The sequence below is a fragment of the Salvelinus namaycush genome, chromosome 13 (genome assembly GCF_016432855.1).
Source record: "Salvelinus namaycush isolate Seneca chromosome 13, SaNama_1.0, whole genome shotgun sequence".
Classification (NCBI taxonomy): domain Eukaryota; kingdom Metazoa; phylum Chordata; class Actinopteri; order Salmoniformes; family Salmonidae; genus Salvelinus; species Salvelinus namaycush.
In genome coordinates, this window is record NC_052319.1 from 34,846,727 (window position 1) to 34,901,197 (window position 54,471).

At 44.3% G+C, this 54,471-nt stretch overlaps 1 protein-coding gene across 5 annotated transcripts; it reads right to left on the minus strand.

Moving 5' to 3' along the window:
- Nucleotides 1-31,545: 31,545 nt before the first annotated feature.
- LOC120058472 (sentrin-specific protease 7-like) lies at nt 31,546-50,149 on the minus strand. 5 transcript variants are annotated; one of them, XM_039007155.1, is made up of 23 exons: nt 49,887-50,149; nt 48,298-48,444; nt 48,089-48,160; nt 47,745-47,860; nt 45,267-45,518; nt 44,978-45,063; nt 44,516-44,664; nt 43,977-44,367; nt 39,581-39,711; nt 38,097-38,228; nt 37,954-37,987; nt 37,499-37,723; nt 34,858-35,276; nt 34,595-34,725; nt 33,867-33,983; nt 33,659-33,778; nt 33,447-33,539; nt 33,131-33,348; nt 32,637-32,686; nt 32,487-32,530; nt 32,332-32,400; nt 32,091-32,241; nt 31,546-31,831 (listed from the first exon to the last, which is right to left on the minus strand). In XM_039007155.1, exons 2-23 carry the CDS (start codon nt 48,343-48,345, stop codon nt 31,667-31,669), a joined length of 3,213 nt encoding a protein of 1,070 aa, XP_038863083.1. In that variant the 5' UTR covers nt 48,346-48,444; nt 49,887-50,149; the 3' UTR covers nt 31,546-31,666. The 5 variants fall into 5 exon arrangements, with proteins under 5 accessions (XP_038863083.1, XP_038863084.1, XP_038863082.1 ...); XM_039007156.1 differs by having other exon boundaries at nt 44,552-44,664; nt 48,283-48,444; XM_039007154.1 differs by having other exon boundaries at nt 48,283-48,444.
- Nucleotides 50,150-54,471: the final 4,322 nt, after the last annotated feature.

A 54,471-nucleotide genomic window follows, 5' to 3' on the forward strand; every position in this document is an offset into this window, starting at 1 on the left:
GCCTTGTTGAAACATGCTGTCTTTTCCAGAGCCCAAATGAGCTTGGAAGTGTACTGAGTGTGTGTGTGTGTGCAATCTTCTTTGATCAGGGTTCATGATTGGGTCAACACACACACACACGCACCCAGGGGATTAGTGTAGCAAACGTTCGCCAATGGAATAAAACACAAACAAAGAGACAGAAACATCCTGTATCCTGGAACACAACACCACTCAGCCCTCAGAGCCAACAGCACTGCTCACACACGCGCACGCACACGCACACGCACACAGTGTGTGTTGATTTTATGTTCACGCTCGCCTGCTCCTATTCTGTGTGTGTGTGTGTGTGTGACAGTGCTGTCTGCCTCTTTGTGTTTCTGTGTGTGTGTTCTGCACTGCTGGAATGTGTGTGCTGTTCATCCTGTGTATGTGTGCTTTTGTGTGTGTTTTTGTGTCGTCTGTTCTGTCTGTGTGTATGACTGTATGTGTGCATGCTCTGTGCTGTCGGTGTGTGTAGATCATAGACTAGGCTCTAGTGATTCCCTGAAGTATGAGGCAGTGTTTAAGGCCCTCTCAGCACAGCCAGAGTGATGAATATTTAAAGACGAGCCAGAGAGAGAGGGGGAGCAGAGAGTTTGTGTGTGTGCATGTGTGCGTGTGTGCGTGCGTGCGTGCGTGCGTGCGTGCGTGCGTGCGTGCGTGCGTGCGTGCGTGCGTGCGTGCGTGCGTGCGTGTGTGTGTGTGTGTGTGTGTGAAGGAGAGAGAATCGATACAGTGCCTTTAGAAAGTATTCACACCCCTTGACTTTTTCAACATTTTCTTGTGTTACAGCCTGAATTTAAATAGATTATATATACATTTTGTGTCACTGGGCTACACACAATACCCCATAATGTCAAAGTGGAATTATAGAAAGTTTTACAAGTTAATTAATAACTAAAGGCTGAAATGTATTGAGTCAATAAGTATTCAACCTGTTTGTTATGGCAAGCCTAAATAAATTCAGGAGTAACAATGTGCTTAACAAGTCACATAATAAGTTGCATGGACTCACTCTGTGTGCAATGATGACATAATAACAATGATGACATAATAACAATGATAACATAATAACATAATAACAAATCATGTATCCTGTTTGCAATAAGGCACTGAAGTAAAACTGCAAAAAATGTGTCAAAGAAATTAACTTTATGTCCTGAATACAAAGTGTTATGTTTGGGGCAAATCCAGTCTTCACATTTTCAGGCATGGTGGGGGCTGCATCATGTTATGGGTATGCTTGTCATTGGTAAGGACTAGGGAGTTTTTTAGGATAAAAAACGGAATAGAGCTAAGCACAGGCAAAATCCTAGTGGAAAACCTGGTTCAGTCTGCTTTCCAACAGACACTGGGAGACAAATTCACCTTTCAGCAGGACAATAACCTAAAACACAAGGCCAAATATACACTGGAGTTGCTTACCGAGATGGCATTTCAATGAGTGGCTGAGCTACAGTTTTGACTTAAATCAGCTTGAAAATCTATGACAAGAAAATAGCTGTATAGCAATGATCAAAAACCAACCCGACAGAGCTTGAATATTTTTTTTAAGAATATTGTGCAAATATTGTACAATCTAGGTGTGTAAAGCTCTTAGAGATTTGCCCAGAAAGACTCACAGCTGTAATCACTGCCAAAGGTGATTCTAACATGTATTGACTCAGGGGTGTGAATACTTGTGTAAATTACATATTTCTGTATTTCTTTTTAAATAAATAAAATAAACATATTTTCACTTTGTCAATAGGAGGTAGTGTGTGTAGATGGGTGAGAAAAATAAATAATAGAATACATTTTGAATTCAGGATGTAACACAACAAAATGTGGAATAAGTCATACTAACACACACACACACACACACACACACACACACACACACACACACACACACACACACACACACACACACACACACACACACACACACACACACTGACACACTGCTCCCCCTCTCTCTCCAGCAAGACTGAAGGACGACAAGAGGAAGGGAGGGAGTGAGAGGAGTGAGAGGAAGAGAGAGAGAGGGAAAGTGAGTGAGAGAGAAAGAGAGAGAGTGAGAGAGGGAAAGTGAGTGAGAGAGAAAGAGAGTGAGCGAGACAGAAAAAGTGAGTGAGACAGAAAAAGAGTGCAGGGGTGGTCCAATTTTTTTTAACATATTTTACATATTTTATGTAACCCCCCTCCACCCCAGCATCTCTCTCCTCCTCTCTCCTCCTTTCTCCCTCCTCTCTCCTCTCTCCTCCTGTCTCCTCCTTTCTCCTCCTTTCTCCCTCCTCTCTCCTCCTCTCTCCTCCTGTCTCCTCCTTTCTCCATCTTCTCTCCTCCTTTCTCCTCCTCTATCCTCCTATCTCCCTCCTCCCTCCTTACTCCTGCTCTCTCCCTCCTCTCTGCTCATTTCTCCTCCTTTCTCTTCTCCCTCCTCTCTCCTCCTTTCTCCTTCCTCTCTCCCTCCTTTCTCTTTGAGGGATGAATAATAACTGCAGCTCAGAGATTTCCTCCCTCGTTTTTCAAAGCAAAGAAAGGGAGATGGGGAAGGTCTGCCTGGCCAGTGCGCGCTTACACACACACAGACTCACGTACACAAATACTTAAATGCATGCACGCTCACACACACACACGGTCTACTAGCCTGAAGCATAAAAATCTGATCTAAATGAAGAGGGATGTTACAGACATCTGAAGCACAGACAGACAGACAGACAGACAGACAGACAGACAGACAGACAGACACAAGACAGACAGACAGACAGACAGACAGACAGACAGACAGACAGACAGACAGACAGACAGACAGACAGACAGACAGACAGACAGACTTCCAATATGCAACACTGAGGACAAGTGAGACACAGAATGTGAAACATTGAGCTGTCGGAGTCATCTGGGACTAAGAAGATAGATACTATGTATCTGCAGCCATAGAGATAGATACTATGTATCTGCAGCCATAGAGGAAGATACCATGTATCTGCAGCCATAGAGGTAGATACCATGTATCTGCAGCCATAGAGATAGATACCATGTATCTGCAGCCATAGAGGAAGATACTATGTATCTGCAGCCATAGAGGTAGATACCATGTATCTGCAGCCATAGAGGTAGATACTATGTATCTGCAGCCATAGAGGTAGATACCATGTATCTGCAGCCATAGAGGTAGATACCATGTATCTGCAGCCATAGAGGTAGATACCAGTATCTGCAGCCATATAGTAGATACCATGTATCTGCAGCCATAGAGGTAGATACCATGTATCTGCAGCCATAGGGTAGATACCGCGTATCTGCAGCCATAGAGATAGATACCGGTATCTGCAGCCATAGAGATAGATACTATGTATCTGCAGCCATAGAGATAGATACCATGTATCTGCAGCCATAGAGGTAGATACCATGTATCTGCAGCAATAGAGGTAGATACCATGTATCTGCAGCCATAGAGGTAGATACCATGTATCTGCAGCCATAGAGGTAGATACCATGTACTGCAGCCATAGAGGTTAGATACCGCGTATCTGCAGCCATAGAGATAGATACCGCGTATCTGCAGCCATAGAGATAGATACTATGTATCTGCAGCCATAGAGATAGATACCATGTATCTGCAGCCATAGAGGTAGATACCATGTATCTGCAGCCATAGAGGTAGATACCATGTATCTGCAGCCATAGAGATAGATACTATGTATATGCAGCCATAGAGGTAGATACTATGTATCTGCAGCATTAGAGATAGATACTATGTATCTGCAGCCATAGAGGTAGATACCATGTATCTGCAGCCATAGAGGTAGATACCATGTATCTGCAGCCATAGAGGTAGATACCATGTATCTGCAGCCATAGAGGTAGATACTATGTATCTGCAGCCATAGAGATAGATACTATGTATCTGCAGCCATAGAGATAGATACTATGTATCTGCAGCCATAGAGGTAGATACTATGTATCTGCAGCCATAGAGATAGATACTATGTATCTGCAGCCATAGAGATAGATACTATGTATATGCAGCCATAGAGGTAGATACTATGTATCTGCAGCATTAGAGATAGATACTATGTATCTGCAGCCATAGAGGTAGATACTATGTATCTGCAGCCATAGAGATAGATACTATGTATATGCAGCCATAGAGGTAGATACTATGTATCTGCAGCAATAGAGGTAGATACCATGTATCTGCAGCCATAGAGGTAGATACCATGTATCTGCAGCCATAGAGATAGATACTATGTATCTACAGCCATAGAGGTAGATACCATGTATCTGCAGCCATAGAGGTAGATACCATGTATCTGCAGCCATAGAGGTAGATACTATGTATCTGCAGCCATAGAGGTAGATACTATGTATCTGCAGCCATAGAGATAGATACTATGTATCTGCAGCCATAGAGATAGATACTATGTATCTGCAGCCATAGAGGTAGATACTATGTATCTGCAGCCATAGAGGTAGATACTATGTATCTGCAGCCATAGAGATAGATACTATGTATCTGCAGCCATAGAGGTAGATACTATGTATCTGCAGCATTAGAGATAGATACTATGTATCTGCAGCCATAGAGATAGATACCATGTATCTGCAGCCATAGAGGTAGATACCATGTATCTGCAGCCATAGAGGTAGATACCATGTATCTGCAGCCATAGAGGTAGATACTATGTATCTGCAGCCATAGAGATAGATACTATGTATCTGCAGCCATAGAGATAGATACTATGTATCTGCAGCCATAGAGATAGATACTATGTATCTGCAGCCATAGAGGTAGATACTATGTATCTGCAGCCATAGAGGTAGATACTATGTATCTGCAGCCATAGAGGTAGATACTATGTATCTGCAGCCATAGAGGTAGATACTATGTATCTGCAGCCATAGAGGTAGATACTATGTATCTGCAGCCATAGAGGTAGATACTATGTATCTGCAGCCATAGAGGTAGATACTATGTATCTGCAGCCATAGAGGTAGATACTATGTATCTGCAGCCATAGAGGTAGATACCGCGTATCTGCAGCCATAGAGGTAGATACTATGTATCTGCAGCCATAGAGATAGATACTATGTATCTGCAGCCATAGAGATAGATACTATGTATCTGCAGCCATAGAGATAGATACTATGTATCTGCAGCCATAGAGGTAGATACTATGTATCTGCAGCCATAGAGATAGATACTATGTATCTGCAGCCATAGAGGTAGATACCATGTATCTGCAGCCATAGAGGTAGATACTATGTATCTGCAGCCATAGAGGTAGATACCATATATCTGCAGCCATAGAGATAGATACCATGTATCTGCATTCATAGAGGTAGATACCATGTATCTGCAGCCATAGAGGTAGATACCATGTATCTGCAGCCATAGAGGTAGATACCATGTACTTGCAGCCATAGAGATAGATACTATGTATCTACAGCCATAGAGGTAGATACTATGTATCTGCAGCCATAGAGGTAGATACCATGTATCTGCAGCCATAGAGATAGATACTATGTATCTGCAGCCATAGAGGTAGATACCATGTATCTGCAGCCATAGAGATAGATACTATGTATCTGCAGCCATAGAGGTAGATACTATGTATCTGCAGCCATAGAGGTAGATACTATGTATCTGCAGCCATAGAGATAGATACCATGTATCTGCAGCCATAGAGGTAGATACCGCGTATCTGCAGCCATAGAGGTAGATACCATGTATCTGCAGCCATAGAGGTAGATACCATGTATCTGCAGCCATAGAGATAGATACCATGTATCTGCAGCAATAGAGGTAGATACCATGTATCTGCAGCCATAGAGGTAGATACCATGTATCTGCAGCCATAGAGATAGATACTATGTATCTGCAGCCATAGAGATAGTTACTATGTATCTGCAGCCATAGAGGTAGATACCATGTATCTGCAGCCATAGAGATAGATACTATGTATCTGCAGCCATAGAGATAGATACTATGTATCTGCAGCCATAGAGGTAGATACCATGTATCTGCAGCCATAGAGATAGATACTATGTATCTGCAGCCATAGAGGTAGATACCATGTATCTGCAGCCATAGAGGTAGATACCATGTATCTGCAGCCATAGAGGTAGATACCATGTATCTGCAGCCATAGAGGTAGATACCATGTATCTGCAGCCATAGAGGTAGATACCATGTATCTGCAGCCATAGAGGTAGATACCATGTATCTGCAGCCATAGAGGTAGATACCATGTATCTGCAGCCATAGAGGTAGATACCATGTATCTGCAGCCATAGAGGTAGATACCATGTATCTGCAGCCATAGAGGTAGATACCATGTATCTGCAGCCATAGAGGTAGATACTATGTATCTGCAGCCATAGAGGTAGATACCATGTATCTGCAGCCATAGAGGTAGATACTATGTATCTGCAGCCATAGAGGTAGATACCATGTATCTGCAGCCATAGAGGTAGATACCATGTATCTGCAGCCATAGAGGTAGATACCATGTATCTGCAGCCATAGAGGTAGATACCGCGTATCTGCAGCCATAGAGGTAGATACCGCGTATCTGCAGCCATAGAGGTAGATACCGCGTATCTGCAGCCATAGAGATAGATACCGCGTATCTGCAGCCATAGAGATAGATACTATGTATCTGCAGCCATAGAGATAGATACCATGTATCTGCAGCCATAGAGGTAGATACCATGTATCTGCAGCCATAGAGGTAGATACCATGTATCTGCAGCCATAGAGGTAGATACCGCGTATCTGCAGCCATAGAGGTAGATACCGCGTATCTGCAGCCATAGAGGTAGATACCGCGTATCTGCAGCCATAGAGATAGATACTGCGTATCTGCAGCCATAGAGATAGATACTGCGTATCTGCAGCCATAGAGATAGATACTATGTATCTGCAGCCATAGAGGTAAATACTATGTATCTGCAGCCATAGAGATAGATACTATGTATCTGCAGCCATAGAGATAGATACTATGTATCTGCAGCCATAGAGATAGATACTATGTATCTGCAGCCATAGAGATAGATACTATGTATCTGCAGCCATAGAGGTAGATACTATGTATCTGCAGCCATAGAGGTAGATACCATGTATCTGCAGCCATAGAGATAGATACCATGTATCTGCAGCCATAGAGGTAGATACCATGTATCTGCAGCCATAGAGGTAGATACCATGTATCTGCAGCCATAGAGGTAGATACCATGTATCTGCAGCCATAGAGGTAGATACCATGTATCTGCAGCCATAGAGGTAGATACCGCGTATCTGCAGCCATAGAGGTAGATACCGCGTATCTGCAGCCATAGAGATAGATACCGCGTATCTGCAGCCATAGAGATAGATACTATGTATCTGCAGCCATAGAGATAGATACCATGTATCTGCAGCCATAGAGGTAGATACCATGTATCTGCAGCCATAGAGGTAGATACCATGTATCTGCAGCCATAGAGGTAGATACCATGTATCTGCAGCCATAGAGGTAGATACCATGTATCTGCAGCCATAGAGGTAGATACCATGTATCTGCAGCCATAGAGGTAGATACCATGTATCTGCAGCCATAGAGGTAGATACCGCGTATCTGCAGCCATAGAGATAGATACCGCGTATCTGCAGCCATAGAGATAGATACTATGTATCTGCAGCCATAGAGATAGATACCATGTATCTGCAGCCATAGAGGTAGATACCATGTATCTGCAGCCATAGAGGTAGATACCATGTATCTGCAGCCATAGAGGTAGATACCGCGTATCTGCAGCCATAGAGATAGATACTATGTATCTGCAGCCATAGAGATAGATACTATGTATCTGCAGCCATAGAGATAGATACCATGTATCTGCAGCCATAGAGGTAGATACCATGTATCTGCAGCCATAGAGGTAGATACCATGTATCTGCAGCCATAGAGGTAGATACCATGTATCTGCAGCCATAGAGGTAGATACCATGTATCTGCAGCCATAGAGGTAGATACCGCGTATCTGCAGCCATAGAGATAGATACCACGTATCTGCAGCCATAGAGGTAGATACTATGTATCTGCAGCCATAGAGGTAGATACCATGTATCTGCAGCCATATAGGTAGATACCGCGTATCTGCAGCCATAGAGATCGCGTATCTGCAGCCATAGAGATAGATACTATGTATCGGCAGCCATAGAGGTAGATACCGCGTATCTGCAGCCATAGAGATAGATACCATGTATCTGCAGCCATAGAGGTAGATACCATGTATCTGCAGCCATAGAGGTAGATACCGCGTATCTGCAGCCATAGAGATCGCGTATCTGCAGCCATAGAGATCGCGTATCTGCAGCCATAGAGATAGATACTATGTATCTGCAGCCATAGAGGTAGATACCGCGTATCTGCAGCCATAGAGATAGATACCATGTATCTGCAGCCATAGAGGTAGATACCATGTATCTGCAGCCATAGAGGTAGATACCATGTATCTGCAGCCATAGAGGTAGATACCATGTATCTGCAGCCATAGAGGTAGATACCATGTATCTGCAGCCATAGAGGTAGATACCATGTATCTGCAGCCATAGAGGTAGATACCATGTATCTGCAGCCATAGAGGTAGATACCGCGTATCTGCAGCCATAGAGATAGATACTATGTATCTGCAGCCATAGAGATAGATACTATGTATCTGCAGCCATAGAGATAGATACCATGTATCTGCAGCCATAGAGGTAGATACCATGTATCTGCAGCCATAGAGGTAGATACCATGTATCTGCAGCCATAGAGGTAGATACCATGTATCTGCAGCCATAGAGGTAGATACCATGTATCTGCAGCCATAGAGGTAGATACCGCGTATCTGCAGCCATAGAGATAGATACCACGTATCTGCAGCCATAGAGGTAGATACTATGTATCTGCAGCCATAGAGGTAGATACCATGTATCTGCAGCCATAGAGGTAGATACCGCGTATCTGCAGCCATAGAGATAGATACCACGTATCTGCAGCCATAGAGGTAGATACTATGTATCTGCAGCCATAGAGGTAGATACCGCGTATCTGCAGCCATAGAGATAGATACCATGTATCTGCAGCCATAGAGGTAGATACCATGTATCTGCAGCCATATAGGTAGATACCGCGTATCTGCAGCCATAGAGATCGCGTATCTGCAGCCATAGAGATCGCGTATCTGCAGCCATAGAGATAGATACTATGTATCTGCAGCCATAGAGGTAGATACCGCGTATCTGCAGCCATAGAGATAGATACCATGTATCTGCAGCCATAGAGGTAGATACCATGTATCTGCAGCCATAGAGGTAGATACCATGTATCTGCAGCCATAGAGGTAGATACCGCGTATCTGCAGCCATAGAGGTAGATACCATGTATCTGCAGCCATAGAGGTAGATACCATGTATCTGCAGCCATAGAGGTAGATACCGCTTATCTGCAGCCATAGAGGTAGATACCGCTTATCTGCAGCCATAGAGATAGATACCGCGTATCTGCAGCCATAGAGATACAGTAGATACCGTTTATCTGTTTATACAATGTGCCAAGCTGTTAGCGTCATACCCAAGAAACTTGAGGGTGTAATCACTGCCAAAGGTGCTTCAACAAAGTACTGAGTAAAGGGTCTGAATACTTATGTAAATGTGATATTTCAGTTTTTAATTTTGAATGCATTTGCAAACATTTCTAGAAACCTGTTTTGCTTCGTCATTATGGGGTATTGTGTGTAGATTGATGACGATTATTATTTTTTGGATCCATTTTAGAATAAGGTGGTAACATAAGAAAATGTGGAAAAAGTCAAGGGGTCTGAAAATGTTCCCAAATGAACTGTACGGCCACAGCAATGGGGGAGAGGATGAGGAGTAATATGGCCAGGTAAGGTTGAAGAACCTTCAGAACTTTACCTGCACATATGTAGCCATGAGTTGTTGGGCTCACTACAGTTGGTGGAGCAGGAGTAGAGAGAGAGAGAGCAGCAATGGGGAAAAGAATGAGACACATGTAAGACAAGGGTAATTCACAGTGAATACGCTCCAAGAAATGTTACAATGGCAATGAAAGTAACTATGACAGGATTACATACTTTACCTTTTTAACCCTGTCAGCAACATTCTCTGAAATGGCAAAGATGGAAGACAGAAATGATACAACAGCAAGTAACGATTGAAGCGTGAATATAGTAGTTACACACACACACATACAAAATAACAGCTGAAAGCCATCACAATTTGGATGAATAATGATGTAGAAGTTGCAGACATACAGTACCAGTCAAAAGTTTGGACACACCTACTCAATGCAGTGATAACACACACCTCATGTTTATATGGCTGAGAACTGTAGCATATCCAGAGCCTTCATAAAGTATTCATACCCCTTGACTTATTCCACATTTTACTATTTTCTACATTGTAGAATAATAATGAACACATCAAAACTATGGAATAACACATATGGAATCATGTAGAAACTAACAAATTGTTAGGCAAATCAAAATATATTTTAGACTCTTTAAAGTAGCCACCCTTTGCCTTGATGACAGCTTTGCACACTGTCATTCTCTCAACCAGCTTCACCTGAAATGCTTTTCCAATAGTCTTAAAGGAGTTCCCTTATGATGAGCACTTGTTGGCTGCTTTTCCTTCACTCTGCCGTCCAACTCATCCCAAACCATCTTAATTGGGTTGAGGTCGGTGATTGTAGAGGCTAGGTCATCTGATACAGCACTCCATCACTCTCCTTCTTGGTCAAATAGCCCTTACACAACCTGGAGGTGTGCTGGGTTATTGTCCTGTTGAAAAACAAATGATAGTCCTAATAAGCGCTAACCAGATGGGATGGCGTGTGCACGAATGCTGTGGTAGCCATGCTGGTAAAGTGTCCCTTGAATTCTAAATAGATCACAGACAGTGTCACCAGCAAAGCATCCCCACACCATCACACCTCCTCCTCCATGCTTCATGGTGGGAACGACACACATGCGGAGTTCATCCGTTCACCTACTCTGTGTCTCACAAAGACATGGCGGTTGGAACCAAAAATCTCAAATTTGGACTCATCAGACCAAAGAACAGATTTCCACCGGTCTAATGTCATTGCTCGTGTTTCTTGGCCCAAGCAAGTCTCTTCTTATTATTTGTGTCCTTTAGTAGTGGTATCTTTGCAGCAATTCGACCATGAAGGCCTGATTCACGATGTCTCCACTGAACAGTTGATGTTGAGATGCCTCTGCTACTTGAACTCTGTGAAGCATTTATTTGGGCTGCAATTTCTGAGGCTGGTAACTCTAATTAACTTATCCTCTGCAGCAGAGGTAACTCTGGATCTTCCTTTCCTGTGTCGGTCCTCATAAGATCCAGTTTCATTGCAGCGCTTGATGCTTTTTGTGACAGCATTTGAAGAAACTTTCAAAGTACTTCAAATGTTCCTAATTGACTGACCTTCATGTCTTAAAGTAATGATGGACTGTCGTTTCTCTTTGCTCATTTGAGATGTTCTTGCCATAATATGGACTTGGTCTTTTACCAAATAAGGTAAAAAAATAAATCTTCTGTATACCAACCCTGCCTTATCACAACACAACTGATTGGCTCAAATGCATTAAGAAGGAAATAAATTCCATAAATGAACTTTTAACAAGGCACACCTGTTAATTGAAATTTATTCCAGGTGACCACCTCATGAGGCTGGTTGAGAGAATGCCAAGAGTGTGCAAAGCTGTCATCAAGGCAAAGGGTGGCTACTTTGAAGAATCTAAAATATGTTTTGACATGTTGAACACTTGCTTGGGCTATGTTATTTCATAGTTTTGGTTTTGGTGTCAATATTATTCTACGGTGTAGAAAATAGCAAAAATAAAGAAAAACTCTTGAATGAGTTGGTGTGTCCAAACTTTTGACTGGTACTGTACATGATGATGGTAATTTCATGGAGACTGGAGAGACTCACACTCTCAACCAGGGCCAGGTGCTCCTTTGATTGGCTAAAGTTTTTGCCCATCGCCAGAGCGGTGGCTGTGCCGTCCAGGCATTGGCTCATCCAGGTCTGGTACTCTTCCTGGTTCGGGAGGCGGTCCCAGAAGATCTTGAAGGCCTCCCACACCGTCTCCTGACACACTGAACACACACGCCACACACAGGTCACATATTGGCGAAAGAACCCATTCTTTCTGTCTCTGAGGATTACAAGGGGCATTGATGAAAACTACAGCACGCAGGCTGTGGCTGTCTAGTTCTAGAGCTGTGACCCCCGAGGTAAATCTTAGCTGGCATATTAGCTCATGTGTCGATCACAGTGTGACTATAAGTGTTACAGTACATAACCCCCGCCAGGTCAGAGTTAACTGATTCCATGTTTAGCTCTGCCACAGCAGGGTTGTGGTTACGCAGACATGCTGTGTGCCTATCTGCCTGACCTCAGTATCACTCTCCACTGTCATGCCACTGCCAAACCAGTGATGTAACCCTTCTCCATAAATCAGCTTACAAGTCACCTACCCAATGACCTGGAGCTACCTACCCAACCCTCACTGCTTTTCCTCTACATCTACACTCTTAAGAAAAAGGGTTCCAAAAGGGTTCTTCGTGTGTCCCTACAGGAGAACCATTTTTGGCTCCAGGTATAACCCTTTTTGGTTGCAGGTAGAACCATTTTGGGTGCCATGTAGAACCCTCTATGGAAATGGTTTTACATGGAACCCAAAAAGGTTCTCCCTGGAAGCAAAAGGGTTCTACCTGGAAGCAAAATTGGTTATCCTGTAGGGACAGCCAAAAACCCTTTTAGGTTCTAGATAGCACTTTTTTTCTAAGAGTGTACTGTCTCATCCCTGGACCCAAATTATTTCCCCAATCCCCATATCATCAAGCTTCTCCCTGGGCTAATACGTTAAAGATGAGTTCATACAGCAAAGTATCTGCCCAAAACCATAACGCTGTCCCAACTATTCTCTTCCCAATTCAACTCATCTACATGAGAAGAGTTGTAAAGTTAATGTTTTGCTAACGTTGGCAACCTCGCGACCGCGAACTAGTCATACAACAGGGAGATGTAGCCTACACACAACAGCTGGCTGGACCGGATCGTTTTTCTCTAGTGGCTTTTTGTTATTTCATTACTACTAATATGTGATTGAGGTATACATGTTTGATATAATAACCTATATAATATTGCACTATATTTCCTCAATCATTGTGCTTATCTCACCTACCTGCATCTATACTCTCACATTCACCAACCACAGCCCTGGTATAAAGAGCTACAGGGTGGGATGTGTTCCAGTCCAGCTGGAGGAAGGTCTTGATGAGCAGATGTTGAGTTGAATCAGGTCTGTTAGTAAGTGCTGGGCTGAAACTAAAGTTTTGGTTGCCAAATTGGACCAATCTCTTGAAAGTCATTATTTTATTTATTAATTTATTTACTGTACAAAGAAAACATCCTGTAATAGCTTGGTAGTACTTTATAATAACTGCATGTAATAAAGCATTCATAATGGATTTGTAAATAATTTATTCATAATTTATTCATCGGTGCTCCATTCAAATAAAATCTAATGAATTCAAGTTTTATTTGTCACATACACATTTTTAGCTGATGTTATTGCGGGTGTAGCGAAATGCTTGTGTTCCTAGCACCAACAGTGCAGTAGTATCTAACAATACACAACAATACACACAAATCTAAAAGTAAAATAATGGAATTAAGAAATATATAAATATTAGGGCGAGCAACGTCAGAACGGCATTGATGTTTATTATACGTCCTTATAAACCATTTACTACTAATCATTAGGTAAGTATTTTGTGGGCTGTATTGAGTGGCCAGTGTAATTTCTCACAAAAAGATGGACATGTCATTGGTAGACATTCCAACAATCCCAATGCTCCTTAAGGTCTCAAAATATTCTAGAACATATCAATGGTAAAACAATAAGCACAGAACACAGGACGTTAAAGGAAATATATCTAACATTTTACTCACACAAACGGTTGTGAAACAACTGTTGCAAGGACTTGAGGAAGAGTTGTAACGTTAATGTTTTGCTAAAGTTGGCAACCTCGCGACCGCGAACTAATCATACAACAGGGAGATGTAGCCTGTACGGTTTGCAGGTAGAAATGTTACATACTGTATACAACATTTAAATCTTCCAGTGCTTCAGTCTTTTAACCTTAGACAAATAGCAACAACAAAAGGACAGCGCAACTTGCAGACCGCGGCGCAAGAGCAGCAACACAGATGAATGAATAACAGCGCACATGGGAAAATAGAGCTTCTGTTGTGATCAAAGCAAAAATAGCCTATATGAAAGTAAGAGAGAGAGTAAACATTGTTTCTAGTTGAGGTTAGTTACAAGTCAAGTGTTCTGGCTTTGCATCAGTTCAAAAGATTGACGAATGACTGAAGTGACCCCTGAGGAAGAGCTGGCAGATCAGCTCAATTAGACAACACAACTGAAAAATGTACATTTTTCCAAATGAGAGGATTGCATGAACTATTCTGTATGCATGCTAAGCATTGGACAAAACTGATGAATAGGAGCTTCATGTCAAATATAATGTTCATTAGTATCACATGGAATTCTTGTCTCATCCCATTTTCGTAAACTAAAATGAAAAGTCATTTGTAATAGTTATCCTTTTTTCCATAGCATCTCATCTCTATAGTAGGTCGTTGGCGAGTATTTTTCGTCAGTTATTGTTGAGGAGATTAACACTGCCATGTCAGCTAAAGCTTTTTAAATTGGTAAAGTAGTCTAGTAAACTAACTTGTAGTGATCATGGTTGAATTACCAACCGGGCACGCTCCCCAACTAAATGCATCTTGGGGCCCACAAAAGGCTAGGCCCTAAGACAATGCATCCATCCGCTGCTGCCAAGAAACGCTTATGTTAGCATTTTTGGACTAAAAACGGTATTTTACTCAGCATACTCAGTGTGTCTGAAGGTACATATCACACTATTACAACAGTAGGACCGTTTTGGAATAAAAGTTTCAATATATTTTGTGTGCTTATTGTTTAACCATTGATATGTTCTCAGGGCCATTTTGAGCATCAGATACTGCTGGAATGTCTACCAATGGCATGTCCATCTTTTTGTGAGAAATTACACTGGTCACTCAAAACATTTATAAAATATTTCTAAAGTGTAAATAGCCAACACAAAAAAATGTAACTAATGATTATTAAATGATGTAAACCACATGCCATGGCCGTCTCCGTTACCAGAGCTTAACCCAATTGAACACTTACAGGAGATTCTGGAGTGAGACAGCGTTTTCCACCACCATTAACAAAACTCCAAATGATGGAATTAAGGACCTACGGATAACTGCCAAAATAAAGGAAACGGCAACATAAAGTGTCTTAATAAGGTGTTGGGCACCACGAGCCAGAACAGATTCAATGCACCTTGGAATAGATTCTATAAGCGTCTGGAACTCTATTGGAGGGATGTGACACCATTCTTCCACGAGAAATTCCATCATTTGGTGTTTTGTTAATGGTGGTGGAAAATGCTGTCTCACTCCAGAATCTCCTGTAAGTGTTCAATTGGGTTAAGCTCTGGTAACGGAGACGGCCATGGCATGTGGTTTACATCATTTTCATGCTCATCAAACCATTCAGTAACTACACGTGCCCTGTGGATGGGGGCATTGTCCTGCTATGGGGGTATAGCCACGGTAGCCAAATTAATGCCCAGCATTTTTATACATGACCCTAAGCTTGATGGGATGTTAATTGCTTAATTAACTCAGAAACCACACCCGTGTGGATGCGCCTGCTTTCAATATACTTTGTATCCCTCATTTACTCTCGTGTTTCCATTATTTTGGCAGTTACTTGTATATTAAACATCTTGTGAATGATCTTATGAATCGTTATTAAATACTTTAAAAGTTGTTTATAAATGTATGAATAACTAGGTTACCAACATTTACAATTATGGGAGTAATTAATGAATAAATGATTTACTAATCCTTTATAAATGCTTTATTATGTGGAGTTGTAAAGTGCTACCAATACTATTCATCCTACTATACTATTCATCCTACTATACCAATACTATTCATCCTACTATACTATTCATCCTACTATACCTATACTATTCATCCTACTATACTATTCATCCTACTATACTATTCATCCTACTATACCTATACTATTCATCCTACTATACTATTCATCCTACTATACCTATACTATTCATCCTACTATACTATTCATCCTACTATACTATTCATCCTACTATACCTATACTATTCATCCTACTATACTATTCATCCTACTATACTATTCATCCTACTATACCTATACTATTCATCCTACTATACTATTCATCCTACTATACTATTCATCCTACTATACCTATACTATTCATCGCGAGACAATGCCGGGAGACTCCAGAGTTAGCCAAAAAGCCAAGGATGGAATGTTATCAACCCTCTAACTTAGTCCAGCCAGGTCAGTGTCTCAGTAGCCCACAAGACTGGAATCCCATACAGAGCTATCCTGCACACTGACCACTGATTAGTCCGACTACAGGCCCTACAGACTCACTCACTCCACCATCTCAAAAGCTCCTCCCTCTCAAAACCCTAAGCCTCTCTCTCTCACCTTGAGTGGCTGGACACATGTTCTAAGAGTTTGACTTTTAACCTGCCTGCTCACGCCCAACATCCTTCTCAGAGTCAGGAATGTCTCTCCCTCCCCCTCTGTGTAGGTGCTGCTACCTGGCTCAAGTCTCTAAATGGGCTTATCCTCACATACAGTGCGACATACAGTGCGACCTACAGTGTGACATACTTATTGCCAGGAAATTCATCTAAAGTAGAGCAGATGTTGCCTGAAAATTGCATGTTGAAGAGGGAAAATACTTTAGGTTGAGACCCAAATCTCAATACGGTGATGACATACACCTCATGTTTTTAGGGCTGTAAGTGCCTTCATAACATTTTCATACCCCTTGACTTATTCCACATTTTGTTGTGTTACAGCCTGAATCTCAAATCTAAATTATATTTTGATTTGTTTAATACTTTTTTGATTACTAAATAATTCCATATGTGTCATTTCATAGTTTTGATGTCTTCACTATTATTCTACAATAGTAAAAAAAAATAAACTGCAAAGAGTAGGTGTGTCCAAACTTTTGACTGGTACTTTAAGTATTCACACCCTTGAGTCAATACATGTTAGAATCACGTTTGGCAACGATTACATCTGTGAGTATTTCTGGGTAAGTCTCTAAGAGTTTTGCACACCTGGACTGTACAATAATTTCACATTATTCTGTAAAAAATTATCCAAGCTCTGACAAGTTGGTTATTGATCATTGCTAGACAGCCATTTTCATGTCTTGCCATAGATTTTCAAAACGATTTAAGTCAAACTGTAGCTAGACCACTCAGGAACATTCAATGTAATTTTGGTAAGCAACTCCAGTGTATATTTATTCTTGTTTTTTAGGTTATTGTCCTGCTGAAAGGTGAATTTGTCTCCCAGTGTCTGTTGGTATGCAGACTGAACCAGGTTTTCCTGTTGGATTTTGCCTGTGCTTAGCTCTATTCCATTTATTTTAATTTAAAAAAAAAACTCCCTAGTCCATGCCGATGACAAGCATACCCATAACATGATGCAGCCACCACCATGCTTGAAATAATGAAGAGTGGTACTCAGTGATGTGTTTTGTTGGATTTGCCTCAGCGCCTAATTGCAAACAGGATGCATGTTTTGTAATATTCTGTACAGGCTTCCTTCTTTTCACTCTGTCATTTAGGTTTGTATTGTGGAGTAACAATGTTGTTGATCCATCCCCAGTTTTCTCCTATCCCAGCCATTAAACTCTGTTTTAAAGTCACCTTTGGGCTCATGTTGAAATCTCTGAGCGTTTTCCTTCCTCTTCGGCAACTGAGTTAGGAAGGACGCCTGTATCTTTGTAGTGACTGGGTATGTGGTTACACCATCCAAAGTGTAATTAATAACTTCACCATAGTCATTTCCTGTCACAACTTGCAGACTTGTTTACGTGCTGCTGCGCGTTTTGTTGCCAACCTTACTTTGTTACCTGACAACTTTACGTTTTTTACTTTTTGATTACCGTTTATATTTTTGGTTTTTCCCTCACTCAACTTTTTCACTCCGGACGTTTTATCTGGACATGGTTCGTCAGGACTTCCAACAGGCGAAGCTAAGTAGTAACATTAACATGATGCCTTCTAATTGCAGTCACTGTACTCATAATATACCGGAGAACGATCGCCTTACGTCGAGGATAGCTGTGCTACAAGCCCAGCTTTAGACGCAATCGTTAGGCAAGGGTAATTTCAGTGTAGGAAAGGATGAAACAGCGTCTGTGCCACCAGTAAGTACAGATAGTAACGTTAGTATAAATCCCCTCGCACGGTCCCCGCAGCCAGACAACTTTCTCATGGCTTCTGGAGGGAAATGCTGTAGGAATGCTCAACCGGTGTCGCTCATTCAGCCGACAGAAACTTTCAACCGGTTCTCCCCATTAAGCAGCGAGTCGGAGTCTGAGGCTGAGGCCGAGCCTTTTCTGGTCTCTACTCCTCCCGTTACGGGGTCTGAGACGCCGAAGGCTCACACCATTAGCTCTGACAAATTGAAAATCCTAGTCATTACCCACAGTATTAGACTTAAAATGAATCATCCAGCGATCATACACTGTTTATCAGGGGGCAGGGCTACCGACGTTAAGGCTAATCTGAAGATGGTGCTGGCTAAAGCTAAAACTGGCGAGTGTAGAGAGTATAGAGATATTGTTATCCACGTCGGCACCAACGATGTTAGGATGAAACAGTCAGAGGTCACCAAGCGTGTAAATCAGCTAGAAAGATTTCGGCATCGAGTAATTGTCTCTGGCCCCCTCCCAGTTGGAGTGATGAGCTCTACAGTAGAGTCTCACAACTCAATCGCTGGTTGAAACCGTTTTTTAGCCCTCTTTCTGGGACTCACCCACAAACAGGACCAAGCCTGGCCTGTTGAGGAGTGATGGACTCCATCCTAGCTGGAGGGGTGCTCTCATCTTATCTACGAACATAGACAGGGCTCTAACTCCCCTAGCTCCACAATGAAATAGGGTGCAGGCCAGGCAGCGGGCTGTTAGCCAGCCTGCCAGCTTAGTGGAGTCTGCCACTAGTACAGTCAGTGTAGTCAGCTCAGCTATCCCCATTCAGACCGTGTCTGTGCCTCGACCTAGGTTGGGCAAAACTAAACATGGTGGTGTTCGCTTTAGCAATCTCACTAGAATAAAGACCTCCTCCATTCCTGCCACTATTGAAAGAGATCGTGATACCTCACATCTTAAAATAGGGCTACTTAATGTTAGATCCCTCACTTCAAAGGCAGTTATAGTCAATGAACTAATCACTGATCATAATCTTGATGTGATTGGCCTGACTGAAACATGGCTTAAGCCTGATGAATTTACTGTGTTAAATGAGGCCTCACCTCCTGGTTACACTAGTGACCATATCCCCCGTGCATCCCGCAAAGGCGGAGGTGTTGCTAACATTTACGATAGCAAATTTCAATTTACCCCCCAAAAAATGACGGTTTCGTCTTTTGAGCTTCTAGTCATGGAATCTATGCAGCCTACCCAATCACGTTTTATAGCTACTGTTTACAGGCCTCCTGGGCCGTATACAGCGTTCCTCACTGAGTTCCCTGAATTCCTATCGGACCTTGTAGTCATAGCAGATAATATTCTAATTTTTCGTGACTTTAATATTCACATGGAAAAGTCCACAGACCCACTCCAAAAGGCTTTCGGAGCCATTATCGACTCAGTGGGTTTTGTCCAAAATGTCTCTGGACCTACTCACTGTCACAGTCATACTCTGGACCTAGTTTTGTCCCATGGAATAAATGTTGTGGATCTTAATGTTTTTCCTCATAAACCTGGACTATCGGACCACCATTTTATTACGTTTGCAATCACAACAAATAATCTGCTCAGACCCCAACCAAGGAGCATCAAAAGTCGTGCTATAAATTCTTAGACAACCCAAAGATTCCTTGATGCCCTTCCAGACTCCCTCTGCCTACCCAAGGACGTCAGAGGACAAAAATCAGTTAACCACCTAACTGAGGAACTCAATTTAACCTTGCGCAATACCCTAGATGCTGTTGCACCCCTAAAAACTAAAAACATTTGTCATAAGAAACTAGCTCCCTGGTATACAGAAAATACCCGAGCTCTGAAGCAAGCTTCCAGAAAATTGGAACGGAAATGGCGCCACACCAAACTGGAAGTCTTCCGACTAGCTTGGAAAGACAGTACCATGCAGTATCGAAGAGCCCTCACTGCTGCTCGATCATCCTATTTTTCCAACTTAATTGAGGAAAATAAGAACAATCCAACATTTCTTTTTGATACTGTCGCAAAGCTAACTAAAAAGCAGCATTCCCCAAGAGAGGATGGCTTTCACTTCAGCAGTAATAAATTCATGAACCTCTTTGAGGAAAAGATTATGATCATTAGAAAGCAAATTACGGACTCTTTAAATCTGCGTATTCCTCCCAAAGCTCAGTTGTCCTGAGTCTGCACAACTCTGCCAGGACCTAGGATCAAGAGAGACACTCAAGTGTTTTAGTACTATATCTCTTGACACAATGAGGAAAATAATAATGGTCTCTAAACCTTCAAGCTGCATACTGGACCCTATTCCAACTAAACTACTGAAAGAGCTGCTTCCTGTGCTTGGCCCTCCTATGTTGAACATAATAAATGGCTCTCTATCCACCGGATGTGTACCAAACGCACTAAAAGTGGCAGTAATAAAGCCTCTCTTGAAAAAGCCAAACCTTGACCCAGAAAATATAAAAAACTATCGGCCTAAATCGAATCTTCCATTCCTCTCAAAAATGTTTGAAAAAGCTGTTGAGCAGCAACTCACTGCCTTCCTGAAGACAAACAATGTATACGAAATGCTTCAGTCTGGTTTTAGACCCCATCATAGCACTGAGACTGCAGTTGTGAAGGTGGTAAATTACCTTTTAATGGCGTCAGACTGAGGCTCTGCATCTGTCCTCGTCCTCCTAGACCTTAGTGCTGCTTTTGATACCATCGATCACCACATTCTTTTGGAGAGATTGGAAACCCAAATTGGTCTACACGGACAAGTTCTGGCCTGGTTTAGTTCTTATCTGTCGGAAAGATATCAATTTGTCTCTGTGAATGGTTTGTCCTCTGACAAATCAATTGTAAAGTTCGGTGTTCCTCAAGGTTCCGTTTTAGGACCACTATTGTTTTCACTATATATTTTACCTCTTGGGGATGTCATTCGAAAACATAATGTTAACTTTCACTGCTATGCGGATGACACACAGCTGTACATTTCAATGAAACATGGTGAAGCCCCAAAATTGCCCTCCCTAGAAGCCTGTGTTTCAGACATAAGGAAGTGGATGGCTGCAAACGTTCTACTTTTAAACTCGGACAAAACAGAGATGCTTGTTCTAGGTCCCAAGAAACAAAGAGATCTTCTGTTGAATCTGACAATTAATCTTGATGGTTGTACAGTCGTCTCAAATAAAACTGTGAAGGACCTCGGCGTTACTCTGGACCCTGATCTCTCTTTTGACGAACATATCAAGACTGTTTCAAGGACAGCTTTTTTCCATCTACGTAACATTGCAAAAATCAGTGACTTTCTGTCCAAAAATGATGCAGAAAAATTATTCCATGCTTTTGTTACTTCTAGGTTAGACTACTGCAATGCTCTACTTTCTGGCTACCCGCATAAAGCACTAAATAAACTTCAGTTAGTGCTAAATACGGCTGCTAGAATCCTGACTAGAACCCCAAAATGTGATCATATTACTCCATTGCTAGCCTCCCTACACTGGCTTCCTGTTAAGGCCAAGGCTGATTTCAAGGTTTTACTGCTAACCTACAAAGCATTACATGGGCTTGCTCCTACCTATCTTTCCGATTTGGTCCTGCCGTACATACCTACACGTACGCTACGGTCACAAGACGCAGGCCTCCTAATTGTCCCTAGAATTTCTAAGCAAACAGCTGGAGGCAGGGCTTTCTCCTATAGAGCTCCATTTTATGGAATGGTCTGCCTACCCATGTGAGAGACGCAGACTCGGTCTCAACATTTAAGTCTTTACTGAAGACTCATCTCTTCAGTGGGTCATATGATTGAGTGTCGTCTGGCCCAGGAGTGTGAAGGTGAACGGAAAGGCTCTGGAGCAACGAACCGCCCTTGCTGTCTCTGCCTGGCCGGTTCCCCTCTCTCCACTGGGATTCTCTGCCTCTAACCCTATTACAGGGACTGAGTCACTGGCTTACTGGTGCTCTTCCATGCCGTCCCTAGGAGGGGTGCGTCACTTGAGTGGGTTGAGTCACTGACGTGGTGTCCCTGTCTGGGTTGGCGCCCCCCCTTGGGTTGTGCCGTGGCGGAGATCTTTGTGGGCTATACTCGGCCTTGTCTCAGGATAGTAAGTTGGTGGGTGAAGATATCCCTCTAGTGGTGTGGGGGCTGTGCTTGGCAAAGTGGGCGGGGTTATATCCTGCCTGTTTTGCCCTGTTTGGGGGTATCATCGGATGGGGCCACATTGTCTCCTGACCCCTCCTGTCTCAGCCTCCAGTATTTATGTTGCAGTAGTTTATGTGTCAGGGGGATAGGGTCATTCTGTTATATCTTGAGTATTTCTCCTGTCTTATCCGGTGTCCTGTGTGAATTTAAGTATGCTCTCTCTAATTCTCTCTTTCTTTCTTTCTCTCTCTCGGGAGGACCTGAGCCCTAGGACCATGCCTCAGGACTACCTGGCATGATGACTCCTTGCTGTCCCCATTCCATCTGGCCGTGCTGCTGCTCCAGTTTCAACTGTTCTGCCTGCGGCTATGGAACCCTGACCTGTTCACCGGACGTGCTACCTGTCCCTGACCTGCTGTTTTTAACTCTCGCAGGAGCGGTAGAGATACTCTCAATGATTGGCTATGAAAAGCCAACTGACATTTACTCCTGAGGTGCTGACTTGTTGCACCCTCGACAACTACTGTGATTATTATTATTTGACCATACTGGTCATTTATGAACGTTTGAACATCTTGGCCATGTTCTCTTATCTCCACCCGGCACAGCCAGAAGAGGACTGGCCACCCCTCATAGCCTGGTTCCTCTCTAGGTTTCTTCCTAGGTTTTGGCCTTTCTAGGGAGTTTTTCCTAGCCATCGTGCTTCTACACCTGCATTGCTTGCTGTTTGGGGTTGTAGGCTAGGTTTCTATACAGCACTTTGATATATCAGCTGATGTAAGAGGGGCTATATAAATACATTTGATTTGATCAAAGGGCTATTTAATGTCTGCTTTTTATTTCTACCCATCTACGAATAGGTGCCTTTCTTTGCGAGGCATTGGAAACCGTCCTTGGTCTTTGTGGTTGAATCTGTGTTTGAAATGTACTGCTTGAATGAGGGACCTTACAGATAATTGTATGTGTGGGGTACAGAGATGAGGTAGTCATTACATTTTTTTGTTAAACACTATTATTGCACACAGAGTGAGTCCATGCAACTTATTATGTGACTTGTTAAGCACATTTTTACTCCTGAACGTATTTAGGCTTGCCATAACAAAGGGGTTGAATACTTATTGACTCAAGACATTTTAACTTTTCATTTTAAAACAATTTGTTAAAATGTATTAAAACATAATTCCACTTTGACATTATGGGGTATTGTGTGTAGGCCAGTGACACAAAATCTCAATTTAATCCATTTTAAATTCAGGCTGTTTACACAAAAAAATGTGTGAAAATTCAAGGGGTGTGAATAATTTCTGAAGCCACTGTAGGCATTCTCTATGGTCTGGGTAAGGGTTGACGGAACGGGCCACACGCGCAGACTTGCCACCTCAGATTTGGGGAGGGCCACTTCTTCCTCCATCATTATACATACAGGTGAGTGGTGGTGGTCTTACCTCGCAGGTGAAAGTAGCTGAGGTGATTTGCAATGGATTGTTGCACGCTCTCTTCAGCACAAAGTTTGACCCCGCTGGGGAAAAGCACGTTGCGCTTCTGCCGGAGGATAGCGCCATGGTCCTTGTGTGAGACCTTGAGGAGAGGTAAATGAACTATGCTTTGAGGAACCGATAGAATAGGTGATATTCTAACTGTTTTGTAATATAGATCCTGTCCGTCAGGAAGAAGAGGTCCTTCCCCAGATGCAGCGTCTGTGATAAAACGATAAAACGCATTAGACAACAACTCCATCTTAATTGCGAAAGTGTAGCTTGACTGTTTGTTAGGCCTGCATACATACCTGTTCTTATTCCCAAGAGTTCAAACGCTAAAATGAACGAAAGTGTACACAAAAGGCATTTCAATGAAGAGTCCGACATCTTAAATCCGTAGTAGTTTTAACTCCGAAGGGCTGAAAAGGGGTCACGTTGACACGACAGGTACTTCCTTTGGAATCATACAACAATGTTAGGCCCTCCTTATGAGTTTGCATAGTTCAGAATCCAGAAAATGTATCTGTTTTTTAACAAGTCATTCTGAAGTGATTCTCTCCTCCTTGCTTATGTCGGCTGAGGAAGTTGTGTTCCGTGGTGCTACAGAACAGCTCCCGGCCAGGGCTCAGGCTCAGCTAGGCAGATGGCCCATTGAGAGAGATTTTGTTCTCTAATCTTGTTTGCTAAGCCCTTTATAGCAGCTCGTCAAGAAGATACTGGTGTAATACTGGAAAGGGTGCTTAGTGCGAGGGAAACGTGGAAGGAGAGAGAGGGGAAAGGGGGAAGAGTGAAGAGTGAAGAGAGAAGAGGCCACCCGCAGAGAGATATGGCTTTAAGTGCAAAGATAGGCTCCTCCATTAATGAAGACAATCCTGGTCAAAATTAACCTCAACTCAAGGCTGGGGCTGGCTGAGGCCTATTTTTTCAGACCGTCATTAGAACTAATGGATAGCCTACATCACCAGTGGTTCAATTAAGAATCATCCTGCAGACTAAATCTGGGGGTAATGTTAGTTCAGGTGTATGATCTGAGCCTCTCAGCGCTGTTTTTATCCCTCATATAGCCTATAGGGTCAGGCGTTCTTCTTGCCCATGTGACCTAGACCAGGAAACTGAGCTCAACCATGGGAGAATCTCAATTGCATACTCCTCGCGTCTTCTCTCCTTGCCACCTCCTCAAAACCCATTGGAGGAGAAGGTCAGAGGGAAGGGACCTCTGGGTTTTCTCATCCGATGGGTTTTGAGGAGACGAGGAGAGGAGTATGCAATTGAGATCTTGCCCATAATGCCATAGCCAGATCTGTTTGTGCTTTAGCCAACCCCTTGATCATTCATTGTTGTGTCAACGAGACCGGTCCAGTAAAGTTGGTTCACTGCACAATGGAATTGGAGAAGCATTTATAAAAAAATGTAATAGCCTCTATCGTAATTGCTCCTCTTTCACCCCAGCTGCCAAAATAACCCTGAATCAGATGACCATCCTACCCATGCTAGATTACGGAAACGTAAATGTATAGATTGGCAGGTAAGGGTGCTCTCGGGCGGCTAGATGTTCTTTACCATTCGGCCCTCAGATTTGCCACCTATGCTCCTTATAGAACACATCACTGCACTCTATAGTCCCCTGTAAACTGTATACGCGTCGCAAGACCCACTGGTTGATGCTTATTTATAAAACCCTCTTAGGCCTCACTCCCCTCTATCTGGGATATCTACTGCAGCCCTCATCCTCCACATACAACACCCGTTCTGCCAGTCACATTCTGTTCAAGGTCCCCAAAGCACACACATCCCTGGGTCGCTCCTCTTTTCAGTTCGCTACAGCTAGCGACTGGAACGAGCTGCAAAAAACACTCAAACTGGACAGTTTTATCTCCATCTCTTCATTCACAGACTCAATCATGGACACTCTTACTGACAATTGTCGCTGCTTCACGTGATGTATTGTTGTCTCTACGTTCTTGGCCTTTGTGCTGTTGTCAGTGCCCAATCATGTTTGTACCATGTTTTGTGCTGCTACCGTGTTGTGCTGCTGCCATGTTGTCATGTTGTGTTGCTGCCATGCTCTGTTGTTGTCTTAGGTCTCTCTTTATGTAGTGTTGCGGTGTCTCTCTTGTTGTGATGTGTGTTTTGTCCTATATTATTTTATCCCAACCCCCGAAGGAGGCCTTTTGCCTTCTGGTAGGCCATCATTGCAAATAAGAATGTGTTCTTAACTGACTTGCCTAGTTAAATAAAGGTTAAATAAAAATCATCAGGGGCGAAATAGGTGCTGTCTGAATTTAGGGAGCCTCACCTCAGATAAGGTCCCAGTATTACCACATATGTTATAAATACACAACCTGGGTAAACTGAGTTTAAATGTATTTGGCTAAGGTGTATGTAAACTTCCGACTTCAGCTGCATGTGAGAGTGCTATTCATTGACTACAGCTCAGCGTTCAACAACATAGTGCCCTCAAAGTTCATCAATAAGTTAAGGACCCTGGGACTAAACACCTCCCTCTGTCACTGGATCCTGGACTTCCTGACGAGCCGCCCCCAGGTGGTAAGGATAGGTAACAACACATCCGCCACGCTGATCCTCAACACAGGGGCCCCTTAGGGGTACGTGCTCAGTCCCCTCCTGTACTCCCTGTTCACTCATGACTGCACCGCCAGGCACGACTCCAACACCATCATTAAATTTGCTGATGACACAACAGTGGAAGGCTTGATCATCGACAACAATGAGACAGTCTATAGGGAGGAGGTCAGAGACCTGGCCATGTGGTGCCAAGACAACAACCTCTCCCTTAACGTGATCAAGACAAAGGGGATGATTGTGGACTACAGGAAAAAGAGGACCGAGCACGCCCCCATTCTCATCGACAGGGTTGCAGTGGAGCAGGTTGAGAGCTTCAAGTTCCTTGGTGTCCACATCACCAACAAACTAACATGGTCCAAGCACGCCAAGACATTCATGAAGGGGGCACAACAAAACCTATTCCCCCTCAGGAGACTGAAAATATTTGGCATGGGTCCTCAGGTCCTCAAAAAGGTTCTACAGCTGCACCATCGAGCGCATCCTAACTGCTGGCATCACTGCCTGGTATGGCAACTGCTCGGCCTCTGACTGCAAGGCACTACAAAGGGTAGTGCGAATGGTCCAGTACATCACTGAGGCCAAGCTTCCTGCCATCCAGGAGCTCTATACCAGTCAGTGTCAGAGGAAGGCCCTAAAAATTGTAAAAGACTCCAGCCACCCTAGTCATAGACTGTTCTCTCTGCTACCGCACGGCAAGCGGTACCGGAGCGCCAAGTCTAGGTTCAAGAGGCTTCTAAACAGCTTCTACCCCCAGATGACTGAACATCTAGTCAAATGGCTACCCAGACTATTTGCATTGCCCCCCCTCTCTCTCTCTCTTTACACCACTGCTACTCTCTGTCGTCATCTATGCATAGTCACCTTAATAACTCTACCTACATGTACTGTACATACTACCTCAACTAACTGGTGCCCCCGCACATTGACTCTGCATCGGTGCCCCCCTGTATATAGTCTCGCTATTGTTATTTTACTGCTGCTCTTTAAATTACTTGTTACTTTTATCTCTTATTTTTATCCTTCCTTTTTTTAAACTGCATTGTCGGTTAGGGTCTACACCTATTGTATTCGACCCATGTGACTAATACACTTTGATTTGAATAGCCCATAACGACAGTGAAAACAGGTTTGTAGAAGTTTTTGCAAATGTATTTAAAAAAAACTGAAATAGCTTTTACATAAGTATTCAGACCCTTTGCTATGAGATTCACAATTGAGCTCAGGTGCATCCTGTTTCCATTGATCATCCTTGATGTTTCTACAACTTGGTTGGACATGACTTGGAATCAGACTGAGCATTTTGGACAAAAGTTTAAAAGAATACAGGGGGGCTTTAACAGTTACATAATAGAAAATGTAGGTTAATGACCCTTAATTCAGCTTAATAATGGTAAAGGGACACCTAGTCAGTTGCACAACTGAATGCATTCAACCGAAATGTGTCTTTCGCATTTAAACCCAACCCCTCTGAATCAGAGAGTTGCGGGGGGGGGGGGGGGGGGGGGGGGGGGGTTGGGGGCTGCCTTATTCAACATCATCAGCACCCAGGGAGCAGTTGTTGTTGGGGCTTAACTGCCTTGCTCATTTTTCCACCTTGGGGATTCAAACTAGCGACCATTCGGTTACTGGCCCAATACTCTTAATCGCTAGGCTACCTGCTGCCCAGTGGGTGGACAAATTAACTTCAGCTAATCAACTTACTGTAGCACTTACTGTTGCACGCAACCACTCTGTTGTACAACAGTAACCTACTAGACCATCACCTGTGTGTAACTTATATAGAAAATGTTGGTTTTGGGGAGGATTTGTTCAGCATAGATAAGCTCGTTAGTTGCAATGCAATTGTTTTGGAATCTCCATTGCCAACTTGGCAGGAATTCCATCTAGCCAATCAGAGAGCAAAGTGGAGTTATTTTATATTGCTACCCATCTGATCTTATCAGGTCACCTCAGGGGCCCGCGTCTTTGAACTCTTAGTGCCAAGTGGCTAAATAGTCTCCGATTGTGTCCCAGGCTGTGGGCCAAACAATTAGCTGGAGAGCCAGGACCATTGTGCTGCAACATGGTGACTCACTCTGTAATGCCCTGCATAGCCCCACTCACTCTGTAATGCCCTGCGCTCTTTACCCTGTAACCCGAGATCATAGCAGGACAACTATCTGGGTAGCAATTGAGAAGCACAGCATCCTGCATTGATAGCTGGCATGTGGACAGTGTTTTGGCACAAAATTACTGCCATAGATCACTGAGTTAAGTGCTACACATCTGTTGTGTATGAGACCGGTTACCCCATACTATGACCTAGCCACAGTCACTAAACTGAAAACTAGAAAAGGAATAACAAAAGCGTCATTGAATCAAATTAGTGTAGAATGTTACCTCTTTCTGACGGTTTAATGTTTTTTGTTCTTTATCGTTCTAACAGAGGTTTGGAACGTTGTGGTTCTTATCTGGTTCACCCACTCTAGAGCTGCCTGGGACCATCAACAGGAGCTTTTCCCTACACTGGTCTAAACTCTAACAGAGATTTAACCAAATAGAGCCTGAGAGACAATGAGACCTTGACTGGTGTCTGGACAGCCTCATGTCAACAACAATCTGGGATGGTACCAACAAAGTAGACAGTGAGGTCATAATTCCTAAGAATCTTGAGGAAGTCTATCTGCATAAGGACTAGAGGGACCTCCCAGTGAATGGGGGTGATTGGGACAGTTGGAACCCATGTAGAACTTAGAACTCAATGTCTAATCATCCTTCCAATCAGGTTTTCCTCTTACGTTCCCTTACTGACACAACCACTTACAGTAGCACTAAACAAACTAAGATTGCTACCCTTTGACCTGGAATCGCCATTCACCTCCCGGCAAGCAACAATACTATTCCTGGAGATTTATATCCACCAACCCTGGCCTCAGTCCGTCCAGAAGTGTTGTTTAAATGTGAGCGCGATCTCACACTAATCAGGAGGTTGTGTAACCATCTTACAAGACAGCAGGCGATCCTGCAAAATGTTGAAGTATCATACTCCATACACACCGCATAAATCAGACCAACAACTGCTTATGGCTAGGGGTTCTTTCTGGACAAGCCAGAGTCTCTTTCCTAAATCCTACAAAATCCCTACCCCCAGCATTCCACAGAAATCTTAGGTCTCTCGGCATCCATGTATGTATGTGCGTGTGTGTATGTGGAGGTTCTACCCTGAGGGTACTTCAGCCAAGCGCAGTAGACCCTCTGCTGGGTGTGGGCGAACAGTGGCGACGCAACATGGCAGAAAATTGCAGAGAATTGGCGGTAAATGAACAGAAAATGAATTGTTGTAATTCAGACTACAAATGTATTTATTACATTTTATATTCAAAACACATTCATCAAAATGTACATTTTAGAAACAAAATCCACATGTAAAAATCTAACTGACATAAGTTACAATAAAATCACCTCGGGGACAAATAGTAAAACACAGGTAAAATAATAAATGTGAGACTCTGTTCAGTCTGATCTCATGTTAAACGAGGCTATAGTGGTGGGATGTAGGGCCTATCTATAAGGTGCAGAGGGGACAGACTTTTTAAAGAGACGTTCCACTGAAAAAGTAAAGAAGAACCTGTTAAACTGTTGAATTTCAGTGGAAGGCCCCTTTAATGCCTCTGCTTAAAACAAGCACCGAAGCAGACACTCTACAGCTACTGCAGGAAGTCCTTCATATTCATCCCCGGAGAGATTTAAATCATTAATGCAACAGCCTTTGACGTTAGTGACAATTTACAGGTTGACATGAGACATCTGCATGTCATTTGAATGGCCCAGCTGGCCAGTGATACAACTATAAAAGCTGAAATAATATTTTAAAATATCAGGCTGAAATGTACATTTAATGGTTGCTCAGCATGAGCAGAATCTCAAGGGCTGCGTTTCAAATTCACAAAAGAAACACCTTCCTCCACTTACCCTCGCCTTATGCCCTCGGGGGAATCCCCGTCACCATCTTGGCCTTCGGTCCAAACGATTAGCCAAACAAGGGAAGTTCAAAACGTAAGCCCCTCAGCCCTTGTTTTTAATTGAGTTTGCAAGTGTACAATTATGTTCACTTCGGGCCTGTAACGCCCCATAATTCAATTTGCGATGATTGCACATCCGCTAAGAACTCAGCCAAAACTTAAAACCTCAACGTCAATATGGAGAAGTCAACATACAAGTGTAAGTAAAAACGAATGAAAATAAGTTTGAAATTGTGCTACTAATGCACAAACACATCTCATAAAAGTAATGATGTTTTTGTTTGGTTCGTTTTTGGAAATTGTAGAAATAAAACATTTTCCTTCTTCAGAAGTTCCAGCTAGGCAGGCTAACCTTAGTTAGCTAATTAGTTTGCTAGCTATCATACAGTAGGCGTATATTAATAATTATATAGTTAATATAAGTAGACATAAAATCATAATTGAGCACCCACAAGCCACTGGTGGCTGAAAACACAATTGTTGTGGGACAAACGAGTGACAAATTTCAGGGCAAGGGCGCTCCATTTAAAATTAATTCCTTCCTCCCTCGCCCCTTGCCCTGCAAGTGTAAACTCGCCAGACGTCATGACCCGTCATCAGAAGTGTCCACTTAATTTGAGGGCTGAGGGGAGAGGGTGTGTCTGTTAAGTGTTTGGAATGCAGCCAAGGTGCTTACCGTGCCCGACTACATTTCCCATGGTTCCTATACTACCCACTTGTGCCCGACTACATTTCCTGTTTCCTATACTACCTAGGGCCAGGATAATACCAGTATCACGACACTCATTAGTATCGTGTCAAAGAAACAAAACACGAAGCAGATTTAACTTCTTTAGGAAAACAGTTCTAATGTTAGAAACAAACATCATTATGTTGTCACCCAGAGACACATTTATTTATTTTCCAAGCTATAGAACACAATATTTTACATACAGCAGGTTTTTAAAGGATCAAAGTGTTAGGTCTGCTTCGTGTTTTCATTTTTGCCATGGAAAAAATATTGGGATACTGGTATCGTCACAGCCATAATACTACCCACCATGCCCTAACTGACTACATTTCCCATATTTCCTATATTCCCCACCGTGCCCCTCTGGTGTCTGTACAGGTGTAGCACCAGGTCCCTGATCTCGTCTCGTTTCCTCCTCACCTGTTGCCGTGGGAACCAGCGTTCTAGGCACAGGGGGAGTTCAAAGTGCACCACAGGGTCCTAAAGGGAGAAAGGGTAGGAGAGAGAGAGAGAAAAGTTCTATGTAGGTGTACGTCAGTGTATGTGTTTGGTGAGTATGGTCTCATAAGAGAAACACATGAGCAACCTTGTCTGAAACCTGAAGACACAAGCTTAAGCTCCTTTGGGTAACGGGGTCTTGAGTTGATCAGACATGACAAGAGTTCAATACCAGGCTGGTTACAGGTGGGAGCGTGTGAATTCCTATGCATGCATGTTCTTATTCCATCCGTACGGTTACCTGCAAGAAGCTCTCGACGTACTGCAGCAGGTAGAGGCCGCAGTCGCTGCTGTTGTCCTGTAGGGGGACCTTACAGTGGGCGCCTCGCATCTGCTTTGAACTGAACTCGCGCACAGAGCCCCGACGCAGCTCCCACTCCGACTGCAGGTACCTGGCACACAGAGATAGCTGGTACATTAAGGGTACAACACACACACACACACACACACACACACAACATTCCATTCAATAGTAGACTCACTCCCGTAAGAGTTTGAAGACGCGCTCATGGAGGGAGAACTTGAGGGAGTCCATGAGGAGAATACAGGGTCTACGGAGAGAAGAGATGTGCATTTAAACATCTAGTTAAGACCTCTAGAACACACCTTCTTTGTGTGTGTTTGGTCATCCACTCACCGTTTACAGATGGTCTCTCTGTGACAGGTCTTCTCAGTGCAGTCCTAGCGAGAAGAAGGACAGAATGTAAGAAAGACGACAGAGTGAGAGAGAAGGAAAACAACAATGTGAGAAATAGAGAACAGATTCCTAAAGAGAGTGATATCTTACCAGAGGACCAGGAGGTGGCTGGAGTACTGATTCACTCTGTACCACACCATCTGAAACGAGAGAGAAAACAGCAGCAGGATCAGCAATTATCCTACTGCTAAATCCCAGGACTTCAGCACTAGTATTTCCTAACAGCAACCCTGTTCCTATTGTAGTTGTTGCTATTGTCATTGTGGATGTTATTGCAGCACAGTGATATAAAGAATGGAATGCATCATAAAAACCCTGTAGATGAAAGCCTCTTGAGTTCCAGCCTCATTCTGTGTTTCTGTCTGACTGGAGTTCTGAGCAGCTCTCCCCTCACGGTTCTGACTCCATCCTACCCACAGACTACAGACCTACTTTTCCACCCTGCGTATTTATCTAAAACATATATTAGAGTTATACTCCTAAACCTACGCACATACTCACTAATGTTTGACTATTATGTCAGTTTGACATAAAGACATGTAACATCCTGAGAGACAGGATGAGAGGACTTAAGACACACATACCTGTAACTGTCAGTTTGTCCTGGTTGTCAGCGCTAGTTGATTCAGGGGTGACTTCACTGATGCCATTTAGCTTTTTGGACCCAGAGGCCTCCTCTTCAGCCTGGTCCTCGTCTGGCTTCTCTCCCCCTGTTCCCCTCAGCGAGGCTGGGCTGCTCCCCTCCTCACACTGGGGCTCCTCCAGGCCAGGGAAGCAGATCACCACCAGGTACCAGTGGGCTCTGTCATATAAGGAAGAAAGCACTATGAGTTTACAGTTTATTTATTTACAGTTTATTTATTGTGTGTGTGTGTGTGTGTGTGTGTGTGTGTCACTCACTCCTGATTGACAGGCACAAACAGGAAGTCTTTCTTGAAGATGTCCACATGTCGTGTCCACGTCTTCACCCGCTGATGCCGCCTCCGCTGCGCTCTGGGGACAGACAACACACACACACACGTCAAGAGACACACACATACAAAAACACACAAAACACAAAGATACAAATCCATAATTGATCAACTAAAATAGACACACACACACACACTTACGAGACGCTGGTACTGTCCTCACTGGCATTGTCTCTGCGAGTGAGCTGCTTGTAGAAGAAGCTGCTGAAGACATGAGAGCGATCAGCCACATCCTGCGGAACCCTCTCCAGAAGCAGATACCTGTTGGGACAGAGACATACACAGGTTGAAACTGCCCTCCATGTTGTTGAAACTGTCCTCCATGCACCAAACTGACGATGTCACTCACTTGAGGTAGAAGTCGATGATGACATCATTCAGAAACTGCCCGTTGTCAAGGCACTCCAGATCTTCTGTTGTCACGGCGATCCCTCCTTTGGAAGGCGGTGGAGGAAACTGGATCAACCTGAGAAGTATCAGAAAGAACATAACTAAGAGTGAAACCACATATCTACACTAACTATTGTCTATATCAGGGGTTCCCAAACGTTTTCACTCCGGCTCCTCTCCAGGACTGGGGAACATCCTCCCCCGCATCTATTTCTATGGACTGTTCATGACACAAACTGTTCACACCCCTCTTTTTGGTGGAGAGTTTTGCAGGTTTAAAGCTCATTTCCTGTAATTCTACACATTTTGTCATGTCTAATGTGTATCCATGTGATAAAAAACATTAGCTGATGTGCTAGTTGATTTAGACAAGTTACAAATAGCTCTCTAAGCTATGCAATGACTAACATGACAAGAGGAACTGATGATGCACTACCCAATTTCGAAATTGCACCTTGTGCATTCTACATTACAACTTTCAAGAGTTAGTTTAAAGCCGGACTAAGTTCCTTATTATTATTTTATGCGCCTGCCCTGCCAACCACACAGTTTGGGAACCACTACTCTACAGCAAGGGTCTCCATCTCTGGTCCTGTAGACCAATATGGTGTGCAGGCTTTCGTTCAAGCCCTGCACTTACACACCTGTTTCAAAGAATCAACAAATCATGGGAGTTATGTAGCTTGCCTGCGTGTGGGGCCCTGGTGCTTGTATCGGGTCCAGTTGGAGCCTGGCTTCGGGCCCAGGAACACAGAGTAGGCGCCTCTGGTTCTGCTGTGACACACTGTGTACACGGGTCTGGGCTGGACTGGACTCTCCTGGAGGGGGGACAAACAACAGAGGAAGTGTAATAGGTTACATGTTAATTTGATCATTCATGTAGAGCTTAGGGTTTGTTATGGTTGAGCTTGATGACATCAGTCTCCACACCCAAACAAAGTACTACCAACCTCAGCGAGGGGTAAGCTCTCTGCCTCCCTCTGCTCCTCCTCCTCTGTCTGTTGCTCTGCCTGTACCTCTGTCTCTGGTGGTGTCTGTGACTCTCCCTCCACAGTGTCCAGATTTGGCCCAGGTGTGTCTCTGTCCTGGTCGGGTTCTGTGACAGGCTCGGCATTGTTCTGTCCCAGTAGGGAGAGCAGCTGGTGGTCTAGTCCGGTTCTACCGATCAGCGCCAGACTGTCATCCAATGACAGGAGGGGACTGTGGAGGTCCACCGCCCCGTTGATGGGAGCGTTCCCCCAGAGACATGCAGCGTCCATGTGCGGGGCGTTGTTGAGACAGATGATGTCGAGGACGGAGCGAAGTAGAGCCCCCTCCACCCCCTCCAGAGGGGAATGCAGAGTCAGCAGGAGGAAGGGACTGGCCTGGCCTATGAGCGCGCACACACACACACACACACACACACACACACACACACACACACACACACACATTTGAATAGCACATGGGCATACACCTGCTTGAGCAAACACCCACTTACCCACATACTAGTGTTGTCACAAGACCAGAATTTTGATTTTGATACCAGGTTTAGTATCACGATACCAAAACAATAACACTGCAAAAAAAAAGCTGCCGTATTAGAATGACGATCTGTAGACTTCAATATCACACTTGAAATGTTTGACGTCCATTTTTCAATGACAGCCATGTATGCATTAATGAATCAACTATACAATCAATCTTAGCACATAACATAAATGGTCCTCATTGAATGGACTTATTTTACTCTACTGATCAACAACATTTGCATAGACGAAGCAATGTCTTCTTTTATAAAAGAGTGCGTCTTTTTAAGACCTAATGACGTCACTCACACACACACAGTGAGAAAGACAGGAGAGATGTGAATGAACAACGTTTCTGACATTGAATAAGGTTTTTGGTAACAATCAGCTTTGAAATCAGCATATTTTGCGTTATGGTTCTAGGGTAGTGAAGTGACGTTAGCTTCAGCTGTTAGTCCAGCAAGGAAAGCTAGCCTACAAAGCTGGAAGCTAGCAGTATCTTCCTGCATTGTAAAGTGTTCTAGCCTGTAATGGACATTGTTTGGTGAACAGTTTCAACATTTCTACATGCTCTGTTGCATTACTCAAGTGTGTTAACTTCTGTGCAGCCTGAGAGGGGAGCTAACATGATACAGTCCAGACTCCCAGTGGTTCCTCAGGACAGACTAGAGTCACTATGAGAGGGGAGATAACATGATACAGTCCAGACTCCCAGTGGTTCCTCAGGACAGACTAGAGTCACTATGAGAGGGGAGATAACATGATACAGTCCAGACTCCCAGTGGTTCCTCAGGACAGACTAGAGTCAGTATGAGAGGGGAGATAACATGATATAGTCCAGACTCCCAGTGGTTCCTCAGGACAGACTAGAGTCACTATGAGAGGTGAGATAACATGATACAGTCCAGACTCCCAGTGGTTCCTCAGGACAGACTAGAGTCAGTATGAGAGGGGAGATAACATGATACAGTCCAGACTCCCAGTGGTTCCTCAGGACAGACTAGAGTCAGTATGAGAGAGGAGATAACATGATACAGTCCAGACTCCCAGTGGTTCCTCAGGACAGACTAGAGTCAGTATGAGAGGGGAGATAACATGATACAGTCCAGACTCCCAGTGGTTCCTCAGGACAGACTAGAGTCAGTATGAGAGGGGAGATAACATGATACAGTCCAGACTCCCAGTGGTTCCTCAGGACAGACTAGAGTCAGTATGAGAGAGGAGATAACATGATATAGTCCAGACTCCCAGTGGTTCCTCAGGACAGACTAGAGTCAGTATGAGAGGGGAGATAACATGATACAGTCCAGACTCCCAGTGGTTCCTCAGGACAGACTAGAGTCAGTATGAGAGAGGAGATAACATGATACAGTCCAGACTCCCAGTGGTTCCTCAGGACAGACTAGAGTCAGTATGAGAGGGGAGATAACATGATACAGTCCAGACTCCCAGTGGTTCCTCAGGACAGACTAGAGTCACTATGAGAGGTGAGATAACATGATACAGTCCAGACTCCCAGTGGTTCCTCAGGACAGACTAGAGTCAGTATGAGAGGGGAGATAACATGATAAAGTCCAGACTCCCAGTGGTTCCTCAGGACAGACTAGAGTCACTATGAGAGGGGAGATAACATGATACAGTCCAGACTCCCAGTGGTTCCTCAGGACAGACTAGTCAGTATGAGAGGGGAGATAACATGATACAGTCCAGACTCCCAGTGGTTCCTCAGGACAGACTAGAGTCAGTATGAGAGGGGAGATAACATGATACAGTCCAGACTCCCAGTGGTTCCTCAGGACAGACTAGAGTCAGTATGAGAGAGGAGATAACATGATACAGTCCAGACTCCCAGTGGTTCCTCAGGACAGACTAGAGTCAGTATGAGAGGGGAACATGCACTGTGCACTATCAGGGGACATGGGCTACGCTGACACGCTTGATCCTTTCTCAATCAGTAGATGACGTGAGACACATTGTGACGATTCTAGTACTGAACCATTTTTTTCATGTTCTACTATCGAAAAAGTTTTGGTATACCGTGCAACACTAACACACAATTTGGTTCCAAAAGACAGGCTCTCACCAGTGGGTGGTTCTAAGGCCTGTTTGATTGACAGCTCCCTCAGGTCTTCTTGGACAGCGACTGCCTGGGCGTCTGACACGTAGAGGAGGAGGAGGGCGGGGGGAGGCTGCCCAATCTCTCCCTTGACCTCACACCCCAGCCCTCTCTCCTGTAGCTCCTCCCTGTCCCAGACGCTGTACTTCCACAGCTGACAGCGCTCCACAGTCACCATCACCTCTACCTGGCCTGAGGGGGCAGGAGACAGAGGGAAGAGAGGGGTCAACAATCCCCCCACACCACCGCCTGCCCTGGGTCACAGACAGGGCACAGATGGGCTAGCGACCGCACACGGTCATGTTCAGGTTGGACCAAGTAATAATTGAAAACGATTAACGATTCAAGTTTAAATAGAGGACCAGGACTGTATGGTCAATGGTGTGGTGAGAACACAAGCAAAGTCCAGGGGTGCTGGTTACCTTTAATTGGTATGATGATTCTGTGGTTTGTGATCTGAAAAGGACGAAAGAAAGGGCCCCATGTCACATAACCACTGTATTGCATGCCTATTCTAGAATATACTGCACCCATTCTCCAGTTGGAGCAGTGTGCAGAACCTTACCATGAGGTTTCCGCTGGCCTCCCCTCGGACCCCCCCACAGTGCAGGGCAGAGAAGGGTAGGGCCATACCCTCAGAGTCCTCAGTGCTGGGGAAATTGGCCACCCCAAACCCTGTCACCACCACAGGCATCACCTGGAACACACACACACAGATGAGTAACACACACATTGATGAGCAACACACACACATATTGATGAATGACACACACAAACACACGTGTGCATGCATGCAAGCACACAACAAACATGCTTTCTGATAACGAGGACACAAGAGAATCCGGATAAGCAATGAGGCATAGAAGGGGTTCGTGTGAGAGACTTAGTTAATCAACGGATAGGTTTAAATGATGTGTGTTCACTTGTATGTAATGCAGCAGAAGGCATTTGGCTTGTCCTCCTATGTTTTGGCTGACTGCAGTACGTGGGAGCTACAGTATCCCCACTCTGGCCTATAAAGCCTGACAGGCAGCAGATGGTGGTTCTGCCCCCTAGGGCCAGTCTAATCATGAAACACCCTCCCTTTTCCCACCTCCTGCCTCTACCCGGATCCCTCTATGAGCAGCCCTTTGTGACATCACCCGTATCTATTTGCTTTCTTTTATGACATATTTTAACCTAGTCAGCACTTTGTGACATCCCATCCCTCTGTGCTTTTCTTTATGATATCATCCAGGCCAGGTTAAGCCCTTTGTGATGTCACAGAATCTTCCCAGTTCCCAACCCTTTGTGACATCATCCATTGTGAGCTCCCCCTGTTCTGCCCTTTGTGATGTCATCCATACATGCAGTAAAGAGGTCAATGGAACGCAGACCGTGGGGGAAAGAACGTCATTGGTGCACAAAGTGGATATTCGTCAAATATGTCATGATTTCTGTGTTCTAAAAGGTGATTACTAAAATCTGATTTGGATATATTTGGCTATGTTCGCTGCATAATATTAAGAAAAATGTTTTTTTCGGGATTAGAAAAAATCTATATCCTAACTCATGTTCATATAAGCTGGTAGCATAGCTAGCCATATAGAAATTGGTGGTGGTACTTTAAGATGTTTTTAAGTGTAATGCAGTTGATTGGTGATGGTAACAGAACATGTATTGGGGTTAACCTCCATACAAGCATTATACACAGATTTTTACAGATTTTTTTTGGTGATGGTAACAGAACATGTATTGGGGTTAACCTCCATACAAGCATTATACACAGATTTTTACCCCAAAATAGTGTGAAATGCACATATAAGCAATAGCCTAAATGTAGCCTAGGTTCATTTTGATGGTGGCAATGAGGACATTCTTAATCTTTCCCCCCCGGAGGGACACCTGAGTGGCATTGCCATGGAATTTCCATTGTTTTGGTAGATTCGATTGATCTCTTTGCTGCATCTACTGTGAGACCCCTATTCTGTCCTTTGTGTTGTCATCCATTGCGAGATCCCCCTATTCTGTCCTTTATGATGTCATATGTAAGAAGTTGTTTTTGCAAACCTGAAAGTCTGTCTCTTCCATCACGTTGTCTTCTTGAGCATGGTTTCTCTGGGACTCACACTCACTAGTCTGTGGCCAAAGGACTGAACTGTGGGACGGGGTGACTACCTCCTCATCACTGGAGAGAACGACTAGAACACACACATTAAGCAAGTTGCAGTGAAATACTGTATATATCAGCCTAATTATAATCTCTCTCACACGATGACCGTAGTGTAATGCACTGTGAAGTAAAGACGGGGACAGCAGTAATCCTGCTATGTTGGGGGGGGGGGCAGTAACCATAGCAATGCCAGTGTTGTAAGGCACAGCTTGTGCTACTTCAGACACATACAGACATGTACTGTACACAAACAAATTAAAACGTTAAATAGGCAATACTGGCAGATACAGATACACGCACAGAAACTACACTCAACACACACTGGGCATACTGACACAGACAGTCACAAGCATGGACCCAGCGGTCAGTGTTACAGACAGACAGTATGTGTGCTTGTGTGTGAGGGGGCTGACATGCTGACCACACCGCTCGCGTCGCGTGCTCGAGCTTTGCAAAATAAATGTACACATACATGTTATTCAATCACTGCAACCACACTGCTCGCAAGCGTCTGCGTAGCCTGGCGCTAAAATAGAACGTGGTTCTATTTGTGACGCTATGCCCAGCAAATTACGGACTCCTCTTTTAATCTGCGTATTCCTCCAAAGCTCAGTTGTCCTGAGTCTGCACAACTCTGCCAGGACCTAGGATCAAGAGAGACACTCAAGTGTTTTAGTACTATATTTCTTGACACAATGAGGAAAATAATAATGGCCTCTAAACCTTCAAGACATACTGGACCCTATTCCAACTAAACTACTGAAAGAGCTGCTTCCTGTGCTTGTCCCTCCTATGTTGAACATAATAAATGGCTCTCTATCCACCGGATGTGTACCAAACTCACTAAAAGTGGCAGTAATAAAGCCTCTCTTGAAAAAGCCAAACCTTGACCCAGAAAATATAAAAAACTATCAGCCTATATCGAATCTTCCATTCCTCTCAACAATTTTAGAAAAAGCTGTTGCGCAGCAACTCACTGCCTTCCTGAAGACAAACAATGTATACGAAATGCTTCAGTCTGGTTTTAGACCCTATCATAGCACTGAGACTGCACTTGTGAAGGTGGTAAATTACCTTTTAATGGTGTCAGACCGAGGCTCTGCATCTGTCCTCGTGCTCCTAGACCTTAGTGCTGCTTTTAAAACCATCGATCACCACATTCCTTTGGAGAGATTGGAAACCCAAATTGGTCTACACGGACAAGTTCTGGCCTGGTTTAGATCTTATCTGTCGGAAAGATATCAATTTGTTTCTGTGAATGGTTTGTCCTCTGACACATCAACTGTAAATTTCGGTGATCTTCAAGGTTCCGTTTTAGGACCACTATTGTTTTCACTATATATTTACCTCTTGGGGATGTCATTCGAAAACATAATGTTAACTTTCACTGCTATGCGGATGACACACAGCTGTACATTTCAATGAAACATGGTGAAGCGCCAAAATTGCCCTCCCTAGAAGCCTGTGTTTCAGACATAAGGAAGTGAATGGCTGCAAACGTTCTACTTTTAAACTCGGACAAAACAGAGATGCTTGTTCTAGGTCCCAAGAAACAAAGAGATCTTCTGTTGAATCTGACAATTAATCTTGATGGTTGTACGGTCGTCTCAAATAAAACTGTGAAGGACCTCGGCGTTACTCTGGACCCTGATCTCTCTTTTGACGAACATATCAAGACTGTTTCAAGGACAGCTTTTTTCCATCTACTTAACATTGCAAAAATCTGAAACTTTCTGTCCAAAAATGATGCAGAAAAATTAATCCATGCTTTTGTTACTTCTAGGTTAGACTACTGCAATGCTCTACTTTCCGGCTACCCGGATAAAGCACTAAATAAACTTCAGTTAGTGCTAAATACGGCTGCTAGAATCCTGACTAGAACCAAGAAAGTTGATCATATTACTCCAGTGCAGCCTCCCTACACTGGCTTCCTGTTAAGGCAAGGGCTGATTTCAAGGTTTTACTGCTAACCTACAAAGCATTACATGGGCTTGCTCCTACCTATCTTTCCGATTTGGTCCTGCCGTACATACCTACACGTACGCTACGGTCACAAGACGCAGGCCTCCTAATTGTCCCTAGAATTTCTAAGCAAACAGCTGGAGGCAGGGCTTTCTCCTATAGAGCTCTATTTTTATGGAATGGTCTGCCTACCCATGTGAGAGACGCAGACTCTGTCTCAACCTTTAAGTCTTTACTGAAGACTAATTTCTTCAGTGGGTCATATGATTGAGTGTAGTCTGGCCAAGGAGTGTGAAGGTGAACGGAAAGGCTCTGGAACAACGAACCGCCCTTGCTGTCTCTGCCTGGCCGGTTCCCCTCTCTCCACTGGGATTCTCTGCCTCTAACCCTATTACAGGGGCTGACTGGCTTACTGGTGCTCTTCCATGCCGTCCCTAGGAGGGGTGCGTCACTTGAGTGGGTTGAGTCACTGACGTGATCTTCCTGTCTGGGTTGGCGCGCCCCTTGGGTTGTGCCGTGGCGGAGATCTTTGTGGGCTATACTCGGCCTTGTCTCAGGATGGTAAGTTGGTGGTTGAAGATTTCCCTCTAGTGGTGTGGGGGCTGTGCTTTGGCAAAGTGGGTGGGGTTATATCCTGCCTGTTTGGGGGTGTCATCGGATGGGGCCACAGTGTCTCCTGACCCCTCCTGTCTCAGCCTCCAGTATTTATGCTGCAGTAGTTTATGTGTCGGGGGGCTAGGGTCAGTCTGTTATATCTGGAGCACTTCTCCTGTCTTATCCGGTGTCCTGTGTGAATTTAAGTATGCTCTCTCTAATTCTCTCTTTCTCTCTCTCGGGAGGACCTGAGCCCTAGGACCATGCCTCAGGACTACCTGGCATGATGACTCCTTGCTGTCCCCTGTCCACCTGGCTGTGCTGCTGCTCCAGTTTCAACTGTTCTGCCTGCGGCTATGGTACCATGACCTGTTCACCGGACGTGCTACCTGTCCCAGACCTGCTGTTTTCAACTCTCTAGAGACAGCAGGAACGGTAGAGATACTCTTAATGATCGGCTATGAAAAGCCAACTGACATTTACTCCTGAGGTGCTGACTTGTTGCACCCTCGACAACTACTGTGATTATTATTATTTGACCATGCTGGTCAGTTATGAACATTTGAACATCTTGGCCATGTTCTGTTATAATCTCCACCCGGCACAGCCAGAAGAGGACTGTCCACCCCTCATAGCCTGGTTCCTCTCTAGGTTTCTTCCTAGGTTTTGGCCTTTCTACAGAGTTTTTCCTAGCTACCGTGCTTCTACACCTGCATTGCTTGCTGTTTGGGGTTTTAGGCTAGGTTTCTGTACAGCATTTTGAGATATCAGCTGATGTAAGAAGGGCTATATAAATAAATTTGATTTGACGCGCTACAAGTCCCGCCTTTCCCATCTCCTCATTGGTTTTTAGGAGCATATACCCACGTGGGTGATTGAAAGATAAACTGAGGTCCACACTCCAGTTCAGTTGGTGGTGGTAACGCACCTTAAAGTTGGTTGCCGACAACCATATAAAGTCCAAACAAGAAGAAGCCTGAAGGAGGAGAGATTACTAGAAACAAACTCGGTTTACCGTTTTATATGTGGATTAATTGTCGGAGTAGAGGACCTTGTGCATTTCAGGTAAAAGAACAACCTAATGTTTATATTCCACGACAAATTAGCTAGCAACAGCAAGCTAGCTGGATAAATTGCCATAAATGTTTAATACTTTTCGACCAGTCCCCAAATGAATATAGTTGGTTCATGACCAGACAACTCGGATGTTGATGTTGTCCACCCACACCAGACACCATCAGGAAACGCAGGTTTAAATATCTGAACCAACTAGATTCATATGGGGACAGGTCGAAAAGCATTAAACATTTATGGCAATTTAGCTAACCTTCTTCTTTGGACTATATGGAGGTCGGCAACCAACTTTAAGGTGCTTAATATTTTAGCGACAGGCTACGCAGACGCTCGCGAGCAGTGTGGGTGCAATGATTGAATAACGTGTATGTGTACATTTATTTTCCAACGTGAGCAGCATGGTCAGCATGTTAGGGTCGGTGCTTGTAGGCAGAGAAATAGACTATATTATGATGACGCCATTCCAGGAGGAGGGAAGGGTGGGGGATCTGTGTGTTGGTTTATTTGTGTGTGTTTGTTTCAATGAGAGAGTCAGGAGAAACACACACACACACACACACACACACACACACACACACACACACACACACACACACACACACACACCAGGAGCGCAGATATGCAGTGTACAATATGATAGCCTATACGTAGCTCTATACTCACTGGGTTCAACAGGCCTGAGTTTGGGCGTCCTATCCTGGCTGGAGGACAGGCACATCCTCAGGGTTCCTCTCCTCTCCTTAACCCCTCCACAGCTGGGGTTAGAGGGGCTGGCAACTTCCCTGTCTTCCCCCACATTGACTACCATCAGGGTCCTGTCAAAGTTTGAGGGGTCCACCTCTACTTCTATGGATGCTACATTAGTGTCTATGCCCCCCGTCCCCTCCAGACAAAGCTGTCCTCCCTTGCCTCTGGCCTCCCTGGAGAGGCGCAGCACGCTCCCTCTGGAGCTCCTGGAGGCGTCTGTGGTCAAGCCTTCTGCCACTTCATTCATCCCTCCATCCTTCACCCGTCCATTATTGTAGAGCCCAGACTCCCTCCTCCGACTCTCCCTCTAGAAACAAGGAGAGATAAGGTGTTACTTTAGCCCCAGGGCAGGTTGTCTCATGGTTTGGTTAGCAGCTTGCAGGTTCTTGGCTTCAGCCTTAAAGTCAGTCAACTTTAATGTCAGTATTTAAGTAACTTCTACCCGAAGACTCTACCTCAACATGTGTGGATTCGCTTGAACCTGAATCTACCTTCCTAGTCCTGGTGGATTGTGGATAAGGCTTTTCCTGGTGCATGTCCCCCTCGGTAAAGGTCACCTCCTCCAGGGGTTCCCGTGAACTGTGCCTCCCTGACACACTACTGTCTGCAGAGGAGAGAGACGGTGAAACAATAAACGTGTTACTACTCTCCAGAAAGTAGTGCAGCAGCTATGGGAAAACAAATGACCGTAACATAGAATTAAATAAAACTTTGCCTGCGTGTGTTAGTAAGAGATGAAAAGCACATTCAGCAGGTCTTTGTTTTACAGCTCTATAAAAGTAAAAGAGTTTGTTAATTTACAGCAGGATTGAGGCCAGGAATACTGCAGATCCTTTCCAATAAGGAAAACCCTCAGAGAGGGGGAGATAGGGAACGCAGTAGCAGGGGAGTGTGTGTGTGTGTGATGGCGGACTCACTGCATCTCTGGTCTTTGATGTTTTCCTCTCCTATTAAAAGTTCCTTCACCTCCTCATCTTCCTCTGACCCCCCTCTGTGGTGTGACCTAAACAAGAGAGAAAGAAAAAGTCACAGAAAAACAATTATTCCACTGCATGCTTACCTTGTGCTGTGTTTTAACACTTAAATCGCTCACATGTTCCCTACACTTAACAGACTCCACAGTAATCATCTACAGAAATGAATCTGCATAGAGCGTCCACTCTCCAACAGCCAAGCTGAATTCAGCAACATTTAACCAAGCATTACCTCCTTTCCTTGCGGGTCGGGGTCGAGGTGGGAGTGGGGTGGTCATGGGGTCTCTTTCTGTGTCCTGTAAAATCTCTACAATCCTCCCTCCCTTCTCTGCTGCTCTGAGACACCCTCCTTTGCCCGCTCCCCATCCGTGACTCTCTCTTCCTCTCTTCAATTCCTGTCATCTTGCTACGCATCTTCCTGTCCAGGTAGGCCTGCCCCGGTTCCGTCTTCAGGACGTCCCTGAGGACCAACTGGAGCTGCGTGCTGAAGGAAGGAACAGAACCAGTCAGAACCTTTAGATCCCTACGACCCATATGTGTCATCGTGACCCCATCTGACAAGCATTTGTTAAATGACTTAAATGTAATATCTTGATGGCCATTCTGGGTCATCTCTTTTAAAGTTAACCAATAGGGAAACGACACGTGAGACTATAGGGGGGAGGGGCAGACAGATGGAATGGGGTTGATAGGACCAGGCAGTGTGTATGTGTGATAAAGATAAGCACTGCTGCAGCAGCTATAGCTCAACAGTATCAGTAGTGGGGGTACACTGGGCATGTCAGCTACACTGCATTCACAAAGTATTCAGACGCCTTGACTTTTTCCACATTTTGTTACGTTACAGCCTTATTCTAAAATGGATTAAATAAAACATGTAGCATCAATCTACACACAATACCCCATAACGACATAGTGAAAACAGGTTTTTAGAAATGATTGCAAATGTTTTTTTTAATTATAATAATTAAGACCTTATTTACTTAGTCAAAAGTTGACACACCTACTCATTCCAGGGTTTCTGTATTTTTTACTATTTTCTACATTGTAGAATAATAGTGAAAACATCAACACTATGATATAACACATATGGAATCATGTAGTAACCCAAAAAGTGTTCCACAAATCTAAATATGTTATATTTGAGATTCTTCAAAGTAGCCACCCTTTGCCTTGATGACAGCTTTGCACACTCTTGGCATTCTCTCAACCAGCTTCATGAGGTAGTCACCTGTGTTAGGTTCTAATTGTCAGAGTAAATAACTCACGGACACTAGAGAAGCTTAACCAAGTTTAATTCTTCCCAAAGGTTCGATACAGCTGGATTCAGACAAAAGACATTTCACACAAGCACTGATATTTAACTCTTTCTCCTAGGCTGAGTCTCCTCAGGCTGAGTCTCCTCAGGTGAATCATGGTGGTGGCAGTATCATGCTGTGGGGATGTTTTTCAGCGGCAGGGACAGGAAGACTAGTGACGATCGAGGGAAAGATGAACAGAGCAAAGAACAAAGAGATCCTTGATGAAAACCTGCCCCAGAGCGCTCAGGACCCAAGACTGGGGGCAAAGGGTCACCTTCCAACAGGACAACGACCCTAAGCACACAGCCAAGACAACACATTAGTGGTTTTGGGACAAGTATCTAAATGTCCTTGAGTGGCCCAGGCAGAACCCGGACTTGAACCTGATCAAACATCTCTGGAGTGACCTGAAAAAAGCTGTGCAGCGACACTCCCCATCCAACCTGACAGAGCTTGAGAGGATCTGCAGAGAAGAATGGGAGAAACTCCTCAAATACAGGTGTACCAAGCTTGTAGCGTCATACCCAAGAAGACTCGAGGCTGTAATCGCTGCCAAAGGTGCTTCAACAATGTACTGAGTAAAGGGTCTGAATACTTATGCAAATGTGATATTTGCATTTTTTATTTTTAATAAATTTGCACAAGTTTCTAAAAACCTGTTTTTGCTTTGTCATTATGGGGTATTGTGTATACATGGGTGAGGGGAGGGGGACTATTTACTCAATTTTATAATAAGGCTGTAACATAACAAAATGTGGAAAAAGTCAAGGGGTCTGAACACTTTCCGAAGGCACTGTACCTCTGAGAAAAGTGCTTAGGGAAAGAGCGCCATCTGGTGAATGTTCAGAAAACTGCACTCAATGACACAGTGGATTAATTCTTCCTTACCGTGCAAATGGACTGAATACATTCACAGATAAAGACAAAGGCTGTCTCAAAAGGTATACTATGCAGAAATTGCGCCGCCATTTCCTGGTTGCTAAAATTCTAATTTCAGTTTGTGACAAAACAAGCAAGTATGGTGTAGAAAATCATTGTACCATCTAAACCGATGTGAAATATATTTTCCGTAACCAAAAATATTGTATTTTCAGCTGTTTGAAGCTGGTGTACAAAACCGAAAGTAAGACGCAAAAACTAAACTTCAGAACAGGAAGCATAGAAATGGCGCACAAAGAACAAATCTACTGCTTCTTAGAGTTTATTTCAATGAGAATGACAGATCTATAACATATTTCTATGTGAATTTGGTCAGGTCGCCCAAAAAGTGACATATTGCAGCTTTAATAAGTGACCGTGTTATGGAGCAAGATCATCTATGAACCGTCAACAAGTCTAACCTAACCAGACTAATTAGGTTTGCTTCCTAACATAACTCCATCTGTGGCTCCATAAATACTGCTCCTCACCAGTCCATTGCCCCTTGGGCTAAAGCCGCTTGGCCGTGATCCAAAGAGATGGATCCATTCTGCTGACAAGACCTTTGGAGTTTGATTCTGTTTCCAGCAATCTGGGTCCAGTGAATCTGTTGGAGAAATGGAGGTAGAGGTACTGACCCACTACCCAGATCACAATAACAAAACCTCAGGGAACAAGGTTAAAGGCGCAATCTGTTATTTAATTACTTTTCTATCATTTTAATATTTGGGTGTATTGTACACTTCGTAGGGAGGCCACAGGGGTTAAAAAAAAGTTGCTGGTTGCACGTTCAAGAGGAGAAAGAGAAAGGTGACCTGTAGAGAATAACATTTACCTGTGACTCTTCATTCCCACATCTCAACTCTGAAGAAAGAAGGATCTTGGGAATTTTTAGTGGACTTCCCATCTTAAAAGCAGAATGGGGTACTGTTAAAATGCTCACTGTTGTTGATTATAGTAATTGCATAGTGGCTGAGAAAAAGACTAGGAATCCCAATGGACTAATATAGCCAGGCAGGCCAGACATACTTGAGAGTTATCCACCTTGTCAACGGCCAGTGAAATGGTTAGTGCTCTCTTATGGTCCATCATGACCAGGCTCTGGTGCTTTAGGGCTTGACCTCAGGCCACTCCTTCTCCAGGGCCTCCTGTGACCAATCCAGACAGCGATGGTGACGCAGCAAACAAGCTCTGCAGCAGACACACATGGTATGTACATACATTCACTTTCATACCTGTCAGTTTACAAGCGCACAATCACACATACACTACATGACCAAAAGTATGTGGACACCTGCTAGCTGAACATCTCATTCCAAAATCATTAGCATTAATATGGAGTTGATCCCCCCCTTTGCTGCTATAACAGCCTCCACTGTTCTGGGAAGACTTTCCAATAGACGTTGGAACAACGCTGTGGGGACTTGCTTCCATTCAGCCACAAGAGCATTAGTGAAGTCAGGCACTGATGTTGGGCGATTAGGCCTGGCTCGCAGTCGGCGTTCCAATTCATCCCAAAGGTGTTCGATGGGGTTGAGGTCAGGGCTCTGTGCAGGCCAGTCAAGTTTTTCCACACCATTCTCGCCAAACCAATTCTGTATGGACCTCGCTTTGTGCACGGGGACACTGTCATGCTGAAACAGGAAAGGGCCTTCCCCAAACTGTTGCCACAAAGTTGGAAGCACAGAATCGTCTAGACTGTCATTGTATGCTGTAGCGTTAATATTTCCCTTCAATGGAACCAAGGGGCCTAGCCCAAACCATAAAAAACAGCCACAGACCATTATTCCTCCTCCACAAAACTGGCATTATGCATTGGGGCAGGTGGCGTTCTCCTGGCATCCGCCAAACCCAGATTTGTCTGTCGGACTGCCAAATGGTGAAGCGTGTAGCGTTTCCACTGCTACGGAGTCCAATGGTTGCAAACTTTACACCACTTCAGCAGATGCTTGGCATTGCGCATGGTGATCTTAGGCTTGTGTGAGGCTGCTCGGCCATGGAAACCCATTTCATGAAGCTCCCGTCTAACAGTTATTGTGCTGACTTTGCTTCCAGAGGCAGTTTGGAACTCGGTAGGCAGTGTTGCAACCTAGGACAACTTACAGTTGACCGAGGCAGCTTTAGCAGGGCAGAAATTTGACAAACTGATTTGTTGGAAATCCACTAATTTGAAGGGGTGTCCACATACTTTTGTAGATATAGTGTACATTGGTGACTAGCATCACTAGGTACATGCAAGAACTATTATTTTATTCTGTACTTTGAACTTAATGCTTTTGCCAGGAAAAATAAAACCATTGTTTATAAGCTTGTAATAGCGACACATGAATAGCAGCATCTTGTCACGCGTGGTGCTGGTGCACATTTATTTTCTGAATTTGCATGCTATGCTACTAGCAATTTCTAGCTAGCCCTCAGGTCGCTAATCATTTGCATTTCACTGAAGATAAATACTGCTCATGCAATGGTTCTCTTCGTGTGTGCCCTTTGACATTCTACAATATCATCCAGCTATGCACAGACACGCTACCTAATAAAACCTGGCAAAAACCACTGAAATTTAGCCAGCAAGCGAGCTAATTTAGCTAGCTCACTAGCAGACATCAACTTTTGTTCCCGATTCTCATACTTACTCAATAATACAGCGAGTTAGTGCAACATACACAAACGTGACCAAAGAGCGAGGATAAGGGAAATGTAAACAGCTACCGCACACTCCAAATCATCTCGCTGATTAACTGGAACGCCTATAAATTCATAAATAGCTACACATTACGTTGTTCGCACAGGTTGTAGATGTTTTCACGCTTTTCCTGGACAGAAGAACATCCTGGTGTTTCCGGAAGTGCACGATCTAGCCGCTTTAGCGCCTATAGAGAGAAATAATAATGGCATATTTTTTGCAGGCACTTAAACCAAAGATTTTTTATAAGTAACCCAAGATAGACCACAGCCTGTCATTTCCAATGGGACAAAATTAATCAGAGTGGGCAGAGCCAAGCACGAGCTAGCGAGAGCCTATTGGTGCGTTCTAGCATATATTTGCATATTTCCGTTAGGAAACGCCTACTCTAAAGTACGGATGTGCAATAACTCAATTTGCCCTTGCAGTCCTTCCAAACAACACAATCTTTTAAAAAATTGGCAAAGGGTAAAGTCTACAAAACGTAGTCCACTCTGTTCGTAACATATTTTAGTTTTGGAAACAGAAAACTGTACTGAGATCAAATGATTAATCGATTACAAAATTAGCAGAATGTCGGCCAAAATCTATCTTGCCCCACTGCCGGCCACTGTGCGTCCTCTCACCACCATATTTGGTAGTAAGTGGAAACGCCAACCAAATATCTGTCTCATTGTTCTATCTGTGCTTAAACTCCGCCATAAGGCTGAAGAGATGTCTAGAGCCTCGTATGTGTTCTTTTGTCTTGACAGTCCCAAATCTATTCACTCCCAATTAGATAAGACACTGTTTAACTTTATATGGAAAAATAAACCTCACAATGTGAAAAAATATGTTCTTAAAAAAAGTGTGGGCAGTCCTAATGTGTTGGACTTCACTACTTTTAATCAAGTCTTAAAGATTTAATGGATAAAGTGTTACTTTAAGGACTCAAACAGCTTTTGGTTTACAGTACCAAATCTTAATTTCAATGAATTTGGTGGCTCAAGTTTCCTTTTGCAATGTCCAGCAGGTGAAATATTTCCTGTTAAACTGGCTGATCAGATGAGATTTGGATCTCCCTGTGCTAAAAAGTGGGGAGATTGCAGTGAGAGATGGAGAAGGCAGAGATGTCAGCCCAGGCATTTGTGAAGGTGCACAGCTCAAATAATCTGACAGAAGAGGGACAACGTGGGAGAGAGAGGGTCAGAGGAGAACCATCTCTCTCCTGGATCAGAGAGAGATGGTGGGGAATGCATTGAATGCCCCTTTTACATTGGCTGAGATGAAGAGAGCATTAGCTAAAGCTGGGGTAAAATCTCCTGGGAAAGATGCGATGTGTTACATCATGAGGCTAGGCTACCCGGGGCGGCAGGGTAGCCTAGTGGTTAGAGCGTTGGGCTAGTAACCGAAAGGTTGCAAGTTCAAATCCCCCAGCTGACAAGGTACAAATCTGTCGTTCTGCCCCTGAACAAGGCAGTTAATCCACTGTTCCTAGGTCGTCATTGAAAATAAGAGTTTGTTCTTAACTGACTTGCCTAGTTAAAAAAATAAAAAAAAGGTTAAAAATGTAAGTCGCTCTGGATAAGAGCGTCTGCTAAATGACTTAAATGTAAATGTAAATGATGGCTCATCTCAGTGACACTGCAATGGGGAAAGTATTGGGCTTTTACAATTTGGTGTGGCAGGAAGGGAAACTGCCTGGAAGTTGGAAGCAGGCGGTAGTGGTGCCGATACGTAAACCAGGGAAAGACCCTACTAGTCCTTCAAGCTATAGGCCGATAGCGTTGACATCTCACATATGTAAACTTATGGAAAGGATGATTATGGAAAGGCTGACTTACTTTCTGGAGAGTAGAGGACTAATGTCACCAGATCAAAGTGGGTTCAGGAAAGGCAGGGGAATGATGGATCCTGCACTGTGCCTTGAGTCAGTCATACAGAAGGCACAGGCAAATAAGGAGGTGGTGGTAGCCGTTTTCTTTGATGTAGAGAAGGCTTATGATGTGATGTGGAAGGAAGGCCTACTTATCAAGCTGGATAACATGGGGGTTGGAGGAAGGGTTTGTAACTGGATAAAGGATTTTCTTTTTGGGCGATCAATACAAGTGAGGGTGGGGAGCTCTATGTCAGAAAGCTATGAGGTAGATAATGGTACCCCCCAGGGAAGTGTCATTAGTCCTTTTTTGTTCTCCATTATGATTGATGATGTATTCTCCCAGGTGAGACCTGATATTTGGAGATCATTGTTTGCGGATGATGGGGATCTGTGGAAGAGAGCGAGAAATATTACCCATACAGCTAGAAGAGTTCAAGAAGCGATTAGTGAAGTAGAGCAGTGGTCCCTCAGGTGGGGCTTCAAGTTTTCAGTTGAAGAAGGAAGGTTGGGGAGGAAATATACTTGAAGTTGTATGGAAGGAATCTGGAGAGGGTGAGAGGGTTTAGGTTCTTGGGGTTCTGGTTTGACACTCAAATTACATGGGCAGAGCATATTAAAATGTAATGGCAAAATGTAGATTTCCGCCTAAATAGACATAACCAAAAGTAACTACTATTCATGTGTAATTACATGATTCTGACATGAAAAAACGTGGTATATTTGGAAAGAAGACATCTGGGAGATTATGAGGAAATGATCAGAAGATAGATAGGAGTTACAAAGTTCAGAATACACCAAATAACCGTTTTTTAAATTTTGAAGTCATCTTTCATTGACAAGCTATAAGTGAATTATTGATGACTAGAGCTGGAAACACAGATGGCTTCCACAACATGTGAACAATATCAGAAAAGAAAGGGGATTTATAGACCTAACAACTAGAAATGGGCAGATGTTTTAGTAAGTAGTGTCAGGTGTGGTCACGGGACGTTTCCAAGTATCCCTAACCTCTCCAAAGTGGCATATGTCTGTAAATTAAATAATTCCAGTGCTATTACATATTTGCAATCCCCAAATGGTATTTGTTCAGTATAAAAACACAATTTCTACCATATCAACCTCACTCAAACATTGTGCTGGTGTTATGGGATATCCAGGGTACATTCAAGTGTCCTTTCAACCTCTCCATGTAACGATCGTCGTAATATTCTTCCTCCTCCTCGGACGAGGAGAGGCGAGACGGGTCGGACCAATAAGCAGAGTGATTTGTGTCCATGATTATTTAATGAATCGAAACTGAACACGAACCAAAAATAACATAAAACAACCGACAAACAGTCCCGTGTGGCACGAATGCAGACACGCGATACAACCACCCACAAAACACACGTGAAACCCCGGCTGCCTTAGTATGATTCTCAATCAGGGACAAACGATCTACAGCTGCCTCTGATTGAGAATCATACCAGGCCGAACACAAAACCCCAACATAGAAAAACACACATAGACCAACCCACCCAACTCACGCCCTGACCAACTAAATAAATACAAGAAAAAATGAAAACAGGTCAGGAACGTGACATAACCCCCCCCTTAAGGTGCGAACTCCGGGCGCACCCGCATAAACTCTAGGGGAGGGTCTGGGTGGGCGTCTGTCCACGGTGGTGGCTCTGGCGCTGGTCGTGGTCCCCAACCCACCCTAGTCAAACCCCGCTTCCGTGGTCTCCTCCCAATGGCCACCCTCCATGTCAAACCCACTCTACTAAAAGGCAGCACCGGACTGAGGGGCAGCTCCGTACTGAGGGGCAGCACCGGACTGAGGGGCAGCACCGGACTGAGGGGCAGCACCGGACTGAGGGGCAGCACCGGACTGAGGGGCGGATCCTGGCTGGCTGGCTCTGGCGGATCCTGGCTGGCTGGCTCTGGCGGATCCTGGCTGGCTGGCTCTGGCGGATCCTGGCTGGCCGGCTCTGGCGGATCCTGGCTGGACGGCTCTGGCGGATCCTGGCTGGACGGCTCTGGCGGATCCTGGCTGGACGGCTCTGGCGGATCCTGGCTGGACGGCTCTGGCGGATCCTGGCTGGACGGCTCTGGCAGCTCCTGGCTGACTGGCTCTGGCAGCTCCTGGCTGGACGGCTCTGGCAGCTCCTGGCTGGACGGCTCTGGCAGCTCCTGGCTGGACGGCTCTGGCAGCTCCTGGCTGGACGGCTCTGGCAGGTCCTGGCTGGACGGCTCTGGCAGGTCCTGGCTGGACGGCTCTGGCAGGTCCTGGCTGGACGGCTCTGGCTGGTCCTGGCTGGACGGCTCTGGCTGGTCCTGGCTGGACGGCTCTGGCTGGTCCTGGCTGGACGGCTCTGAAGGCTCAGTACCGACGGACAGCGCTGGGCAGGCAGACAGTTCATACAGCGCTGGGAAGGCAGGCAGCTCAAACAGCGCTGGGCAGGCAGGCAGCTCAAACAGCGCTGGGCAGGCAGGCAGCTCAAACAGCGCTGGGCAGGCAGGCAGTTCAGGCGCCGCTGGGCAGACGGCAGACTTTGGCCGGCTGAGACGCACTGTAGACCTGGTGCGTGGTATAGGCACTGGCTGCGCTGGAGAGGAGGAAAGCTCTGACAGCGCTGGACAGGTGGGAGCAGCTGGAGAGAGAACCCGGAGAGACAGCCTGGTGCGGGGGGCTGCC

Bases quoted from the DNA above. Each gene is read 5' to 3' on its own strand.
- LOC120058472 (XM_039007154.1), bottom strand. From the start codon at position 48,345: ATGATGGACCATAAGAGAGCACTAACCATTTCACTGGCCGTTGACAAG. The intron at 48,161-48,282 runs GTATGTCTGGCC...TCTGCTTTTAAG, and splicing joins ACAAGGTGGATAACTCTCAA to ATGGGAAGTCCACTAAAAAT. The intron at 32,242-32,331 runs GTGAGTCTACTA...TCTGTGTGCCAG, and splicing joins GTCTTCAAACTCTTACGGGA to GTACCTGCAGTCGGAGTGGG.